This window comes from Maylandia zebra, linkage group LG3 (genome assembly GCF_041146795.1).
Source record: "Maylandia zebra isolate NMK-2024a linkage group LG3, Mzebra_GT3a, whole genome shotgun sequence".
Classification (NCBI taxonomy): Eukaryota; Metazoa; Chordata; class Actinopteri; order Cichliformes; family Cichlidae; genus Maylandia; species Maylandia zebra.
In genome coordinates this window covers 5,380,000-5,452,088 of record NC_135169.1, presented here as the reverse complement: position 1 = coordinate 5,452,088, position 72,089 = coordinate 5,380,000, and the positions used below count along the sequence as shown (strand labels likewise).

At 42.9% G+C, this 72,089-nt stretch overlaps 3 protein-coding genes across 6 annotated transcripts in view; 1 reads left to right on the top strand and 2 right to left on the bottom strand.

Annotated features, from left to right (window-relative positions):
• The window catches only part of LOC143414511 (E3 ubiquitin-protein ligase TRIM39-like), a 6,795-nt gene extending 4,438 nt beyond the window's left edge, over positions 1-2,357 (bottom strand). Inside the window, exons 1-2 of the mRNA XM_076879050.1 lie at positions 1,966-2,357; positions 1,811-1,863 (exon numbers count right to left, since the gene is read on the bottom strand). Of these exons, the coding sequence (XP_076735165.1) occupies positions 1,811-1,846 (36 nt within the window). The 5' untranslated portion in view covers positions 1,847-1,863; positions 1,966-2,357. The remainder of the gene's footprint in view (positions 1-1,810; positions 1,864-1,965) is intronic.
• Positions 2,358-17,036: 14,679 nt separating this feature from the next.
• LOC143416936 (nuclear factor 7, ovary-like) lies at positions 17,037-19,243 on the top strand. The gene has a single exon (XM_076882606.1). The coding sequence runs from the start codon at positions 17,267-17,269 to the stop codon at positions 18,656-18,658; it is 1,392 nt and encodes a 463-aa protein (XP_076738721.1). The 5' UTR covers positions 17,037-17,266; the 3' UTR covers positions 18,659-19,243.
• A 26,939-nt stretch (positions 19,244-46,182) lies between these two features.
• On the bottom strand, positions 46,183-71,808 carry LOC106675924 (nuclear factor 7, ovary). 4 transcript variants are annotated; one of them, XM_076879044.1, is made up of 4 exons: positions 52,884-53,014; positions 52,151-52,282; positions 51,997-52,049; positions 46,183-48,991 (listed from the first exon to the last, which is right to left on the bottom strand). In XM_076879044.1, the coding sequence occupies exons 3-4, from the start codon at positions 52,030-52,032 to the stop codon at positions 47,831-47,833; spliced, it is 1,197 nt and encodes a 398-aa protein (XP_076735159.1). In that variant the 5' UTR covers positions 52,033-52,049; positions 52,151-52,282; positions 52,884-53,014; the 3' UTR covers positions 46,183-47,830. The 4 variants fall into 4 exon arrangements, with proteins under 4 accessions (XP_076735159.1, XP_076735160.1, XP_076735157.1 ...); XM_076879045.1 differs by having other exon boundaries at positions 51,997-52,287; XM_076879042.1 differs by having other exon boundaries at positions 51,997-52,282.
• Between the last annotated feature and the right edge of the window lie 281 nt (positions 71,809-72,089).

Genomic DNA, 72,089 nt, shown 5'->3' with positions numbered 1-72,089 from the left:
AATCCTTGCTTGATTGAATGGGAAGAACAAAACATGTAGGCATTCTGGGCATACTTTAATATACAATGCATACTTTCAATTGTAACAGTAGAAGTGACTGATGTTTCAGAAGTAAACACAAGGGTCAAAATATTATATAATAAACCTATAGCCTCAGTTAGAACTAACAACATCATATCTAGACCATTCTATCTAGGTAGAGGTACACGCCAAGGCTGCCCCCTTTCGTCTCTTCTCTTTGTCCTAACAATTGAACCATTGGCTATTGCGATAAGGAGCAATCAAAATATCTCTGGCATTAGAACAAATAATATTGAGTCCAAAATTGGATTATACGCGGACAACATTATCTTAATGCTGTCCAAATTAAAGAGCTCAATTCCCCAGCTGTTGGCTCCATCGGGTGATGGCCTCCAGCTCGCTTTGGAACGGTTTGCAGCTGAGTGTGAAGCAGTGGGAATGAGGATCAGCAACCCCAAATCTGAGGCCATGGTTCTCAGCCGGAAAAGGGTGGAATGCCCATTTCGGGTTAGGGACAACTTCCTGCCCCAAGTGGAGGAGTTCAAGTATCTCGGGGTCTTGTTTACGAGTGATGGGAGACGGGAGCTGGAGATCGACAGACGGATTGGTGCAGTGGCCGCAGTGTGCGCATGTTGTACCGGACCGTCGTGGTGAATTTACCGGTCAATCTACGTCCCTACCCTCACCAATGGTCACAAGCTGTGGGTAGTGACCAAAAGAACGAGATTGCGGATACAAGCGGTGAAAATGAGCTTCCTCCAAAGGGTGGCTGGCCTCTCCCTTAGAGACAGGGTGAGAAGTTCAGCCATGGAAGGGCTCAGAGCAGAGCCCCTGCTCCTCCAGATTGAAAGGAGCCAGCTAAGGTGGTTCGGGCATCTGACAAAGATGCCTCCTGGATGAGGTGTTCCGGGTATGTCCCACCGGGAGAATGCCCCGGGGCAGACCCAAAACATGCTGGAGAGATTATATCTCTCTGCTGGCCTGGGAACGCCTTGTGTTGCCCGGACAAGCTAGAGGAGGTGGCTGGGGAGAGGGAGGTCTGGGCCTCTCTGATTAGGCTGCTGCCCCCGCGACCCAGCCCTGGATAAAGCGGAAGAAAATGGATGGAAGAATGGACTTTAACATCCATGGAGCCTCAACATGGCATTTAGTCTGTTATTAGACTCAATTGGCTTCTCTCAAAATATAAAAGAACGCACCCACCACTTTAATCACACCCTAGATCTTGTTTTCACATATGGCATAGAAACTGAATATTTAACAGTGTTTCTTGAAAACCCTCTCCTATCTGATCATTTCCTGATAACAGTTAAATTTATAATAACTGATTACACAGCAGTGGGGAGTAGACTTCATCACATTAGACATCTGGAGAAATACATTGCTACTTTATAAGAAAGTAAAGTAAAGCTAGAACATCTTATTACTCATCACTGATTGAAGAAAATAAGAACAACCCTAGGTTTTTCTTCAGCACTGTAGCCAGGCTGACAAAAAGTCTGAGCCAAACATCCCTTTAACCTTTTTTGATGTCCGATACAATACAAGATTATACATTTGGATATCTGCCGATATCCATATAAATCCAATTTAGTCTACTTTATACTCAGTAAAACAGTTTTTTGAATGTCTTGCTTCCTTTTTTACAAATTCATACTAAAATATGCCTACCCCTGGTCCAGAGAGAATATTCTCTTCTGAATCACTTATTTATTAACAGTACTCATTTCTCTGAACATCTTTCATTACATGAAACAACAATGGGAATACTGAAGACCTCCTGACATACCTGACAGAAGAGATCCTCCTCTGATCTGGAAGCCATTGAGTCTGTGAGTGAAGCTGAAAACAGGAGAGAGGCAGTACAGTCAGTCCTGGCTCCCCTCCCTACTCTACTACCTTCACTGAAACGTCCTTTGAGTCGTGTTTTAATTTCAAACTCACATTCAGTGTGTGGAGCGTCAGCAGCTTGAAGCAGCAGTGTTGGAGTTTTCCACTTTTCTCTCCTGTAGCTGGACTCACTCAGAGGAAGCTGCTAGTTTTGTCTGAACTCAGTCTGATCGTCTGTGCATCTCTCTTTACTGTGGAACAACAACAGGGTGGATTTTCACTCGACTGTCTCTCACAGGTGCTGTTGCTTCACCCACAATGTGGGTGTGCTTAATTCCAGAGCTTAGACGTTTAACTAACATCTGCTGTAAGACAAGTTAGAACATGCAAACTTGTAGAAAGCTCAAAAATAGCATGCCATTGTGTGGTGTAGTGTTTATTCTGCAGCAGCTACAATGTGGAGTTTGCTCTAGTAGGATTGCCGCACATTAACACACAAAGGTGGACTCTTTTTCTATCTCAAGCTGTTATTCACCGTTTTCAAGGGTGTAGTAGTATTGTACTGTATGCATTATTTATACATACATACATACATCTATATTTATATATCTGTACATATATCTCTTGATGTATTACTGTAGGGTCTACCTTAAAATATAAAGTACCTTGAGGTTAGGAACAAATAAAACATACAAAAAAAACTAAGTTTGATATCATCTAGGTGAAATATATCTGAGGGGGTTTCTAATGTCAGGCTCAGACATATAGAAAAATTAGTTTTGATTGAAACTGATGTGGTTTGCTGAACCAAACACACCCAGAAGTCATGATGGTCAATGCTTGCTTGATTGAATGGGTCGAACAAAAACACATGTAGGCATTCTGAGCATGCTTTGACATACAATACATAGTTTCAGTTGTAACAGTAGAAGTGAATAAAATACTACTTACAGCAGAATACAAATACTATACACACAAGTCATGACCAATCCTTGTTTGATTGAATGGGAAGAACAAAACATGTAGGCATTCTGGGCATACTTTAATATACAATGCATACTTTCAATTGTAACAGTAGAAGTGACTGATGTTTCAGAAGTAAACACAAGGGTCAAAATATTATATAATAAACCTATAGCCTCAGTTAGAACTAACAACATCATATCTAGACCATTCTATCTAGGTAGAGGTACACGCCAAGGCTGCCCCCTTTCGTCTCTTCTCTTTGTCCTAGCAATTGAACCATTGGCTATTGCGATAAGGAGCAATCAAAATATCTCTGGCATTAGAACAAATAATATTGAGTCCAAAATTGGATTATTCGCAGACAACATTATCTTAATGCTGTCCAAATTAAAGAGTTCAATTCCCCAGCTACTCAAGACAATTAACTCCTTTGGCAATATCTCCGGTTAAAAAATTAATGAATCCAAGTCGGCCATCCTCTTCTTTAAACATTCTGAAAGAATTAAACCACCTATTCAAACGATGTTTCAAGTTGCCAGAGACAGTCTTACCTATCTAGGTATAAAAATCACTCCAAAAATTAACAATGTGGTACATGCAAATTACTCTCCTACAATCAACTCTGTTGTTGACTTAATCAATAGATGGTCTATGCTGCCAATCTCTCTGATTGGACGTGTAAATATTCTCAAGATGAACGTTCTCCCAAAATTTCTATATCTCTTCCAAGTCATTCCTCTCAGCCCTCCAGATGACTTCTTCACAAAGGCAAAAACAATATTCATTAAATTCATTTGGAATAATAGACGAGCCAGACTGCGCCTTTCACTACTATATCTCCCGTATGACAGGGGAGGTCTGTGTGTTCCAAACCTCATATGGTACTACTGGGCTGCCCAGCTTTCTGCGGCCTCTTGGTGGTTTTCAACGACAACCTTACCCTGGGTAAATTTAGAAAGGACAAGCACTACCCCCTTACCGCTCAGCACTTACCTGTACTCCACAAAGTATAAAGATCTGATGAAAGATACATCGAACCTCTTTGTTAAAAATACCATCCGTGTCTGGTTCGATGCACTCAAGTTTAAAAATGAAACGCCAGCACTATCCCAATTCTCACCTATCTGGGGCAATAGGGCCTTTAAACCCGGTTTGAAAGATCTGGGTTTTAAAATGTGGGCCGTCAGAGGCCTGTGCAAAGTTGCAGACCTATTTGACAAGGACACCCTACTATGTTTTAATGGCTTGACACAGAAATTTGGCATTCCAACTAAACATTTCTTCAAATTTCTTCAAATCAGAAGCTTCATTTCAAAAACTCAAAAATCCCTAACATTGCCCACTCTAAACTCATTAGAGGACATAGCAATAAACCATCAGCTGAAGAAGGGTTTAATATCCCGTTTTTACAGCAACCTCAGAGATGGCTCTCAAACATCCTCAGAAAAAGAAAGACTCACATGGTGTCAAGACTTAGAGTGTAGAATAACTAGAGAGGAATGGCAAAAAAACAGCTTGAAAGCCCAAACACAATCTATAAACACCCAATTTAAACTAATCCAGTATAAATGGCTAATGAGAACACATATAACCCCAACATTATTAAACAAATTTGACCCCAAAACTCCGGACATATGTGTTAAATGTGTGGAAAAAGGCACACTGATGCATTGCCTGTGGGAATGCTCAGAAATCAAAAAGTTTTGGAAAGAAGTTTTAGATGTAATTGCGCATATTACAAGTGTCAAGCTGAATCTATGTCCTAAACTATGCATCCTAGGAATTTTCCCCGCTGAAATCCAGCTGAGCAAAGTTCTCCAAAAAACCACAATCTTCTGCCTGTTACAGGCGAAATATAGCATAGCCAATCATGGAGATCCATTACTAGACCACACTTGACAACTTGGTTGTCGACACTGTCAAAATCCCTCGCTTTGGAGAAACTTACGTCTATGATAAAGGGTAAACATGCTTCCTTTAAAAAAATGTGGGGAAATTTTTTGTTATTTTTGGAAAGTGAGGAGATGATCGATAGTGAACAGAAATGACTATATCCATTTAACCTGTATGGGAGAAGTAGTGTTTTAGCTGTCAAAGAGAACCTGGGGGCCCTGCGAGTGCTGGACTGTTCAATCGAAGTACAGGAGATGAGATGGGAAATTAAATGGACTGGAACTGAAGAAGACACAGCTTATCGTTGCAGCCGTTAGGTCAGATGCCTCTCTAACTAACTTGACACCCTTGGACTAAACTTCAGCCCGAAGGCCTGGAATAATGCACTTCAACCTATTGACTCACTGTGTTATACCTGTTTTTTTTGGAGCACTGTCTGTTCCCCTTGTTTTTTTCTGTTTTTTGTTTTTGTTTTTGTTTTGTTTGGTTTTTTGTTTTTTTTTTTGGGGGGGGGGGGGTGTTTTACTTATCTATATATAATTTTTTTCTGTAATAATATCTGATAGCAAAATGTATAGAACAAACAAACAAAAAACAACAACAACAACAACAGTGGAATAGGATAACAATAATAAGAATAAGATGCTATATACAATAGAATAAAATACAATAGATGGTGGTGAACAACAATTGGTGCAACAGTGCGAACGTTATTTCTCTCACACGCTCCTGCACACCAAATCTGGAACTACTGTCCATCATGTGTTGTCCTTTTTATCTACCTCGGGAATTTACATCTGCTACACTACGGTCAAGGACGGCTACAAGGCACAATCTCGCCCTCCGTTTGGCAAATCTGATCACGCCGCCATCTTCCTCATGCCAAAATACAAACAAAGGCTGAAACAGGAAGTTCCGGTTCAGAGGAAGGTCGCGCGCTGGACGGATCAATCGGTGGCCGCATTACAGGACGCACTCGATGACGCAGACTGGGACATGTTCAGAAACAGCTCCGATGATGATGTCAACGTGTTTACGGAAGCGGTTGTGGGATTCATTGGGAAACTAGCGGATGATACCGTGGAGACAAAGACTATCACAACGTTTCCCAACCAGAAGCCGTGGGTGTATAAAACCATCCGCGACGCTCTGAGATCCCGCACCGCTGCCTACAACACAGGACTCACGACGGTGGACATGGACCCGTACAAAGCCGCGTCATATAACGTGCGGAGGGCGGTGAAAGAGGCGAAGCAGCGCTACGGGAGGAAACTAGAGTCACAACTCCAACAGAGTTGGAGGACTAAGGACAATAACGGACTATAAAGCACCAACAACCGGTATGATGAACGCGGCCGTGACTCTGGCAGACGAGCTGAACACTTTCTATGCTCGCTTCGAGGCTGCAGCTAAGGATTCCAACGATGCTAGTGCTAGCAGCGCTAACGGTTGCAGACAGGAAGATACTGCCAGCACTGGAAACATGCTCGTCATCTCCGAGCATGAAGTAAGGAGAGCCTTCAAGAGAGTGAACACCAGGAAAGCAGCAGGACCAGACGGCATCCCAGGTCGTATCCTTAGAGACTGCGCATACCAGCTAGCTCCTGTGTTCACTGAGATATTCAACATCTCTTTATCTCAGTCGGTGATCCCAACATGCTTCAAAGAGTCCATCATTGTTCCTGTCCCGAAGAAACCCCACCCTGCTTCTCTCAATGACTATCGCCCTGTAGCCCTCACCTCAGTAGTGATGAAGTGCTTTGAACACCTGGTCAGAGACTTCATCATTTCTTCACTACCAGACACACTGGACCCACTACAGTTCACTTACCGTCCAAATCGTTCCACAGACGATGCCATCTCTCATCTCCTCCACACATCACTTACTCACTTGGACACTAGAAGGGGGAATTATGTTAAAATGCTCTTCATAGACTACAGCTCTGCATTTAACACCATAATTCCCTCCACACTCACCACCAAACTGGAGCATCTGGGACTCAGCTCATCTATGTGTCAGTGGATCTCCAACTTCCTAACTGGCAGACCACAGGCAGTAAGGATGGGCGGACATGTCTCAGCCTCCGCCACTCTCAGCACTGGAGCCCCCCAGGGGTGTGTTCTGAGCCCCCTGCTGGGCCTGATCTCTGATAACAACAAGACGGCCTACCTGAAGGAGATTAGGAATCTGGAGAACTGGTGCCAGAGGAACAACCTCTTTCTAAACGTCAGTAAGACAAAGGAGCTGATAGTGGACTTCAGCACTAAGCAGGAGAGGAACTACCAGACCCCCGTCATCAACGAGTGCCCAGTGGAGAGAGTGGACAGCATCAAATACCTCGGAGTTCACATCACACAGGACCTGTCATGGTCCTGTCACATCAACACCGTGGTGAAAAAGGCCCGTCAGCGTCTCTAACACCTCAGACGCTTGAGAGACTTCCAACTGCCCTCCAAGGTGCTCAGGAACTTTTACTCGTGCACCATAGAGAGCATCCTGACGGGAAACATCTTAACCTGGTTCAGGAACAGCACCATGCAAGACAGACGAGCTCTACAGAGGGTTGTGCGGTCAGCTGAGCGCACCATCCGCTCCGAGCTCCCTGACCTGCACTCAATCTACAGCAGGCGGTGCTGAACCAAGGCCAGGAAGATCGTGAAGGACCTCAGCCATCCCAACAACAGACTGTTCTCTCTGTTGAGGTCAGGAAAGCGATTCCGCTCCCTGAAGACCAACACAGAAAGACTGAGGAGGAGCTTCTTCCCGCAGGCGATACAGTCTCTCAATCACACCACCACACAGTACTGACCCACACATATAGTTCTTGAACCCGAGCACACTTTTGGCCTCACCCGAAGAAGGTGATCCACACTGCTGTATGAAAAAATTAGATGAAGAGACAAAGCCGCGTGCTGACATTCACAGCACACCACAACCTGGTTTTAGTGACATTTTTGTAGACGGCTCAGTGTCTAAGAATAGCCTAGGACAAAACTGTGTAGCCTATGCAGTGACTACAGCAGACAGAGTGATAGAAGCAAAACCACTAACATCCTCACACTCAGCTCAGAGTGCAGAACTCAAAGCAGTCATACGTGCATGTGAATTGCACGCAGGCCAAAATATAAATATATACACTGACAGCCAGTATGTTTTTTCAGCAGTGCACCACTTTGCAAAAATTTGGCAGAACAGAGGAGTGATTACATCCACTGGACACCCAGTACAACATGGAAGTCTTCTGAAGACACTATTAGATGTAATAATATTGCCAAAACAGTTAGCATTATGCAAATGTGCTGCACATCAGAAAGATAAATCAGAAATAATTAAAAGCAATAACTTTGCAGATCAAGACCATGCAAATACCACTTGACGTCCTTAAAGACGAACGAAAGACGAACAAAAAGCAGCACCAACCGCAGAACAGAAGAAATGGTTAAAGTGTGGAGCACAACTAAAAGATGATCTGATGACTTGTGAAGGAAAACCAATACTTCCCAAATCCCTACACAGAACAGCAGCATTAGTGACACATGGGGTTACCCATGTGTCATCGGCAGGGATGATACAGATCATTAATACACACTTTTACACTCTAAATTTTGAAACTTCAGCAAAAGAATTTGTGAGGACATGTATGATCTGTCAAAAACACAACTCACAGGGAAATCTAAGGCCAAAAAGAGGACATTTCCCCACGCCACCTCATCCATTTCACACCATTCATATGGACTTCATTGAATTAAGTGAAAGTCAAGGCTCAAAATACGCTCTAGATGATAAGTTTATTACTCACAGCATATGCAGATGTACCACAAACCGATGAAGATCATGAAGAATTCTTTTCCTATTTGTAAGATGAAGATGAAGTGCAACTAATGATGTAGTAACTGAAAATGTGAAAGACAAGTAGTTACTTATTACCCACCAGTCTACCGTTGTTTACAGCGCTGTCTTTTTCTTTTTTCACTTAAATGACCTCAGACAAGAAAGCCTAATTTCTGCTGTTCAATACTGAAGAAATTTAAACTTCTTAAAATTATGCAAAATTGCAGAATATTTTTAAGGTTATCTGCTATAAAAAGCCAGACCAGGAAGATCTCCTTCATGTTTTTCTGTGTTTTATTCTCAGTTACTTTCACACAAAGGCATCTGCTGTGATTTTCACAATTCTGATGAAGTCTCATGTGTATTAGTACTGATAAATGATCAGAATTATAATATTTCTGACTGTCTGAGGCTAAATTGAATCAAATCAGGACTTTGAGAACCGGAATCGAATGGATTATAGAAAGCAGTGATGATACCCAGCCCTAGTGAGTAGCCTAGGCCTGAGAGTAGTGGATGTAGCTGTGGGTATCCTGCTCTTCTTGTGTGTGTACGCTACACAATTCAGCAGTAGCCTAACTCCACTTGAAATAACGTGCGAAGTCAGGATGTACCATCCAACTCCTTTTAATTAGTATTTCCTCATGGAGTAAAACTGAAATACAAATAACATAGCTAAAATTAACCTAGCATCATTAGCACAAAAAAATTAGATTCCAATACACATCCATTAGCGTTAGCACACAACTACTAATGTATTCATCTACAGCAAATATTTCCACAAAATATACATAAAATACAATCCTACAATTCAATACAAATGAAAACTTACAGACGGTGGTGTCGATGGCACAAACAAAAGGCAGATGTCGCTGGATCAAATTTCCCCACGTGATCCGATAGGAACTAAACAAACATGGGTGACATCCTGACCCTTCCCGAAACTGGTTTTCAAAATAAAACGAATTTCAAAATAAAATTAGCTCATTGCAAAGAGCACCTACATTGCAATAAATTAAGAGCGGAACACTCCCCGTCTGGTATCTGTTAAGATGCCATATATCAATATTCAAACCACAACATAACCTTTTCAGTCCTGGTTCTTTAAAACCATAACAACCTTCGTTATAGGCCTGAGGTACACTTTGGCCACTCCATCTTTGACGACCCGGATCTCGATCTTGCGGACCTTTCTATCACCACCAGGGAAAGTGTTTGTTACAAGAGCCATGGGCCAGTCGTTCCGGCATGTACTATCATCTTTCATCAAGACAACGTCACCTCTTTCGATGTTTGGGCTGGTTTCTTGCCATTTACGACGAAGTTGCAGTGTCTGCAAGTATTCGCATTTCCAACGATTCCAGAATTGGTCAGCCAATCTTTGCACTTGGCGCCACTGTTGTTTATACAGGTCCTTCTCAGTGAATGTCCCTGGAGGTGGAACACTCTGCTTCTGAGTAAGAAGCATTGCTGGGGTAAGTATCTGAGGGACGTCAGGATCTGAAGAGACAGAGACAAGCAGTCTGGAGTTGATGATGGCCGTCACCTCCGCCATCAGGGTGCACAGGACTTCGTGAGTCAAACTGGAGGAGGGAGTACGCATCAGCATTGAGTCTAGGATTCTCCTTGCAATTCCTATCATGCGTTCCCACACACCACCCATGTGCGAGGAGTGAGGTGGATTGAAATGCCATGTACATCCGCGATTGTTGGTGTATCTCTGAACTTCTGACTTTGACAAAACTTTTTGGAACTCCAACTCTTTGCAAGCACCAACGAAATTGGTTCCACAGTCTGAGTATAGGTGTTCAGAAGGACCTCAAATTGCAAAGAATCTTCTCAAGGAGTTGATGAACGAAGAGGTGTGTGTGTGCACGTGTGCTCATGCAAGTGAAGAGAACGGCCCAACGCTTACTCTGAGCAATACCTCCTCTTGTGCGCCTGGCTATCACGGCCCAAGGACTGAAAATGTCCACACCAGTGTAGGTAAAGGGTGGTGAAGTGCTTAGTCTCTCTTGCGGCAGGTCTGACATCTTTTGTTTCTCTCTTTTCCCACGAAGCTTTCAACAGGTGACACATCCGTGATGAACAGTACTCACGCATCGCTTGCCGCCAACTAGTCATATGCCAGCAGCTCGAATGGCACCTTCTGTGATGGTACGACCTTGATGCTCGACCTGCTCATGATAGTGTTTGATGAGCAACGTGGATACATGGTGTTTGCCTGGCAGAATGACGGGATGCCTTTCTTTGTCGCTTAAGTCAGCTAATGTCAACCTGCCTCCAACCTTTAGCAGACCATCTGCATCTATGATCGGGTTGAGTTTCGTTAGAGCGCTTCTCTTGGAAACATTAGCTCCCTTGGAGAGAGCATCTAGCTCTTCAAGGAAAGAAGCTTGTTGCACAGCAAGAAGAATCACAGTAGTTGCCTTGGACAACTCGTCAGCTGTGAGAGGTTTAGGGCACCAATGCCAACCATTACATCCATTGGTTCCTCGGCTGCTTGCCTTAAAAGAACAAACCACATGGATGAGTGTTGCAACTCCTCTCCATATGGACTTCCAGGAAGAGAATTTCGTGAATCTCTCACAACCCAGCAACTTGTCCTTTTGACTTGTAACACAGGTTGTAACTTGTGGTCGTATCTCAACATCTGCGTCTGGGTTGATAAGCTCAAAGATCTCATGTTGCTCGCTGCTTGGCTGTGACTTGTATAGAAATGTTGGACCCGTGAACCAGTTGGTTCTGGTGAGCTGTGAGGCTTGAACGGACCTAGAAGCATGGTCATCTGGGTTATGCTCCGTAGGTACATACCTCCACTAATTCGGTTGTGTGGACTGGCGGATTCTCTGGACCCTGTTGTGGACATACACATAGAAACGTTTGGACTGATTATGAATGTAGCCCAGCACCACTTTACTGTCACAGTAGAAGGTGACCGCATCAATTTGGATATCGATCTCTTGAACGATAAACTCAGCAATTTCCACGGCTAGCACTGCCGCACACAGCTCCAGTCTAGGTATGGTAGGTTCAGTTGGTGGTGCAAGTCTAGCTTTCCCAAGAATGAAACCCACATGAACCTGGTCATTTGCATCTGTTGTCTTGAGGTACGCCACCGCACCAATTGCTTTGGTTGAAGCGTCTGAAAAGATGCATACCTCTTTACGACTGGCATTGGAACAGGAGGTGGTGGTATACGCTCGAGGGATATGAAGATGTTGCAGTTCTTGAAGCGAATTTTTCCATGTCTCCCAAACCTTACATTTGTCCTGAGGGAGTGGACTGTCCCAGTCAGTTCCATCTAAGGTCAACTCTCTCAGCAATGACTTGCCTTGAACGGTCACAGGAGCGATGAAGCCGAGAGGGTCAAAGAGACTGTTTATGGTGGAGAGAATCCCACGTCGTGTGAATGGCTTGTCACTGACTGACACTTGGAAGGTGAATGTGTCCCTTTTAACATCCCAACTCAATCCAAGGCTTCGCTGTGTGGGTACTGCGCTTCCATCCAAGTAAAGATCTTTAATGCCTTTAGCATGATCTCCTGCAGGGAAGGCTTTCAAGACGTCAACGCTGTTGGACGTGATCTTATGCAGTCTCAGGTTTGACTCAGAGAGAGATGCTTGGGTTCTCTGTAGCAGAGAAATTGCCTCTTCCTCTGTGGATGTGGAAACAAGACCATCGTCTACATAGAACTCGCGTTCCACAAAATGTCTGGTGTCTGACCCATACTGCTGTTCTCCTTCCTTTGCAGCTCTTCTGAGACAGTATATTACCACAGCTGGAGAAGGACTGTTGCCGAATACGTGAACTCTCATCCTGTATTCAACAATGTCTTTGCTGGGATCATTATCTCTATACCACAGAAAGCGTAAGTAGTCTCGGTGGTCTTCTCTCACGACAAAACAATGAAACATCTGTTCGATGTCAGCCATGATTGCTACTCGCTCTCTCCTGAAACGAATAAGGACTCCCATTAGACTGTTATTCAAGTCTGGTCCGGTGAGTAGCAAGTTGTTCAGCGAGATGCCATTGCATTGTGCGCTTGAGTCAAAAACAACTCTGATTTGGTCGGGTTTCCTGGGACGATAGACCCCAAACATCGGCAAATACCAGCACTCTTTACCTTTAGGGAGTGGTGTGCATGAAGGCAATGAACTGGTCCTTCATCCTTGGTTTACGCTCTAGTGTGCGAAGTAATGAGAAGAGGCGGGTCATTGCTTGCTCACGATTGTTGGGCAAAGGTGGTCTGGGGGGCCTGAAAGGAAGAGGAGCCACCCAACTATTCAACTCGTCCTGAAAAACCTCATCACCCATTATCCGCAGAAACTGTTCGTCCTCTATGGAGAAGGCACGCTTGTCATCATCCGCTGTTCTTGCAAAGACTGTGTTGCCGAGTGAGTCGTCGTCCATTGTAGTGCTACGGCAACTGTGTGAGAGTCCCTTGACTTGACTGGAGTTGACCGTTTGCTTGAGATGGATGTGGCTCGTACAAGGTATGAACAATGATGGCCTTCCGTCTTCCAGTATGTTCATTTTATAACAGTGGACAATGGGCTTATGAACCTTTCCCAAACACACATCGCCTACTAAGACCCATCCAAGGTCAAGCCTTTCAGCAAAGGGTGCATCACCTTCATCACTTCGATTCCGAATAAGTTGAAGAACTCTGACCTGGCTAGAGACTTGTTGCTCTGGTCATCGAGCATAGCATACATTTTGATGGCTTGTTGTGGGCACTCTTTGGGATAAACTTTAACAAGACATATCTTGGAACAAGATTTTGACCTAGCGCCATCGCCACAAACTTCAGTGCACAGAGGGCTTGCAACTGGTTCTGGGATAGTGTCCTCTTTTCCCGGCTCCCCGTCGTCACCTGTTCGGGGACTTGAGGCCTTGGTTGACAGTTGTGGTGGACCAGGATGAAGAGCTGTGATGTGCTTGTCACTGTTGCACTCATCACATTTCAGGACAACTTTGCAGTCTCGTGCGAGATGAGATGTGGATGCACAGCATTTGAAACAGACGCCTTGATCTTTTAAGTACATTGTGCGTTCTTCAATGGTCTTTAGCCTGAAACCACGGCATTTCTTTAAGGGGTGGGGTTTTTTATGGATGGGGCAATGCTTGGATATATCCTCTCTAGGATCTGGATCGCTTTGTGGGCCCTCAGAAATGACTTTGGTCGTATGAACTGAGACTGGGGTTCTTAAATTTGTGTGGTGTGAGACAGGCTTTTCTGTGACAGGACTGCTTCCAGAAAGAGCAAAACTGGGATCATTTCTTGTTTTAGCTTGATAGCAGATGAAGGAAGTGAAAAATGAAAAGGGGGGATAACCAACCTTGTAGTCCTCTTTGTATTTTGAGCCTTGAGTGATCCATTTTTCTTGCAGGTTGTATGGCAGTTTTTCCACGATGGGTTTGATGCCACAGGCGGTATCCAGGTATGCTAAGCCGGGCAAGTAGCCATCCTCTTTTGCTGAAAGTAGTTCCATCAATAGACCTCCAAGATCCCTTAACCTGTAATTGTCCTTGTTTGTCATTTTAGGAAAGCTGTCTAACTTCCTAAAGAGAGCACTTTCGATAACTTCTGGAGCACCGTAGCATTCATCGAGCCTGTCCCAGACCATTTTGAGTGCAGTATTTGGGTTGTCAATATGAACTGCTCTTAGGCGCTTGGCATACACAGAAGATTCCTTCCCAAGCCATTTTAAAAGTAAATCCAGCTGTTCGCTTGCAGTAAGGTCCAAACCCTTAATGGTATTGGAGAAGGCAGATTTCCATGCTCTGTATGACTCTGGATGATCGTCGAAGTGGGTTAAGCCAGTGCTCACAAGCTCTTTTCTTGCCAGGTACTTCGCCATGTCCATCATCACTGAAGACTCTGGAGGGTGTGTATGAGAAGTGTTGAGGTACTGAGGAAAAGTTAGCTCTGGCTTAGGGTAGGGCGTATTGCTCTTTTGTTCTTGCAGGAGTTCCTCACTGTTAACTTGGGGGCGACCATTTTTGTCTGGCTGAGCTGATGGGGTAGAGGTGTGAGAGGTTTGGTATGCATGCATTACCTCGGAACTTGGTTGTGGCTGGAAAGGTGTGGGCCATGAGTCTTTCACGATATACTCCTCTTTAATGATGTACTTAGCTGATGGTGGAGGGCTCTTCTCGATGGGATGCTCTGATATTGAGAGATTGACTGGTTCATTACGTTGGTTAAGCTGCATAGTTTGGTCTCTGATATAGTCGCTTACACGTTCATGTGTACTCTGCACCATAACTGGGACACTTTTCCAATTAGGATGTGCTTCAACCTCTATCTCTGCTGCTGCTTCCAAAACTTCTGCTTGGACAATTGCAGCTGCAGCTTCCCCTTCAAGATTTAAGGCTTCGCGATTAGCTTCTAATCTTGCTTTGTCGACTTTAATGCTGATTTCTCTCTGTGCGAAGGCAACACGTGCACGAGCACAGCTTCTGCCTTGGCTCTCGCGTGTGCAGCCACTGCACTGACATTTGATATACTTGAATATCTGGAAACTGAACCCGTGCTTTTAACTGATGCTCCGTCTTGAGGAGGCTTTGGTTCTTTAAGTCTTGCACCTTCGGGGTGTGCTTCGTCCATGTTTGTTGACATAACTTGCTGTCGTAGAGTTGTTTTGCCAGCTGCTCACCGTCTTTTTACTATCCTGCTCTCCTTGTGTGTGTACGCTACACAATTCAGCAGTAGCCTAACTCCACTTGAAATAAGGCGTGGAGTCAGGATGTACCGTCCAACTCCTTTTAATTAGTAAGTATTTCCTCATGGAGTAAAACTGAAATACAAATAACATAGCTAAAATTAACCTAGCATCATTAGCACAAAAGAATTAGATTCCAATACACATCCATTAGCGTTAGCACACAACTACTAATGTATTCATCTACAGCAAATATTTCCACAAAATATACATAAAATACAATCCTACAATTCAATACAAATGAAAACTTACAGACGGTGGTGTCGATGGCACAAACAAAAGGCAGATGTCGCTGGATCAAATTTCCCCACATGATCCGATAGGAACTAAACAAACATGGCTGACATCCTGACCCTTCCCGAAACTGGTTTTCAAAATAAAAAGAATTTCAAAATAAAATTAGCTCATTGCAAAGAGCGCCTATATTGCAATAAATTAAGAGCGGAACAGTGGGTAATAAGAAAAGATGAAAAGAACTATTGATAACTTTTTTGTTAAGTTAAGGCCTGAACCGTCTGAAATTCATAGCCAGTGCTCTGACACAGTGCCATCAATCTTTGAATGCTGAAAAAGCACAGTGTATCCAGGAAACACATTATATGCTGCAATAAATGCACTGCCCAAGTGCCCCCTCTCCACACTGCCTTTCAGCAACAGACAGCAGCAAACAGGTCGTCTGTTAGGATGCCTGGGTCGTTGACCCAGGGGTTTTGAGTTTATATATTATTCATACTTTCTAGTCTTTGGTTTCTTTGAGTTCTGTCTTATAGTTTATGTCTCTGTCTTCTCTAGCTGCTCTGTCTCCCCTGTCAGCTGTATCCCCTTGTCTAGTTCGCGTCTCTGTGTGTCCTTAGTGGCTATATCCCCGTGTCCAGTCAGTGTCTGTGTCTGCCCTGGTCCCACGTCTCTGTTCCCTCTGTAGTGCTTGCATGTGAGTCTGTGTTATGTGTTTCCTGTTTTACTTTGAAGGTCTCTGTCTTATCTCAGTGTGTTCAGTTTACGCTTCTTTGGTCTCGTCAGTTCTGATTTGCCCCAGCTGTGTTTCCCTCCTGTTACTCATTTCCTGATTGCTCCCTCTGTGTATTTAAGCCCTGTGTTTCTCTGTGTCCGTGTCGTGATCTACCGTTTACGTTGCTGTGTGTTTTGTCAATCCGCCGGTGTTAGTGTATTTTTTTTTGAGTTTTTCCAGTTATGTTATGTTTGCGTTCAGCATTAAAGCTGTTTTGGTTTAAGTTCTGTCTCCGGAGTCTGCACCTTGGGTCCTATTCCTGTCTGCACACAGCCACACCTAACATCGTCAGAGAAGGCCAAGATGATGATTAAGTTTAACATTTTCTACAATATTGACAAAGCACTTTGAGCACAAGTTTGTTAGTTAATAATTTAGAAATTAATATTGTCTGTGTGGACTTCCCCCCCAAAGAAAGTGCACATGTAAAACTGCGGTGTTAAGCGATGCGGTTGAAAAATTTGAGTGCGCCTAACTTTTGTGTCGGTACGCCTAAATTTTTAAAGTTAGGCGTACCAGTGCGCCCATGTCAAAAAGTTAGTCTAGAGCCCTGCAACAGGTTTCATGTTGTGACCTGTGGAGGTGAAATGATGCAAAACCTGTTTTATAGCTTTTGAGCTGCAGGCAGGATTGAAACACACCTTAGTTAAAAGTCAAACAGCAACATTTTTCTCCTCCCCTCACGTCACTCAAATGCAACAAACCAGGAAACAGGCTGTTCCTCCTCCTCAGTAAAGAGAGACGCACAGACGATCAGACTGAGTTCAGACCAAACTAGCAGCTTCCTCTGAGTGAGTCCAGCTACAGGAGAGAAAAGTGGAAAACTCCAACACTGCTGCTTCAAGCTGCTGACGCTCCACACACTGAATGTGAGTTTGAGCAAAAACACGACTCAAAGGAAGTTTCAGTGAAGGTGGTAGAGGAGGGAGGGGAGCCAGGACTGACTGTACTTCCTGTCTGCTGTTTTCAGCTTCACTCACAGACTCAATGGCTTCCAGATCAGAGGAGGATCTCTGCTGTCTGGTCTGTCAGGAGGTCTTCAGAGATCCCGTTATTCTGTCATGTAGCCACAGCTTCTGTAAAGACTGTCTGAAGAGATGGTGGAGAGAGAGACCAACACATGAGTGTCCAGTTTGTAACAGAAGATCTTCAAAGGATGAACCACCTTTTAATCTGGCTTTAAAAGACCTGTGTGAGTCGTTCTTACAGGAGAGAGATCAGAGAGCTTCAGAGGCTCTCTGCAGTCTGCACTCTGAGAAACTCAAACTCTTCTGTCTGGACCATCAGCAGCCAGTGTGTGTCGTCTGCAGAGACTCAGAAAAACACACCAATCACAGATTCAGACCCATCGATGAAGCTGCACAACAACACAAGAAGGAACTTCAGGAAACTCTGGAGCCCTTAAAGAAGAAGTTAAAGGTTTGTGAAGAAGTTCAAGTGAAGTTTGGTCAAACAGCAGAACACATTAAGGTCCAGGCCCGACACACAGAGAGGCAGATTAAGGAGCAGTTTAAGAAGCTTCACCAGTTTCTAGCAGAGGAAGAGGAGGCCAGGCTGGCTGCACTGAGGGAGGAAGAGGAGCAGAAGAGTGGGATGATGGAGGAGAAGATGGAGGCTCTGAGCAGAGAGATAGCAGCTCTTTCAGACACAGTCAGAGCCACAGAGGAGGAGCTGAGAGCTGAAGATGTCTCATTCCTGCACAACTACAAGGCTGCAGTGGAAAGAGTCCAGCGCTGCCCCCTGCTGGATGATCCACAGCTGCCCTCAGGAGCTCTGATAGACCAGGCCAAACACCTGGGCAACCTGACCTTCAACATCTGGAACAACATGAAGGACATGGTCTCCTACACTCCTCTCATTCTGGACCCAAACACTGCTCATCCAGAACTCATCCTGTCTGAAGATCTGACCAGTGTGAGAGGAGGAGGAGAGAAGCAGCAGCTTCCTGATAATCCAGAGAGGTTTGATCGTTTCTATTCTGTCCTGGGCTCTGAGGGCTTTAACTCAGGGACTCACTGCTGGGATGTTGAAGTTGGAGACAGTAAATGGTGGATACTGGGTGTGTTAGCAGAGTGTGCACAAAGGAAGGGACACAAACTGTCTGGTTTATGGAGAATATGGTTTAATGGAAGTAAATTCTCAGCACGCTCACCATCAGCTCCATCCACTGCTCTCTCAGTAGAGAAGAAGCTCCAGAGGATCAGAGTGAATCTGGACTGGAACAGAGGAAAGCTGTCATTCTCTGATCCTGATACTAACACACACATACACACCTTCACACACACTTTCACTCACAGGATGTTTCCATATATTAACACTGTTGATGAAGTGAAGGTGTTGCCGTTGAAGGTGTCAGTGTCAGTGCAGCAGATGAGTTGAGGATGATGATATTTCTAATGTTGTTTCCTGTCAGTAAGTTGAAGCTGTTAAACTGCAGCTGTCCTCCTGCTGCCTCGTTGTTCCAAAGCTCTTTGTTTCTCTTTTAGTTCTCACTGTTTCTTTCTGTTTCTGCTGTCCACCTCCATGGGTGATCGTGGCTCAGGAGTTGGCAGTTCGTCTTGTAATCGGAAGGTTGCTGGTTCGAGCCCCGACTCGGACGGTCTCGGTCGTTGTGTCCTTGGGCAAGACACTTCACCCATTGCCTACTGGTGGTGGTCAGAGGGCCCGGTGGCGCCAGTGTCCGGCAGCCTCGCCTCTGTCAGTGCGCCCCAGGGTGGCTCTGGCTATACTGTAGCTTGCCATCACCAGTGTGTGAATGGATGGATGACTGAATGTGCAAAGCGCTTTGGGGTCCTTAGGGACTAGTAAAGCGCTATACAAATACAGTCCATTTACCTTTTCACATGGAAAATCATTTCACTGTTTCTCACTGAATGACTCCCCAAACTAGATTTGAAATTCTATCAAGTTTCTAATCATTACAAGTGATTCATGTTTCTATTTGATGTGTAAATGGAGATGATTTAGTTTGTTGGGATATGGACTGACATGTGTTGAATGGGAGGAGCAGTTTGTTGTTGTCTTCTTGTCTGTTTATGACAACAATAAATATATTGTTGAAACAATGATTCATGTTTAACTCCATATATGAAATCAGGGGCGTCACTAGGTTTTAAGCACAGCGGGGGCTTAGCCCCCAAGAGATGCACACGATATGAACAAACATAGTGAATGAGCACAAAATTTCACAAACAGAAAACAAAGACTGATAAATTGTTTTCCAACTTTTTTGGACAGATAAAACATCTTAGGCCACTTTCAATAGACATGACTGCAAGACTGAATCTTTTCTGACCCATTGTTTGACACAGCCAGGAGTGCAGCCGACGCAGTGCACTAAAGGACCTTTCGTACAAGCAGCTGCTGACAGGCACTGTTAGGGCAACTTGGATGGTGTCCTTCGGAGAGGGAAACATGTCTGAATCAAGGAGGTTGTACACAGACAACATATTTTTGGGTGGACATCCAGCCTCTGTTTTCCGGGTAAGAAAGTTTCTGGCCACCAGAACCTCCTCTTTTGTCAGATCAAGTCTGTAGCGGTTTGAAGTTCATTCAAGTGTGGTTCATTCAAGAAGTTCTCAGATTTAGGACTGCATGCCTGGATGCCTTTTAGCAGCCCTGCATCTACACTGCAAAATCTTTGATCAAGCTCGCCAACCATCCGATCCACACAAGGGAAAAGTAACTCTCTTTTCAATGTGTCTGAGTTGTTCAATTCAGTGCGTGAACCCACAGTTGCCTCCAGGACAAAATCCTCCATTTTCCTCTGTTTGTGCCTTGTCTTGGCACCTGGTTCAGGGATACTGTGGGTGTTACACAGGGCCTTGGTTTTCTCATACAGCTCTGTAGCAAATGCATCTGAGTGTTTTCCCTTAATTGTGTCACACACAGCTTGTTTGCAGATAAAAGCTTCTGCCAGGTCTAAAGTCTCTTTCTGCAGGAATTTGTGGAGTCTTTCGGTTACAGACAGAATCGACTGAAACATCAGTAGTGCATAGACTGCTGAGAACTTGTAGAGCTTTGCTCTGAGACCAACAGCTATGGGGGATCCAGTTGCAGATAGGCACTCCAAAATGGCAGGCAATGTCTCAAGAATTGCACTGATTGATCGCAACTGACATGCCCAGCGAGTGTTCGAAAGTTGCACAAACTCAGTTTTTGTCAATCCAAGCTTTGATTGAGTCTCCATGAACTTATGATGATTGACTAGGGAGGTGCTGAAGAAAGAATACACAAACTCCAACAAGCTGAAAAGCTCCACAGCCTCTGGGACAGCCTTGCAAGTATTGCACAAAACCAGGCTGAGTTGATGAGCATAACAATGCACATAGATAGCCTCAGGATGGAGCCTTCTAAAATGTGTTTGTACACCTCCAGTGGAGCCACTCACAACGGCTGCACCATCATGTTTGTGCTACACACTTAAGCTCTTTCGACTATCTCACTCACATTTCCAGTTGCTATCATCTGTGCAACGTTTCCCTGTTTGCTAGTTCCCTGGTAGCTTTTCCATGAAACAACACTGTCCTTATGTGTTTGTGGCATCTCATGCTTGCCAAAGATGACTAAAGCTTTCTTCCAGTTCTTGCAACCGCTACTGACCAAACTATCATGTTTGATGTTTTTGCCAAACACTCTACATGGGAAGCAGAAAGCTGCATTCTGGTTGACTGAATATTCTAACCAGTTGTGCTTTTTAAACCAGCTGTGGTTAAATGCTCGCGTCTTTGTACCAAAAGTATCATGTCGATAGCTCTTCAGCTTTACCTGTCTGGGCCCTGTGTCTTTGTCACCTAAATCAAACCCTGTAGTAGAATGAGTTGCTGCAGCTGCTTCATCATTTTCCCTCTCTTTGCCTGTTTGCTCTCCTCTCTCTGTAATAACTTGATCTTCCTCTGCCTCTCATTTGCTGCAGCTCCTCTGTCTCTCCTTGCTCTCTCTGGCTTGAACTTGCCTGTTGACCTTTTTCTCCCTCAGCCTCTCCTTCTGCCTCACCCTTCAAGATACATTAAAACATACTGACTTGTAATGTAAATTGCTAATATCATGACTTATGCTCACGCGCCACAGTAATTTGTTGCTCCCAAATATTTTGAAGTTACAAACATTACATTTTGAGCACACATGTGACTAAAATGGTTGCAATTTAAAGCCCTAAAAAATATTACTAAATTACTTGAATTGAAGTAATATTAAAATAGAACCCTCAAAAATATGTGAGTCAGCCTAATTTGACTTATATATATAGCTTTGCTTTCTCCACTTTCTAACCTTGACTCTCCTAAATAAAAGCTCAAGTTAAACAGGTCTTATATGTTGTACCATGACTGAAATGTTTCATATTTCATATCCATATTGAGTTCCATAAAATTCTAATCAGACTGTCTGCATCACAAATGACTCCATCCTGTGAAATCTTTGACTCACCTCTCCAGTAGAGGTCTCTCACTCTCTGTGCTCCTCTGCCTTGACTCCTACAGGTTAATGGGGATGGAGGAGTGATTATTACTATTTCCACTGATGATAACCAATGTTCCCTCTAATTTTTCATGTGTCTGAGCGAACACACAAACTCCCCGAGCGATCCCTTGGACTACTGTGAGCAACAGCAGACGTGTGCACTGTGGTCACGCCAGCATTGAATCCATCAAAGTTAGTGTTTATTAAAATAATCAAATTACAGCATTTAAATTTATGTTAGACTACTTTTAATTAACTGCCCACTTACAATGAAATTTAAAAAAGAAATCTTGTTCATGACCTGTGTAGTATTGAATTGAATTGAATGAATGCTTTATTGGCCATATGCAGGTTGCCCCACAGAGAAATAGGACCCCCCCACCCGACTTACACACACAACAAAGACATCACATGGGAATACAGTCGGAGATCGGCAGCGTTACAGAAAAAAAACACTGAAAAAGTACACAACAATGGGAAAAGTACAAGAGGAAAAAAAGAGACCTCTTCTCACGCTGGGCACCTATGGGAGGACAGCATGAGAACAGGAAACAAAAGAAACTCCTCTGCACAGAGAGCACATAAATGTCCACATTACAACATTGGAGCACGTGACAAGCCACGGGGTTGGGTAGGGGGTGAGGAGTAATCCGAAGGAAACACAGCAGTCATCCTGCACAGCGCTACCATTCCAGCGCGGCACACAGACCCGCCATCTTCCCCCACAGGAAACAAGCATCGAAGGCATTTGGAAAGGGAGGGGGGATGAGTGTGTGCTTATCAGTGTAAGTGTATGTGTGTGCATGTCCAGAGTTCAGCTGAGACAGTGTCCTTCACCCTGCCAGGCTAAGTAAACAGTCTGCCAGCCAACCCAGGTGGCCTTGGGATGGGAAGAATAGTCATCACACAGTTGTTATCAGGGAGTTGTTGTTCGGCTCCAGCCTTGGGCCTGAGCAGCTGGCGCCGTGGTGTCCGCATGTTGAATATTGCTGTTTTTACTTTTATGCGAGCAGCTACGGAGAATTTCAAGCTGTTCAAGTTCAAATTTTATTCGCCACATGCAGGTTGCCCTGCAGTGAAATGATCCCGCCCCCTTATCTTACACACACAACACAGACATCACATGGGGATACAAGTCAGAGAACGGTTGCATTACAGAAAAACCACTGAAATGTACACTACAATGGGAAAAGTACAAGAGGAAAAAAAGAGACCCCTACTCATGCTGGGCTACAGGAGGACAGCATGAGAACAGGAAACAAAAAAACTCCTCTGCACAGAAAGCATATAAATGTCCACAGCACAACATTATAGAGCACGTGACCAGCAACAGGGTTGGGTAGGGGATAAGGAGTAATTCCAGGCAACACAGCAGCCATCCTGCCACTGCGCCGACTCTCCAGCGCGGGCCCAGACCCGCCTCGTGTTCCCAGGAGGCAACAAGCATCGAAGGCATTGGAAGGGGAGGGGGGATGTGTGAGTGCTCATCAGTGTAAGTGTATGTGTGTGCGTGTCCATAGTTCAGCTGAGACAGTGTCCTTCGCCCTATAAGGCTAAGTAAACAGTCTGCTAGCCAACCCAGGTGGCCTTGCATGGGATGGAAAGAATAGTCATCACACAGTCGTTATCAGGGAGTTTTTGTTCGGCTCCAGCCTTGGGCCCGTGCAGCTGGCGCCGTGGTGTCCGCATGTTGATGTTGTTGATTTTTCTTTTATGCGAGTAGCTCAGGATAATTTCAAAGCTGTTCTTTAACACTCCGACACTGGTCTCTCAATCTCCCGTTGGAGAGCCGCGAGCCTCCCCATGATGGTATCAAACTTCTGTTCCGTGGTGTTGTCATTCTTTTGATTCTGAGACCCCACAACTGCAGTGATCCGTTCTGGGATGTGATCCAACTTTCGCTCAAGGGTCTCATTTTGAGCAGCTGTAAGCGTCTCCAAGGTGTTAACCATGCTGCGTTCGTTGTGAGAGGTCGCGCCTCGTCCCATCGCTTCGATTCCAGCGGTCAGCTTTGGGGGGGATTGAACAGCCGGTTCCGCTCTCTTATTTCTCCGATAAGTCAGGGCCAAGCCAGCTCCGATCAGCAAGAACCCTGTTATCATGGTTCCGAATAGGTAGATATCTTCAGCGTCCTCGATAGACAGTCCCGCCAGGCACAAGATCCTCCAGGTCTGCCACCCGTCCATCGTGTATCCGGCAGGGAAAGTCCCTCCAGGGCACTCGGGCTCTCCCGAACCCAGACTTCTCGTTGAGAAAAGGGTGTCAATAGCATTCAGAGACCAGTTGATCAAATCCATAATTCTCTTTTAGGTTTTAGAGAACGACAGTGAGAGACTGTTCGAGGAAAGTAATACACACGAGACAAGACAAGGACACAAGAGGCTAAGCAGGGAAGATAAGGGGAAGGAGGAGAGGAGAAAAGTGCGACCGCCTTCGCCAAAAATGTTGTTACTTCCAATGTTAACACTATTGGAAGTAAAAATAAATTGAACTCCATTTTTCCTTTTCTTTTTTTTAAATAAAGCTCTGACTTGTATTATGAGTCTGTGGTCTGGGAGTCCTGTAACTCTGTCTGCAAAATACATATAATGATAATGTTGGGCAATTAATTATATAATTATTATAATTACAGGGAGTGCAGAATTATTAGGCAAATGAGTATTTTGTCCACATCATCCTCTTCATGCATGTTGTCTTACTCCAAGCTGTATAGGCTCGAAAGCCTACTACCAATTAAGCATATTAGGTGATGTGCATCTCTGTAATGAGAAGGGGTGTGGTCTAATGACATCAACACCCTATATCAGGTGTGCATAATTATTAGGCAACGTCCTTTCCTTTGGCAAAATGGGTCAAAAGAAGGACTTGACAGGCTCAGAAAAGTCAAAAATAGTGAGGTGAGATATCTTGCAGAGGGATGCAGCAGTCTCAAAATTGCAAAGCTTCTGAAGTGTGATCATCGAACAATCAAGCGTTTCATTCAAAATAGTCAACAGGGTCGCAAGAAGCGTGTGGAAAAACCAAGGTGCAAAATAACTGCCGATGAACTGAGAAAAGTCAAGCGTGCAGCTGCCAAGATGCCACTTGCCACCAGTTTGGCCATATTTCAGAGCTGCAACATCACTGGAGTGCCCAAAAGCACAAGGTGTGCAATACTCAGAGACATGGCCAAGGTAAGAAAGGCTGAAAGACGACCACCACTGAACAAGACACACAGGCTGAAACGTCAAGACTGGGCCGAGAAATATCTCAAGACTGGTTTTTCTAAGGTTTTATGGACTGATGAAATGAGAGATTAGATATAAAAAACGTCAAACATAGATTCATTTGATATGAGGCCAGCACGTATAGTGGCTGTGTCCTGTTTTAAGATCATACATGTAAAATTGTTGTCTGACCTCCGTCGATCCAGCCGCTCAGAGTCCGTGGTTACCATGGTTACTGCATAAGCAGCTATAATGTTAACAGCTGGCACTGAGGAAACCTACCGGCAGCATGGGTGTTTATGTTTTTTATTGCAAAAGAACTGTCTGAATGGTTAACTGAAGTTAACTTGGATAAATTATAGTTAAGGAGTATCACAGATAACGCCTACGTGAGCTGTGCGACTGTTCACCACTACACTGAAATCAGTAGGCTATTACTGAAATACACGTGCTATATCATAAACTATGATATAAATAGGGAGGTCCTATTAACATGTTTAGTTTTAAAGGACACCTTCCTGCCTTTAGTCTCCTTCATGAGCAGTATTAGTTTTCTTCTAACATCCAGAAGTCTGCACGATGTGTTTCATAGTTTGTAACAAGCCTTTGACAGGTAAACATAACATGACCGAAAAAGCAAAAAAAAAAAAAAAAAAGAGAGAGAGAGAGAGAGTGTTGACATAAGAAGAGAAAATACTCTCAATTATGGAGACAGGCAAATGGTTCATTTATGTTTGATGTGTGTTTATTCCTCTCTAAGTATCGTCGGTGAAGTTTGCCATGCATGTCAGATTTTCCTGCGCATTTTTATACCTCTGCCAACAGAGAGAGAGAAAAAATCACATTCTAACAGACAGCTGGTGCTTAGAATACAGTTGAATAACTATTAAAACACAGATGATATTTAGATGATAGTTCAGTCTAACACATGTGCCAGTGAACCATTAAACGTCTGTGAAACTATGCAGTTATGAAACGTAACTTTAACCTCAGCCAAACCGATTTGCTCAGTTTAACAGCGAAGTAAACGTGACCCGACAGACAGAACCTGAGTGAATGAAGTCCAGCGTTTAACCACTGAGAGCTAAAACTCAGCTGAGGTTTCAAAGCTGTGTGCCGGTGATTGGACATCAGCCGCTGATGAAGCTGGTTCGCTTATAAAGTGCTCTGTAAGGGAACAAGCTCCAGCAGCTCTGCGCTCGGGGAAAACACTATATTTACTTATCTTGTGCAGAAAAATGCGCTGACATTGCTTTATATCGAGCACCGGCTGCCCAGTTAAACTGTGACTATCACCAGGAAACGTAGGCGTGTTTCTTGAATTAGCAGCAGGTGTTAAACAGCTGACAGATGAGGAGGAGAATGCATGCAGGTAAACTGAGGGTCTGTTGAGCTGATCGCTGGTTTCGTGAGAAAAATGTCAGCTCGTTCTTTATGTTACAGAAGCACAGAGACACAAGACCAGGCGGAAAGAGACGACTGTTCGGTGAAAATGAGAATCTGCGAATGCAACATGTGGAACACGGAGAGTGGAATATGTAAACAAACCGGTTAATGTAACCTCCTCGGTGGACTCTGCATGCTAATTGTTAGCAGAGCTAGTGAAATCTCTGAAAACATCTGAGCACTTTTGCAAATATGTTCTATGTTGACAACCTGACCAGACATACGTCGCGACATTCGCGGCTAAAACACTGTTAAAAGTGTAGCTGGTGACAGAAAAACGGGGTATTTTAAAACTACACCACCACCATTGCTGCCTGTGATTTGATCTGCATTCTGGGATACCTGGCTGCCCCAAGTCTACACAAGCAATCGATTATCTAGGATCGACCTGTTTTGACTTACTTTGCACGGCAACCAATCAAATGTTAGAGAAGCTGCATGGGCAGCGTTAACCCCGCCCCCTGAGTTTGATGAGTGAGGCTGACAGATAAAATAATTTCATGATGAGAGCCAGGCGCCAGGACTGCCAAAATGAAATAAATAAATATATCATTAAATAATTAATTAAATGTGTCAATAATTAATTAAATGTGTCAATAATTAATTAAAATGTGAAAAACATAAATAATTAATTAAATGTGTCAATAATTAATTAATTACATGTGTCATAACTATTTAATTAATTAATTCCAATTTTAATTAATTATTGACACATTTAATTAATTATTTAATGGTGTATTTAATTAATTCATTATGGCAGTCCTGGCGTTCCATACATCTCCAATGGTTGTACACGTTGTCATTAACGTGGCTTCACTTAATATGGCAAGCCATTAGCGCCAAATATCGCCACTTTTCTAACCAGTTTGGTTAAGAAATGGCGTAAAAAACGGCGTTTAATTATTCAAAACGCCGAAAAAACGGCGTTTGTCCCAACAGAACGCCATTTTTTTCCGCCACTCACATGGCGCCTTGAACACACCATCCGAGTGGCGGTAAAAACAGTGTTTTTATTTGTCTTTGAACGCAGCTTTTTACGTCACTGGGCACATCGCTGTAAAAGAACAACTCTGCAACAGAGACATTGAGCTATTAGCCGTTAGCATCCGTGGAGGCCGCCTGTGACTCTCTGTGGCCCGCAGACTCAAAACGCAATCTCCGAGAGCTCTTCTTCTAATATCAGGGGACTTTAATCATGTCTCGCTGGACTCCACACTGCCCACCTTCACCCAGTATGTGACCTGCCCCACCACAGGCAATAAAACATTGTACTCAATGTATGCCAATGAAAAAGTGGCATACAGTTCATCACCTCCCCCTGCCCAGGGAAGATCTGATTGTAACCTAGTGCGCCTTGTCCCTGTGTGCAGCCCTTAGTGTGCACGGAGCCACTAATCACCCATACAGTGCAGAGATGGTCTGCGGAGGGAATATAAATAAATAGTAAAAGCAAATAAATGACAGTATGCTTTTTCTGAAACAGAGACCTTAACTTTTATCAAAATATTGTTTTACTCAGTTTAAAGTAATACCACTGTATAATAGCCTTCAAATTTAATAATGTTAACTGTACTGCCTCTACTATGGTTGGGCAGTCAGCTAAACTCCTTCCCCACATCAAGACTCTGATGACACGATTCCCAGTTCACAGGTTTATTGACACAGGGAAAGGTGAAACTGTAACAAACAGTACAAGGCATAATCACTGTACTTATTCACCATGTACATATATAACGATGAAAATATATTAACCCAGTTTTTTAATATGTCAACATGCAATGTTCATATGAATTACTTCCCTTTTTAACTCAAATACAAACATCAAATTATGAGTTTAACAAGTCTTGCTATAATGAGTGCCTCCAATTCGTTTGTCGTTCCCCTTTAACTAGCTCCATAAGCGATTGCTAGCGTAAACTGCATGAGATTGGTTTTATCATTAAACTTACAGAAAAATGAACTTACTTGAAAGAAAGTGGTCTATACATGCACATAAAATATAAAACAAGTCTATACATACCCACAATGCTACCAAAGGCATAGGATGTATGTGGATGCCACTGGATTTATTTGGCTAAGTCCACCATGCTGCACATGCCTTCTCCTTAATTAGAGACTTACTTCTTGTTTACCGACGACATCATGTCCTATTACCGACTACAGGTTTTAAGGTGGCACCAGAGAGTTACAATTGCATATTTAAACATTTACCAAATCCAAGAAAACAGTCTACCTTAAAATAACTTTTGATATCAGAACACTCCCCGCCTGGTGTGATTAACGCCACCACACTTTGTCAATGACAGTTCAACACCTAGACATCTGAAGCCAGAATAAGTCATATTTCTGTAATGGGTCTCACAAACAATGTTTCTCCTCCTGGCTTGATGACCTTGACCTCGACCTGGCGAACTTTACCATCTTTGCTTTGGAAGGTCTGTGTTACCAGACTAAGGCCACTTATTTCTTTGTACTTGACTGTCCTTGAGGAGAACAACATCCCCTGACTTAATGTTTGGGTTAGATGACTGCCACTTCCTACGTGATTGCAATGTTGGAAGGAACTGCTTGCGCCACCTGTCCCAGAAGGTGTTGGACAGGTGCTGGACTTGTCTCCACTGATGCTTGTAGAGGTCAGAGGTTCTGAACTCTCCTGGAGGAGCAGGAACACAGTTTACCTTCTGTGTTAGAAGAGCAGCTGGTGTAAGAATGAATGAGTTGTCGGGGTCAGTTGATACAGGAACAAGAGGCCGGGCATTAATGATGCCTGCTACTTCTGCCATGAAAGTTAGCAATACTTCATGGGTAAGCTTCCCCTTGAGCTGGAGGAACATGGAGTCAAGTATCCTTCTAGCCAGACCAATCATCCTTTCCCACGTTCCACCAAAGTGGGAGGCATGTGGAGGATTGAATGTCCAAGAGCATCCTTGGGCTGACAGGTAAGACTTGACACCATTGTGGTCGATGTTAGAAGGTATCTTCAAGGCCTGACAAACACCCACAAAGTTAGTGCCTCTGTCTGATCGAATACTTTTGACCGGCCCTCTAACTGCTAGAAACCGCCTTAATGCGTTGATAAAGCTGGATGTGTCGAGGGATTCTATGACTTAAATATGTACGGCTCTTTTTTTCTGCTCCTCCCCTTTGTGAGTGTGGACGCTTCATCTCTTTGCTCTTGAATGCTTTGCTTCTTATATTGATTTTTATTGATTTTTATGCTGATTTTTCCCTTTTTTCCATGTGAGCTTACCTGCGATAACTTCTGGACACTTGTAGATCATTAGGACTAGAGTGTTCTTAACAGAAACAGCAACATTTTATGGTTACCTTGTCCTCAGCGCTCCGTGTGTCTGTGGCCTAGACACAGCCGAAGCCTGATTACAGCGTCTGGGCACCGAGCAGCCTCAATAGCCTGGAAAGGTGCTAACCGCTAGGCTAACTAGCAACAAGATGCCTTCCCTCTCCACAGATGACTACCACAGCCTCCTGCAGAAGATTGCAGTACTGGAGACAAAAATTCATCGCTTAGAAGTAAACGTGGAGGTAAATGGACTGTGTGGAAATGAAACAACCTTGCCTTTGATTCAAAACAATGGCGATGAGCAAGCTAGTACACAGCTAAGGATCACAGATAACATGACCAAGAAAGTAGACTCTGTGCATTATTATAAATCCTCAAGTGATAATCCCCCCTTAAACTGTCTTGGTGCAAAACCAAGACATAAATCATGTCTCCTGGAAGGGGGAGGACGTATCACAGGCAGGGCACAGCGAGCTGAAATCTCTGAAACCGACTGGCCTTCACTTCCTACGAGACAGAGAAGCTCTTCTACCCCTGTATACGGGAGGAAACAGGACTGGACAACCGTGAATAGGAAGGTTAACAACAAACCTCCAAAACAACTGAATGTGAAACTGCAGAACAGATTTGTTCCACTATCAAAGGACCCTGGATCTATATCGGACAACCATCCATCTAAAAGCAGCGAAATAAGGTCTGAAAATCTGTTGAAAAGTGAAAGGCCACAGGGAAAGCTAAAGGCTAGGCCTGAAACTCTGATTGTGGGTGACTCTGCCGTAAAGGATGTACAAAGGATGTGCGGTAAGAACACTAAAGTCCTCTGCTTTCCTAACGATATGGTCAACAACCTGAAGGAGAGAATTCTTCAAATTGCAGATGAATATCCAACTGTGACAAACATTGTTCTGCATACAGGGTCAAACGATGTGTCCAAACAACAGTCGGAGGTTCTGAAACGGGACTTTACTGGATTATTAAATACTGTAAACTCTCTGAATGCAGCTGTATTCATCAGTGGACCTGTACCGCCGGTCAGAGGAGGAGACGAGAGATTCAGCAGGTTGTTTACACTGAATAAATGGCTTATATCAGCATGTGCTGACCACTCAGTGCATTTTATCAACAACTTTAATATTTTTTGGGAACGCAGGCATCTGTTCAAAGCAAATGGATTTAATTTTAACAAGTCAGGGGTGAAACTGTTCACCTCCAACTTGTTTTATTTCATACGTCATCCATCTGTGCTTGGTGCCAAGGCTGAGATAAACGAGGAGTTATCTCATAAAGAGGAACAAACAGTACTCCAAGAACAGACAAAGCCCAGCAGAAACCTTGAGGAGGAGCTCCATTTGCCCCCACCCGGGAAGAGCCTCAGAAAGGAGAGACATCCATGGCATCTGAGGAAGAGCCTCAGAAAGGAGAGACATCTAAGGCAAGAAGAGGGGTTCCTATTTGCCTCCAACTCCCTCAACAACACCAACGACCAGGACAAGGGACCACGACCTTCCCCAGTCCCCCAAACCCCTGACAGGCCATCACCCTCCTCCCCCTCCCTTTCTCCCTCCTCCCCACACCTGAAATTCACTGAGGAGATGATGGAGCGGGTCAATGCTGGGCTCAGATCTACCCCCCATCCCAATCCCTTTTTGTCCCCCATAAACCCCCCACCAGAGCAGCCAAAGGTTTGCCATCGAGCCCCACCCTCAACAGAGCAATCGAAGTCACATTGCCCAGCCTCGCCCCCCTTAGTTCCTCTTCATGCCCTGTCTCCGCAGTCTGATGTGTGATGTGTGAAGGGTCCGGGCTGTGAGGACTATGGCAGTGATGACTTTTCCCAGGAGAAGCTGGGACCCTGTTTACTAGAAGGTTTGAAAATTTCTGTACTTTTAGGTGACAGGAGACATGTGGCCTGGCCAAAACACAGAGACCTGCACTCTAAAAGATCTTTAAACATAGTAAACATACCTTGTGTGCCACAGACTGCTCCCAAACACGAGGGGACAAGTAATACCTCTAAAACACTTAAGCTGGCTTTATTAAACGTTAGATCTTTAGCTGGGAAAACAATTTTAATTAATGATTTAATCACTGAGCACAGCCTTGATTTTATGTTTTTAACTGAAACTTGGTTGGACCAAAGTAACAGTGGAGCTGTTCTCATCGAGACGACCCCTCCTAACTACAGTTTTATCAGTGAGGTCAGGGCGAGCAGGAGAGGAGGAGGGGTTGCTGTCTTATTTAATGAATCATTTCAATGTAAGCAGCTATCTCCTGGAAGTTTTCAGTCTTTTGAATATGTGGCTTTACAGCTGAAGGCCCCATCCAAAGTTGTGTTTCTTAATGTTTACAGGCCTCCCAAATACTGCACAGACTTTTTTAATGACCTCAGTGAACTGCTGTCTGTGATCTGTGTTGATTTTGACTGTGTAATTATTGCTAGGGATTTTAACATTCATGTGGACAACCCTCAGGACAAAGGGACTAAAGACCTGACTAACACTCTGGGCAACTTTGGGCTGACTCAGCATGTAACAGAGGCCACACATAATAGAGGACACACTCTTGACCTACTGATCTCCAAGGGCCTGAGCATTTCAAAGGTTACTGTGTCTGATGTGGGCCTGTCTGATCATTACTGTGTTTTCTTTGAAAGTAAAATCTCAGCCCACACAAATATATCAACAACAGTGATCACAAAACGGTGTATAACTGAACACAGTAGTGTAATTTTTAACCAGGTCTTCCCATTAACACCTGACCTGTCCAGAGGGTCAGTCAATGAGCTCGTCAATAGCTTCAATGCTAACATGTTAAATGTAATGGACACTATTGCTCCCATTAAGGTGAAGGTTATCTCTGGAAGGAAGAAGTCTCCATGGAGAAACTCCACACTGGTGAAAAATGAAAAAAGAGAGTGTAGGAAAGCTGAGCGCAGATGGAGAAAAACAAACCTCCAGGTTCACTATGACATCTATAAAGAGAAACTTCACAATTATAATTTACAACTGAGGAATGCAAGGAGGTCCTACTTCTCTGACATCATCACTAAAAACAGCCATAATGCTCGGGTCTTATTTTCTACAGTTGACAGGCTAACAAACCCTCCTGTGTCAGTGGCAGCTGAACTTCATTCGACCATGGCCTGCAATGACTTTGCCAAATTCTTCACTGAAAAAATCCAAAAAATTAGACAAGCAATTGGTACATCAACAGCAGATCCAGGATATGTACTGTGTCCACCAAAAAACTGTTTAAACACCATGAAACAGTTTCAACCTATTAACAGCAAAGACCTGGAGGACATCTTAGGTAAACTGAACTCCTCCTCTTGCTGTTTAGATGTCCTGCCAACAAGTTTTTTCAAAAAGGTCTCAAAGACTTTAGAGTCAGACCTGTTACAGATCGTCAACTTTTCTTTATTATCAGGTGTGTTTCCAGAATCACTAAAAACTGCTGTAATCAAACCTATACTGAAAAAGGACAATCTTGACAAGACACAAATGAACAACTACAGGCCGATCTCAAATCTCCCGTTTTTAAGTAAGATCATTGAAAAAGCAGTTTCTCAACAGCTCAGTTACTTCTTAAAACAGAATAATTGCTACGATGCCTTCCAGTCAGGTTTTAGACAGAACCACAGCACTGAAACCGCTCTGACCAAAGTGTTTAATGACATATGTCTGAATACAGACAGTGGAAAAATGTCAGTCCTAGTTTTACTGGATCTCAGTGCAGCATTTGATACAGTTGACCACAACATATTACTCAAACGACTGGAGAACTGGACAGGTCTTTCAGGAACTGTACTAAACTGGTTCAAAACATACGTAGAAAACAGGAAATACTTTGTATCAATACGTAACTTCACATCTGAGCAGACAAGTATCACATGTGGAGTTCCCCAAGGTTCCATCTTGGGACCCCTTCTGTTTAACATCTACATGCTCCCACTGGCACAGATTATAAACAACAACAAAATAAACTATCACAGCTATGCAGATGACACACAAATATATATCACAATGTCACCAGGAGACCGAGGCCCTGTACAGGCTCTTGGTAAATGCATTGAGGAAATCAATGACTGGTTGTGCCACAATTTTCTCCAGCTAAACAAAAACAAAACTGAGGTAATAGTCTTTGGCGCCAAAGAAAAACGATTACAGGTCACCAGAGAACTTCAATCTATACATCTAAAAACCACAAACCAGGCGAGAAATTTGGGTGTAGTGATGGATGCAGACCTAAACTTAGAAAAACACATTAAGACAATAACAAAGTCAGCTTACTATCACCTCAAGAATATATCAAGGATAAAAGATCTGATGTCTCAACAGGACCTGGAGAAACTAGTCCATGCATTCATCTTTAGTAGGCTTGATTACTGTAACAGCATCTTTACAGGTCTACCTAAAAAATCAGTCAGACAACTACAGCTCATTCAGAACTCTGCTGCTCGAGTCCTCACTAAGACCAAAAAAGTGGACCACATCAGTCCAGCTCTGAGGTCCTTACACTGGCTGCCTGTCCGTCAGAGGATAGACTTTAAAGTTCTGATGCTGGCCTATAAAGCTCTGAATGGTTTAGGACCAAAATACATCAATGACCTCCTGACCCAGTATGAACCTTCCAGATCCCTCAGGTCATCTGGATCCGGTCTTTTATCAGTTCCCAGAGTCAGAACCAGACACGGAGAAGCTGCATTCAGCTTTTATGCTCCTTATATCTGGAACAAACTCCCAGAAAGCCTCAGATCAGCTGAAACACTCAGTTTATTTAAATCCAGGTTGAAGACTCACCTGTTCTCAGCTGCATTTGAATAAAGCACCAAATCCACACTTTAAGCTTAAATTTCAAAACTTACATTTAACTACTGATTTTATCTCTGATTTTATCTGTTTTGATTTTATATACTGTTGTTTGTTTGTTTGTTAATTAGTTAGTTAGTTTATTTGCTTGTTTTAATCAATTTTAAATCATGCTTTTTATTTGTTCTTGTTTCTAATGTCTCTGTAAAGCACTTTGAATCACCTTGTTGTTGAATTGTGCTATACAAATAAACTTGCCTTGCCTTGCCTTGCCTTACGCTCATACATGTAAAAATCACGGCCCACCTTTTGCTGTGTGAGAGGCCTCCTCTAGTCCAGCGTGCAGAAACACTCCAAGGACCAAACACATCCAGGCCAACATTTGTGAAGGGACGGTCTGTTGAGAGACTATCTGCCGGAAGGTTGGCCATTTTTTGGCAGCTTACTGGAGTTCTGAGTCTTCTGCATGTCACACATCGGTAGATGATGCTGCTCACTTTTCTCTTTCCACCAACTATCCAAAACCCAGCTGCACTGACAGCCCCTTCCGTAAAGAGACGCCCTTGATGGTGAACTTGTTCGTGGTACTGTCTAATGAGCAGGGTTGCAATATGATGATTCCCTGGAATAATAACAGGAGTCTTCTCACTCTGAGCAAGACTCGAATAGTGAAGACGACCTCTGACTCTTAGGCTACGGTCACACTGCAGGTCTTAATGCTCAATTCCGATTTTTTGATCAAATCCGATTTTTTTGTCTGCGTGTTCACACTACAAATAAAACGCGACAGCAAACGCGCTCTAGTGTGAACGTTCAAAGCGGGCCCGCATGCGCAAAAGAAGACTTCACACACAACGCGCTCCGTTTAGACCCAGAGCAAACAATATTGTTTGACAGATGGCCGTTAATATAAAGACTTCGGACTTTACGTTTCCCAATTTTTGCTTTAAGTTATTTTGTTATTTACATAATAATGTAAATAACCTAATAATGATCCTTATTGCTGTTTAAGAGAGGAGCAGTGCTTCAAAGGATAGTTGCAGATTTCTGTCAGAATCTGCAGATTATACAGTACAAATAAAATGTTCACGTTTCTCCAACGTTGTCTTCCCAACAGTTTCACTGACATCTACACTGGATGGCCAGGAAGCGTTCGCGATGTCTTCTCCGGCGCTGATAATTGGCTTCAGTCTTGTGTCGGTGACGTAAAAGGCGGATTTAATGCGACCTGACCGTTCAAACAGCAGTCGCTTTCTAAAACATCGGATATGTATCGGATTCAGTACCACTTACGAAAGTGACCCAGATCGGATTTGAAAATATCGGATTTGTGCCGTTCACACTGTCATAGCATGATCGGATATGGGTCGAATAGGCTCAAAAAAATTGGATTTGATGCGCTTTCGCCTGCAGTGTGAACGTAGCCTTAGTAGGCCATGTGCATCAATAAAGGGATCGAGACTTTTCAGAGGACTACCTCTGGGAACCTCTTTGTGTATTATGATACATTTGATCTCCTCGCCATAAACCTCTTCTTGGACTGTTTGAATGATGATGTCTGAGGCTTGGTTGGATTCCTCAACACTAAATCCTGTCTTGCAAAGATTCCAGCCCTTACAAGGTTTGTTCGTTGTGATTATGTTGTAACAACTGCCAATATATTTCAGATGGGCGATTGCACGAGTTTGGATAACATCATAGAAAGCTCACGGCTCTCCAACGGGAGATTGAGAGACCAGTGTTGGAGTGTAGAACTGCTTTGAAATTCATATGAGCTGTTCACACTAAAGTAAAAAGCACCATCACTTCATGCGGAGACCCCTTTGGCGCCAGCTGCAGTCTCAAGGCTGGAGCTGAACAAAAACACCCTGATAACGATTGTGTTTAGTCTGTTCCTTCCCATTCCATGCAAGGCCACCTGGGTTGGCTGGAAGACTGTTTACTTAGCCTGGCAGGGCGAAGGACACTGTCTCAGCTGAACTCTGGACACACACATACACTGATATGCACACACCGATCCCCCCTCTGTCAGGAGTGCTGCCTCTAATGAAGGAGGTAAATATGATGACGAGAAGTGGAAAGAAGAATGACAGTAATGAAGTGGCAGAGGATGGTGAAGGTGCTACAGCTGATCCACTGGCTAAAGCAGGAGCTAAACCTGGCGATAGACTGGATGAACTGACAGCTCTGGTGAAATCATTGATGCAGTCTCAAGCAACAAGAGACCAGAGAATGGACAGAGAATCAGCCCGACAAGAACAAAGATGGAGAAGTATGCAACATCAGTTTCAGCAAATTCAAGTTCAAGTGAAAGAAATGACAGAACAGCAGCAGGAACAAGAGAACAACCACATCGAGGAGGGAGGTGAACTTGATGAGGGGCCTAGTCTGACTGGTCAGCAGATGTGGTCTCTACCAAGACAGGAACCATTTCACCAGAGAGATCCCAAGTTGTTGCCACTCACTCCAGATGATGATATTGAGCATTTTCTCACTACCTTTGAGAGAATGGCTCAAGTCTGCCGTTGGCCGAGAGAAGAATGGGCTGTTTGACTCGTACCTCTGCTCACTGGTAAAGCACGTAGTGCTTATGTGCATATGGACATTGCTGATTCGGAAGTCTATGATAAAGTAAAAGATGCCATTCTTGCTAAATACGAAATAACTGCTGACACATACAGAAGAAGGTTTCGAGCCCTGGATATGCACCCAGGTGAAACTCCAAGAGAACTTTATGTGCGATTAAAAGATATGTTTTACAAATGGGCGAAACCTGAAAAATCTACAGTGAAAGACATTTCTGAACTGATGATCTTGGAGCAGTTTCTGAGGATGGTCCACCCAGATCTGGAGGTGTGGATCAGGGAACGTGCCCCCAAATCTGCAGAGGAGGCTTCACAGCTAGCGGAAATCTTCATCTCTGCCAGAACAGGATCGAGAGGAACCACCTTTGGCCGGGACAGCTTCGTGACTGGACAAAGTAAGTCTGATGGGGGTGTAAGGAGTGGTGGTATAGGCCAGAGTAGAAGTTATGTTGGAAGCAGACATTTTGTTTCTGGTAAAAGTAACAACACTAAAAAGTCACATTCAGGTTCTAAACCAGATGTTAGATGTTATCACTGTAACCAGATAGGCCACACTCAGTATACCTGCCCAGCAACAACACAAAGTAGGCCATCCCTTTTGTGCTCAGCCCCCAGACCCACATTGTCAGGTCCTGATCATGAGGCAGTAAGAACAGCACCTGTACTTGTTAATGGTCAGCGTGAAGAAGCACTCTTAGATACAAGCAGCTTTCAGTCAGTGGTTTTGGCTAGTTTAGTACCAAGAGATCTATGGAGTGACACAAGGACTAAAATAAGCTGTGTACATGGTGATGAGAAGGATTATCCCATGGCTGAGGTGTATTTGACTGTAGGTGGCCAGACATTTCTCCTGCCAGTGGCTTTAGCACCCAGACTACCATATGCAGTGATATTGGGCTTAGATATACCTACACTGCTAGATTTGGTGTCTAATGAAGTTCCGGGACATTTGCATACAGTTCATGTAGATCAGGACCACAACTTACAGAAGCAAGACACTATTCTGCAGGCACAGCCAGAAAGTGCAATCCCCAGTTTGATCACCACAAGAGCTCAGAGTGCAAATGACCCGTTAAAAGAGCTACCTTTCTATGATGAAGAATTAGAAGTAAGCCCAGCAAAACCAGCTAAATCTCGAGCGCAAAGACGAAGAGACAAATTTAGGGGTTCATCCAGGTTAGAGGGTGTAGACCAGAGCCCCAACCTCCCTCTGGAACTTGATATCCCACCAGATATCTCTTCACTTCAACGGGCAGATCCATCATTAAAATCTTGGTTTGATAAGGTGTCTGAGGTTGATGGACAGATGCAAGGGAAAGTAGATGTGTTGGCAGATGCAACCTATGTGCTGAGAAATGGTGTGCTTTATGAGTGTAAAGGCAAGACTGAAGCCATAGCATTACCACAGGCACTAAGAAACAAATTCATGGAACTTGGTCATTCTGTACCTTGGGCAGGCCATCTTGGTTTTCAGAAATCTCTACATAGGATTGCAAGCCGTTTTGTGTGGCCTGGCATGTACACTCAACTACAGCAGTTTTGTAAGTCGTGTCAGATATGTCAGCTCACCCTAAATAAAGGAGTGGCCCGTGCCCATCTTCAGCCATTGCCTGTTATAGATACACCTTTCGAAAGAATAGGAATGGATGTCGTGGGGCCCCTTGAAAGAAGCTCATCGGGTAATCGTTACATCTTGGTCATTTGTGATTATGCCACTCGTTATCCTGAAGCTTTCCCCCTAAGATCAGTGAAAGCGAGACAGGTTGCCAATTGTCTCCTGCAGTTGTTTTCTAGAGTAGGTATAGCTAAAGAGGTCCTGACAGACTGTGGCACAAATTTCCAGTCTAAATTTCTACAGCAGGTATATAGATTACTTGGCATAAAAGGTATTAAAACCACCCCTTACCACCCCCAGTCAGATGGACTGGTGGAGCGTTTTAATCAGACACTAAAGAACATGCTGCGCAAATTTGTAACAGAGACTGGCTTAGACTGGGATCAGTGGCTGCCTTACTTGTTGTTTGCCTATCGCAAAGTGCCACAGGCCTCTACAGGATTTTCACCATTTGAACTGCTTTATCGCCGTCAAGTGAGAGGTCCACTCGACCTGCTGAAAGAACAATGGGAGAATCCAGAACCTGATGGAGATAATGTAATAGCTTATGTGCTGAAAATGAAAGAGAGACTAGAACAAATGACAATACTGGCACAGCAAAACATGAAAGTGGCTCAAAACAAGCAGAAAACCTGGTATGATAAGAAGGCCAGGGAAAGGACATTCCAACCAGGACAGCATGTGTTGCTGTTGCTTCCTACGACAGACAGCAAACTGCTAGCCAGGTGGCAAGGCCCCTACAAAATTACAAAACGTCTTGGCAATGTTAACTATGAGCTGTACATGCCTGACAGGAGGAAGAAACATCAGGTCTTCCATATTAACCTGTTAAAAGAATTCACGCAGCAGCAGCAGGAGCAGGAGCCCACCACGCAGCAGCAGCAACAGCAAACGCAGTCCATGCAGCAGGTAAAACAGCATTGTCTTGTTCGGGTAGTCAAGGACGAAGAGGAGGGAGAACAGTTTTTTCCCACAGGCAAATCAGGGCCAAGTTTAGTGTCACTGACCCATCTTAAGCCCTCCCAGCAGGGAGATTTAAGGGCTCTTCTGGATCCGAATTTGTTCCAGGAAAAACCTGGTTTTACAAAACTGGTACAACACAAAGTCCACTTGAGGGATAATGCTCCACCCCGTAGAAAATTCTATAGGATTCCTGAACGCCTGGTTCCACAGCTGAAGAAAGAAATCGACCTAATGTTGTTACTTGGGATAATTGAAACATCAGCGAGTGAATGGTGCAGCCCAATTGTTCTGGTCCCGAAAAAGGATGGAACATTGAGGTTTTGCATTGACTTGAGATATCTCAACTCCGTCTCAAAGTTTGACCCCTATCCAATGCCTCGCATTGATGAGCTCTTGGAAAGGGTGGGGAGAAGTAAGTTCATTACCACTCTTGACTTAAGCAAGGGCTACTGGCAGGTGGCCCTAGCTCCAGAGGCAAAGGAACTGACTGCCTTCAAAACCCCGTTTGGGCTGTTTCAGTTCAGGTTGATGCCGTTTGGTCTCCAAGGGGCACCAGCAACGTTTCAGCGGCTGATGGACCAGGTCTTGAGGGATGTGTCAGACTTTGCTGCAGCATACCTAGATGATGTTGTGATATTTAGTCAGACCTGGGAGCAGCATGTGGCTCACCTGCGACGCGTTCTAAAGCTAATCAAATCTGCTCGTTTTACTATCAATCCTCACAAGTGTAAGATCGCACAGACGCAGGTGGAGTACCTTGGATATGTGGTTGGACATGGACAGGTGAAGCCTCAGGTGGGGAAAATGGAGGCAATCCATGCATATCCAGTTCCTACAACCAAGAAGAAGGTGCGGGCATTTATAGGCTTAGTGGGCTGGTACAGTAAATTCATCCCCCACTTTGCAGAAAGGGCAGCACCTCTCACGGATTTGACAAAAGCGTCGGCGCCGAATAAGGTCAAGTGGACAAAAGACTGTGACAGAGCTTTCATTGACCTTAAGTCAGCCATCACAAGTGATTCTGTTCTACACAGCCCGGATTTCACTCAGCCTTTCACACTGCAGACAGATGCTTCTGGAGTAGGCTTAGGAGCCGTGCTGCTGCAGGAGGTGGAGGGAGTGAGGCGCCCGGTTGTTTTTCTCAGCAGAAAGCTTCAGGACAGAGAGTCTAGATACTCCACCGTGGAAAAGGAGTGTCTTGCTATGAAGTGGGCAGTGGAGTCACTGAGGTACTATCTTCTAGGCAGACAAAGGAGCTTACCATGCGAATTCCTGAGGTCAGATGGCCCAGGATGTGAGTGGGCGTTAAGGCGTCTGGGAAGGGATCTCAAAACTGGATTATAGATGGCAGAGAGTTGGTGTCGTAAACCCCTGCCTCTGTTCAAAGATGGTCGCTCACAGTGGACATAGATGGCTTCTTTCACTCCTCTTTCAAACCATCTGTCCTCTCTGTCCAAAATGTGAACATTGGCATCCTCGAAAGAGTGTCCTTTATCCTGTGGAGCAGGGAAATTATTTTACTGCTATTGTTAAATAATCATCATTATTACCATTGCATTAATAATATAATCTGGAGTTTATATTGCATTCAGGGGTGAACAGTGTGTGTCTTTCAGAAAGGCTAAAAGTAACAGGACAGGAAACAGGCTTGGAGAGTTTTGCAGAAGTGAAAGTTATTTTGAGCAGCAGGCTAAGACGAGGCTTTAACAATGTAACAGATAGCTTTAAGAAGGCCTTAAGATGTTATGCATACAGTTATTATGTTGACCTTGTATTTCAGATGCAGTTATAACTATTTTATACACAATGCATATCTGTGCTTATTAAAGAGTTGGAGCTCGGTCAATTAATTGGGGGTTGGAAGCTTTGTTCGGCGCGATGTCCGGACAATCTATTGTGCAAGTGACTTGGAGCCATAGAAGGAATTCCAATACATGCTTACAAAACACTTATATCAGGTCATTTCATATTAAGGTTTTAGTAGAAGTTCTTGGTTAAAACATTTATTTAGTAGAAGACATACATATAGTCTCAGTGAGCCTCTGGTCTGGTGAAAGGTCAGAAGTGCAACAGGTGAATTGAGAAAGAGCATGTGAGGTCGTGACACACACACATGAGTTAGATTTATTTAGAGGAGAGATTAGTCATGTCTCGGTAAAAGAGGAACCGTCCTTGTTGTCTCGGCAAGAAAGAGGAACAATTCACTTTAAGACAAGAACGGAAAGTACCAGCCATGAAAATAGAAGATGATCTTCTGGGTTAAAAGTCATTGTGGTGTTGATCTGATCTATGTATAAAATGTATCTGTGACGCATGAAGGGGCGTCAGTAAATCAAACCCTGATGCTATAAAATATCTGTTCATGCTTTGATTAAGTCGAGGACTACTGGGTGTCTGCGTACAGAGTGTCTTCCCACACGTGTGTTCATTAAAATCATTGTTGGACCAAGAGCTTCTGGACCATGGATGGTTTGTACTCTCCCTCCTCAATTTTGAACCTTAACAATCCTTAAGATGCAGATGGACTGCTGAGTCTTGTCCTGTGGAGGTGGCTCTTCTGTGTTGTGCCATGCGCTTGTGAAGTGGCTGTTTGGTCTCTCCAATGTAGAGGTCTGGGCATTCCTCGCTGCACTGTACAGCATACACCACATTGTTAAGTTTGTGTTTTGGCGTTTTGTCTTTCGGGTGAACCAGTTTCTGTCTGAGCGTGTTGCTGGGTCTGAAATGCACCGGGATGTCATGCTTGGAGAAAACTCTCCTGAGTTTCTCTGATACACCGGCTACATAGGGGATGACAATGTTGTTGCGTCTGTCCTTCTTATCCTCCCTCGCTGGTGTCTGGTCTTCTAGGCAGACATTTCACCCTGGAGACAGACCACCGTGCCCTTCAGTGGCTGTACAAGATGAAGGAGACCAACATGCGTGTTGCGAGATGGTATTTGTCATTGCAACCCTATAATTTCACAGTGCGGTATCGTCCAGGCAAATCTAACTGTGTTGCAGACTGTCTTTCACATATGTATGAAGATTGAAGTACAGTAGTCTAAGGGGAAGGGGGGAGGAAATGTAATGGAGACCAGGGGTTCCATTACCTGATTGGTATTGTTAGTGATTAATTGTTGATTAGGAATTTAAAATAGGGTAATAAAGAAAACACATTAGTTCTTATGGAGTCTTTTATTAGGTTATTTGACATACGATTAAATTGCCAGCTTGTAACGGAACAGAGACAGTGGGACTGGCCATCCTACCTGCGTTGGAGAAGAGCCAAAGTTAGAGCTGCTTGCAGTTAATCATTTATCAATAACCTAAACATATGTGAAATGAGAACTTGTAAAGGTACTCACCTGTCCTGGTTGCTTCTTGCAGGATGTGGAGCAAAAGAGTGAAAGCAGCTCAATCACCTGTTTAAGAGCTCTTGGAGCAGACCAGTGTGCCAGGTTAGGGAGTATGGTTAAAGAGGGTTTTAATTTAGATAGAAATGGGTGAAGCTTATGTTATTGGTTTGTTTATAGTACGTGTTGGAAATATGTATATGTTTGTGATGTGCTTTAATGTTATTGTATGTTTGTTTGTGTGGTGGGTTATGTGTTCATTTTGATTAGTTAACCCCCATACTTGGGCTATTCCGGATGCTCACCTGAAAAGGTAGAGTATAAAAGGAAGCCATTTTGTTTAGTTGTAGTGAGTGTTTCTGCTGTTATCATGCGCCTTCTTTAATAATGTGCCAATCCATGGATGTCTTTTACTCCAGTCTCGCGTCATATTATTGCACAGAACCTATGACCGCCGGCCAAAACTGACACCCTCCCTTTCCAAACGCCTTCGATAATTGTGCCCTACCGGGGAAGATGGCAGTCGACTGGACCAGCGCAGACATGCTGCAGGACCGGATGCGCTGTCTACACCGGCTTTCTCTTACCTTTTACCCGCCCCTGTTGCTTGTCTTGTGTTTCTATGGTGTATTGATAGTCATGTGCTTTTTGTGCTGAGGTGGGGGTTTTTTTCTGTTATCAAACTGTTCTCCCACTAGGGGCTCAGTCTGAGTGGAGTTTTTTTTCTCCTCCTCTTAACTCATGTTATGTTTTTTTTTTTTTTTTGCCTGTCCCGTTTGGCTCTTTTGCCATCAGAATTATTGTCTAAAGGCAAAGAAAGATGCCCAACGGATATACTTTACCAAATTGACCATCCCAGCCTTGCCATAATGGTCCATTTGATTCACTTTTTATTGTTTATTTTATTTTCACTTGCTGAATACGGGACAGACTTGACTGGGGGAAAGAAGGGGAGAAAGAAAGAGGGAAAGAGAAACAGCTGAGAAGAGGGACAGGGGAGAAGGGCAAAAAACAAAAACCAACAGAATGGGCAGAAAAAAAAATGCATATATCAATCACCTGTTGAGAAAGAAAAGAGAAAACAAGCAGAAGAGAACGAGAGTAATAGAATAAACAACATCACAATGATATATGGGAATATGACAGTAAATACTAAATATTAAACATTATTGTGCAGCACATAAGATCAACAGAACACAGTGTGCTTTGAGGTAGGAGCCAAAAAGGGTGTAGTTTGTGGGTGTGATCACCCGTGTGTACACCTGTGAGCATGGACGCGCTTGTTTTTAAAAGGTTCCTTCATGTGATGATCTGCTAGAGGGTGTGGGGGGGCCACAGCCCCGTCCTCCAGGGCATGAAGCAGGTATGGAGGAGATCAAAACTCCAGACATCCAGAGGCCCCCAGAACACAAGAGACCAAGGAAGACCAACAGAGGGGCAGCCGCGCCACTGTCCCGGAAAGAGCTGAGGAGAGTCCCAGATGAGGGCTCACTCAGCAGCCGCGGAGCAGAAGCCAGGGGGGGTTGCAGTGACGTGCCCGTGAGCTCCGCCAGCAGCCAGCTGTGCCTGAGTGACCGAGCCCCAGGCCGAGAGGCCGGGGGCACCCCACCTCCGAAGTGGCCCGAGAGAGCCCCAGGCTCCAGGCCCCGATAAGCGGCCGCCAAGGAGTGAGCCGGTGTATACCTGGACGCCCATCCCCAGACACAAAGAACCACCAACGCACCGATGTCTGAGGGAGTCCGCCACTGGCAGGGGAAGTGGTGGTGGGGGAAGATAGGCCTCCAAACCTTGGAGGGCCTTAGATGTCCCCAGAGAGGTGGCGTCTGATATGTATTTTTGTTATTATTTTTTTTCCTATCAGCCTACCTTTCTGACATGTCTCCCCAATGTGATGTTTGTGTAAAGTTGGTCAGAAGGTTCCTTTGTAAGTGCACATGCGCCATTAGCGTGCTGCCTGCTGAAACCGTAATTTCCTTCGGGATTAATAAAGTATTCTGAATACTACAACAAAATTGGAAACTGTCCATCATTGGCAGTGCGCACAGCACAAAGCAAGACAACACAACTCAGTAACTTAACTTGAAGTGGATTTTTTTTAAGGTGCAAGAAATGTATAAGCAAATTAATGACTTAATAAATTAAAGGAATGAGTGTTTTTATTGCACATTGTTATCATTATCAGTATTATATTATTATTATTATTGTTGTTATTATTGCCCCCCAAAAAGTGCAGGTAGGTAGCTGGTGCGGTCAGCTGTTTGCATTGATTAGGGCTATTGCCCTGTTGTAAAAGTTGTTCGTTAATCTGTTTGTCCGCGACCTCACCAGCCGGACTCTCCTGCCAGATGGCAGCAGCTTAGGCTATGTCCACACGTACCCGGGTATTTTTGAAAACTGACATTTTTCTATGCGTTTGCTCCTTTCGTCCACACGTAAACGGCGTTTTTGGTCACTGAAAACAGAGACTTTTTAAAACTCCTGCCAGGGTGGAGATTTTCGAAAACTCAGTTTTTGCATTTACGTGTGGATGAGGAAAACGGAGAAAACACAGCATCAAAGGTGTGCGCCTTTTTTGACATCACCGTGCGCCACGTTACTGTTTCAGTGAAATGAATTTCTACAATGGGGGACTTAGACACAATACTGTTCCTGTTAATTGTACTCTGTAGTGTTTAAATGCTTACATATACACACACGGGACTCGGTTCTGCTTCTATGCTCCATCTTTGTTTAATACTTCTCATCCAGGCTTTAAGACTTCTGATTGGCCAACATTTCTACAGGTTAAGAATATATCGCCACTTGTTGATTTGGCATGTTCCTAGCACCGTTTTCCTTAATTTTTGCGTTTACGTTTAGGCGGGATTATTTTTAAAAACGAAAATGGAAAATCTCAGTTTTCAAAAATACCCGTGTACGTGTGGACGTAGCCTTAATCACCCGGTGTCCTGTGTGTGTACAGTCCCGTAGGATGCTGCATGCCCTCTTGAGACAGCCAGTGTTGTGCAGATTGTTTGATTGAAGAGGCTGTCCAATGATTTTTCAGGACACATCCATGACCCTCTGAAGTGTCTTTTTTTGTGCCGTGGTGCAGCTGGAGAACCACACACAATTGTAAGGTGGGAACAAACACAGTCATGTGTGTACAGGGTATACAGAAGGGAACTTACTACACAGCCTTGTGGAGAGTCGGTTTTAAGGCTAAGGGCAGAGGAAAGATGAGGTCCCACTCTAACTTTCTGTACATGGTCTGAGCGAAAGTTTATAATCTAGTGGGATGTTGTAGAAGGAAGTCCGATATCCAGCAGTTTTACTATTAGTCTGTCCAAGAGTATCTTATTAGAAGTAGAGCTAAAGTCAACAAAGAGCAGCCTAGTGTAACGCCTGCCATTGTAGCAATGGCGTTTTCAGTTGATCTGTTAGCAAAATATTTTCATTGTCTTTCATTTTACATTATGTAAATACATATTTTTATTAAAAAATTATTTACAATTAAACAAAAAGAAAAACACTTTTTAAAATATACTGTAATCCTTATATGCAGTGTTGGGAACATTACTTTTAAAACATATTCCACTACAGATTACAGATTACATGCCCCAAAATGTATTTTGTAACGTATTCTGAATACTTTGGATTACTTAGTATATTATCATGCTTTTTACAACTACGTGAATGTACTATTGCTGTGTGATTTATTACTGTTACTGAAGGTCCGCGGCTGCGAACCGTAGTAAAGGGACGTCTGGCTAATACGGCGGGGTCCCTGTCGGCTCATAGCCAAAAACTACCTTTACTTTGTTGTCTGGGTCAACTTTGCTAGTGAGAGACAGAGAGAGACGTTGAAAGGCTGCTCCAACGGAACTTATTGTTTCGGAGGAAAACACGAACACGCTGTACACGCTGCGTACAGTCGAGTCTTAATAGCTTACTTACAACTGGGCTCATCAGGCACTCTTCTTGGCTGCAGTGGTTATTATTATATTTACATGCTTCCAGCTCCCGTTTCTGCTCGATGACAGCTCGTACTTTTCGACTATCCTTTTTCTCCCTCCCTCGCTCACAGACAGATAACATGTATGGCACTCTATTCTGCCTGCAGCACGGACTACACTGCCCATGATGCTACATTCTTTAGGGCTATGCCTGTAGCATTCTGCCTATTAGCTTAGCACAACAACAACAACAACAAAAAGGCGCTCTCTCACCCAGGAAACACACAGTCGCACAGAGAGAGAGCGGCACCCTGTAATCATGGCAACCGAAACACCACAATATGAAACAGGAAAATACCGTCGAGTAATCCATTTATTTCAACAAAGTAACTGTATTCTAAATACAACCTTTTTAAATGGTAACTGTAACAGAATACAGTTACTCAGATTTTGTATTTTAAATACGTAACGGCGGCACATGTTTTCCATTACTTTTTTTTTTTTAAACCACAAAAGAAATAAACTGAATATTTATATTTGGATTAAAATGCCTTTTTCTTTCACATTATAAAACAATAAATATAAAGTTTAATTGAATCCTGATTGTCTACTACATATCCTTGCTATATATTTTATTAATATCATTTAATGTGGCAGGAGTTCCATTCATTAGCATGATATATTATAACCAGTTATAATTTTTTCATCTGAGGTTTGTATTCACTCTGAGTAACAACTGAAGCTGATTTTTAACCCTGTGCTGAGTTTTCACTTTTTAAATCATTCTTAAATACATTCAAATGTGAACCTTCTGTTAAACTTGGTGTATTATTACATCTGCACCCAATGTACATTTCACTGACAGGAAACGACATTAGAAATATAATCATCCCTAACTCATCTGCTCCATGACACTGACACTTTTAATGGCAACACTTTCACTTCTTCACGAGTGCGAATATATGGAAACATTTTCTCAGTGAAAGTGTTTCTGAAGGTGTGTATGTGTGTGTTAGTATCAGGATCAGAGAACGACAGCTTTCCTCTGTTCCAGTTCAGATTCACTCTGATCCTCTGGAGCTTCTTCTCTACTGAGAGAGCAGTGAGAGCAGCTGATGGTGACCATGCTGAGTATTTGCTTTCAAATAACTCTATTCTCCATAATTCAGACCATAACTCTTTCTTCCTCCCCATAGACTTTGTCAACACACCTAGGTCCCAATATGTACTGTCTCCAACTTCAACATCCCAGCTGTGAGTCCCTGAATAAAAGCCCTCAGAGCCCAGGACAGAGTAAAACCAATGAATCCTCTCTGGATTATCAGGAAGCTGCTGCCTCTCTCCTCCTCTCACACTGGTCAGATCTTCAGACAAGATGAGGTCTGGGTTTGCAGTGTTTGGGTCCAGGATGAGAGGAGTGTAGGAGACCATGTACTTCATGTTGTTCCAGATGTTGAAGGTCAGGTTGCCCAGGTGTTTGGCCTGGTCTATCAGAGCTCCTGAGGGCAGCTGTGGATCATCCAGCAGGGGGCAGCGCTGGACTCTTTCCACTGCAGCCTTGTAGTTGTGCAGGAATGAGACGTCTTCAGCTCTCAGCTCCTCCTCTGTGGCTCTGACTGTGTCTGAAAGAGCTGCTATCTCTCTGCTCAGAGCCTCCATCTTCTCCTTCATCATCCCACTCTTCTGCTCCTCTTCCTCCCTCAGTGCAGCCAGCCTGGCCTCCTCTTCCTCTGCTAGAAACTGCTGAAGCTTCTTAAACTGCTCCTTAATCTGCCTCTCTGTGTGTCGGGCCTGGACCTTAATGTGCTCTGCTGTTTGATCAAACTTCACTTGAACTTCTTCACAAACCTTTAACTTCTCCTTTAAGGGCTCCAGAGTTTCCTGAAGTTCCTTCTTGTGTTGTTGTGCAGCTTCATTGATGGGTGTGAATCTGTGCTTGGTGTGTTGTGCTAAAACACAACAAACGAGACACAGCGTCTGCTGATGGTCCAGACAGAAGATTTTGAGCTCCTCAGAGTGCAGACTGCAGAGAGTCCCTGAAGTTTTCTGATCTCTCTCCTGTAAGAACATAGTAATGTACATTCTTAATTTTTGCTAATTTCTTTGTAGAATTATTTTTAATTGTTTGCTAAATTGTTTTGTTCAGACACATTGCAGGGTCTACCAGGCTCTACAATGGGTTCACCCAAAACTTTGGCTGATTGTGACCCCACCTTTTTTCACCCTTGGCTTGTGTGATTAGGTAGAAGATGAATAGGGGGTTTGTGACCCTCTTGGGAGGACACTACGAAAGGGCTAAAAATCCAGGACTCTCTACCAGTCGCTCTTAGAAGTGAAGAAGCTTATCAAATGAGAGGTGAAGCGTCAACTTTTGAGGATTTACTTACCTGGATGACTGACCATGCATTAATATGTAAATCTAAGTGTGCAGGTGCCTTTTTGTCACTGGTGGATCTAGAGGACGGAGCATGCGGATTCGCACATCCCCTGGAGAAGATGTATTTGACACTGCCACAGATGACCAAGTAGATTTATTCTCAGTGCACCCCAACTAGCAGACCCTTTTGTTACTTGCTTGATGATGTTGTTAGTGATGGGATTTCCGTCTCTTTTTGAGAAACGGCTCTTCAAACCCCCTCACTAAAAAGAGCCTCTTTCGGCTCTGAACAGGCTCTTCAGGTTGTTTTGTTGTTTTAATTAATTTATTATTAACAATAATACATAATTATGTAAAAAAAGAATTACTAATGTAAAACAAAGTGGTTTTATTTATATTTGTTTATATATAAATATATGCTGTTGCCCCTAGAGACAAAACACGTACAAACTCCAAAACACATTTCTAGCGTTAACTGAACTTTCTTACCTAGATCACTTAAATTACCAATTGAAAGCATATGTGTATTGTTTGTGTATTTATACTCAAGCACTCATATATAGTCAAATAATTTTAAAAAATGTTCATTTACCTGTTACTACCACACACCAAATCTGGTCGTTGGTACTTGCTGGCTTGTGTAGTCACTAGGTAACAAAAGCTCAACACTGCGCCCAGCATCCTGGAGCACTTCTGTTGTGTTTTGTACGTGTTTTGGAGTTTGTACGTCCTTTGTCGCTAGGGGCCACCATAAATATACTTTTATTTATTCACTCCACATAAAATGTAATAAATAAATCATATAATACAAAAACCAACTATTCACATTTCAACTTTTAACTATTTAAATTTTCAGCTTTTTCCTTTTAAACAAATTTTAAATGAAACAACACAAAACGCTGCAAACCACAACACAATTAAATATAAATTAAAATATGAAAACAAAAAGAAGACGCATATTCTCTGTCATATGGGCCTGCATGAATAAACTTTCTGAATCCTTTATCATCCGCAACTGAAAATAGTTGTGGATGATTACTATACCTTTCTAGTGTGACGTTGTTGCCCCTGGCTCTTTCTCTCTCCCTCCCTCTGGCTCTGTTCCTGTGCTACTGAGAGTGTAACTACCGCCCCTCCCCCCTCTTCCCAGCACAAAGCACAAGCTGCCAAATGTTACCATTGTATTAGTTATATAAACCTTGTTAAAACATTCCTTCCACCTTCAATCTGGGTTACTGCTCTTAGGTTTCTTTCAAGTTTCTTGCCTCCGGGCCCCTCTGACAGTAATACTCCGTACATGATGGGAATCCCCCAGCAGCCTACACCTATTGCACCATAACTAATGGACAATTTAGGGCATTTAATCTCTCATCAAAGAAGTTTCTTGGTGTGCAGTCCCAGATTTTAAGCCCTTTGGGATTTTCCCCAAAAGGGATACTCCCACACTCCGCTACTGATTCTCTACATAATCACATGAGTCAATGTGTTAAAACAGGTGTAGGTCACAATCAGCCAAGGTTTTGGGTGAATCCATTGTGAAAGCTAGCCCCACCCTATCATGTGATACTTTAGTCAAATGGCCAAGGATGTGAATGGCATTAAGGCGTCTGGGAAGGGATCTCAAAACTGGATTATAGATGGCAGACAGCTGAATGCTGGAATCATTTTGGACAGAGAAGACAGATGGTTTAAAAGACTAGTGAAAGAAGTCATCTATGTCCACTGTTAATGACCATGTTTGAACAGAGGCGGTGGTGTATGACACCGACTGTCTGTTGTGTAGCTGTTTTCAAATACATTGATATTTATTTATTCTTTTTCTTCAACTCTCTAGTAATTACTTCTTCCAAACCATCAATATGTATTTTAGACCCCGTTCCAACAACACTGCTCAAAGAAGTCCTACCATTAATTAATTTCAATTTAAAATATTTAAATAGTTTAAATATTATCAATCTATCTCTATTAATAGGTGACATGCATGGTAACCTGCCATTTACGGGTAGTTCAAGATCATGCTAAAGAACCTCAGTAAAGGCTGCCAGCAGTAAGCAGAATTCAAGGTTCCATTAATCATGACAAGTTATCCAGGTCCCGAAACACTTCTCTTCTCTTGGCTGTCACACTTTCTCCCTCTTCCTTATCTTTCCTGCTTGGCTTCTCATGTCTTGTATAGTCTTGCTTATTCTCTAACCCTAAGAGACTCTCCCAGACTTGTTCTCTAAAAAAAAACAAAAGAAGAATTATCCCAATTGTCCTGTGGAGACGTTCCATGCCGGATACTCTATGGTCGGTTGTGTCGTGTGTCTTTTGTTGCTGCGAGTGTTTCCTTTGTTTCTTTGGCATTATTGGTAAAACGGCATTGCCGGCTCTTTAAGTTAATGTCGTTTGTAATACACCTGTATCATTTGTAATAAAGCTATATTAATACAGAACAACTCTGTCTGTTTTCCTTTTCATTCTGATTCCGGACTCATTTGTTACTGGTCCCCTCACTCACATGCCTAGACCCCTTCGGGGGGAACGTATCACTAATATTAAAATATGAGTAGTTCTTTAAAGCCAGGTTTACAAGTGGCTCATTTATGTACTAACTTTTCTCTTTCCACTATCCCTTCAGACAGTCTATATAGAAGCTGTAGCTACATAAAAGAACAATGGGAATACTGAAGTTCTCCTGACTTACCTGACAGCAGAGATCCTCCTCTGATCTGGAAGCCATTGAGTCTGTGAGTGAAGCTGAAAACAGCAGACAGGAAGTACAGTCAGTCCTGGCTCCCCTCCCTCCTCTACCACCTTCACTGAAACTTCCTTTGAGTCGTGTTTTTGCTCAAACTCACATTCAGTGTGTGGAGCGTCAGCAGCTTGAAGCAGCAGTGTTGGAGTTTTCCACTTTTCTCTCCTGTAGCTGGACTCACTCAGAGGAAGCTGCTAGTTTGGTCTGAGCTCAGTCTGATCGTCTGTGCGTCTCTCTTTACTGAGGAGGAAAAACAGGGTAGAGACTCATTCAACTACACCCACGTGTGTCTGTGAAGGTTCTCAGTCATCCAGGTCATCGTAGTCAAAGGAGCTTGCAAAGAAAAGCGTCTGGACTTCTTTAAGTTACTTGAAACTTTAAGTTTCAAGTAACTTAAAGAAGTCCAGTCCAGTTTCTTTGCAAGCTCCTTTGACTACACCCACGTGTGTGTTTCATTCCAGAGCGTAGCTGTTTGTCTTCTTAAGACAGGTCAAAACATGTAAACTTTTAAGAAGCTAAGAAGACAGAGTGTCCTTCAGTGGTGTAGTGTATATTCCACAGCAGCCACAGGCACAACTATGAGTTTGTTCTATTGGGATCTGTCACGCATTAACACACAAAGGTGGACTCTCTTTGTATCTCAAGCTGTCGTTCAGCCTTTAGGACCCTTGATGATTTTCTTTTTTGCTAATTTAATCAAAAATATTTAATCATGATGCTGTGAATCCTTTTAATAACAGAACAAAGTTTAAAACAGGCAAACCTTTTCTTTTCTCTAAGATATTTTTGTTTCCCCACCTTTTTTTGACTCTATGCACCAGCTGATGATCACTTACCTGTTCCTTATGCTTTAATGAAGCCACTACTAACCAGAGTGGTGGATCTTCACTGGATTGTTGAACTACTAACAGTTAGCGTAACATGGCGCTGATGCTTGTTGTCTTGTTACCGTCATGATCCGGGTGAGTTTCGGTGTTTTCCACAGAGTCAGCAGTTCCACCTCTGGGAGGGGCCATTCATTTCATCTGTTGACATATAACACCAGCACTCTCCACTCCTCTTCAACAGAGTCTCAGCTAACCAAAGTTAATGTAGGCCACAATAGTATTTGTGAACCGCTTAAGTGAATTGCATTATCTTTCCTTGTGATACTCGTTTATAATAACTCTCCTGATGCAAACCTTCCCCAGAAAAGCTTCATTCAGAGGCAGGACTTCTAGACAGTTTTCTCAGCCATGGCTTTGCTCGCCCTATGCACCTGCCTGCCTCCCTGCCTCAGCTTCTGGAGTTCTGGATTCCTCCCCACTCACTCGGACAATTCTCCCCTCCATGCTACTCCTCCACCTGCAGCAAGTAAGCACCAAAGGAACACTCTACACCACAGTCAGCCAACATTTTCCCGGAACAATACCTGAACTTATGTTATTTCCATATCAGGGAATCCCCATGAACCAGCCATCCAGTATGTCTACACCCTTTTTGGCCACAAAGTCATAGAAGTGTCATTTTCACTGTCCAAGTTTCTCTGATTGCTTTCATAGCTCAGGTTGCATACGTACTTCACAGTTTTGCATTATTCATAGTTTATGTTCATTCCCACAGTTCACGGTTTACTTGTCTTGTACATTCACTTGTTTCTCTAAATAAATTTGGTTACTAAACGTTTACCAGTGCCTCCGTCTGAATCCTACATTTGAGTCCTTTTTCTCTGAGTCAGCCATAGGCCTGACAACTGCCTCTAGAAGCTGTCTCATTTTTATGTGTCTGTGTGTGTGTGTATCTGTGTGTGCGTGTCGGTGCAGGCATCTGTCTGGACTCGTTTTTGTTCTGCACTACAGTACTGATTAAGAGCAGAAGAAAGAGACGGATGGTGAGTGGGGTGGGAGGGGGGTAACTGAGTTAGTAACTAAGTTACAATATTATGAAAGTAAACAATTACTAGGGAAAGTAACAATTGCATTACTTTATAAAAAAGTTTAACCCTCTGGGGTCCAGGGTATAATTGGCCGTTTTCTGACTACATTGACCTCTACATTTCAGGTTTAAAAGCTGTTTATCTTGTCTTGTTTGGTATCATTCTTTCAGCACAACCTCACATCTAGTTTTATAGTTTTTTTTTTTCATTTTAATATACTCTATTAACACAACTGATTAATCCATCTATGTTCAGACAAAATTTCTTACTGTAATAACCACAACCATGTTTAACGACTCAATTTCAAAAGTTCAAATGCAAATATAAATTGTACATTTAAAAAAATCTATGCACAAGTTTAAAACTCGTGGTTTACAAAACTTTTGCAAAGTTATATGCAACTATTTACCTAAAAAACCTTTTTTTTCAGAACCATTCCAAACTATTTACAGAACGATCAGGTGTTCTTCATCAAATAAGATCCCACAAAAATTATTTGTGCCTGATACCTGCAGACCTGACATCAGGAGGTGTATCGCTCCTCCTGTTTTCTGGCTTTGGTGGCTTCTTAGCAGCACCTGTGACATTCAACAGTTTCCTCACAGAGATTGCCATAGTATCTTGATGCTATGCCATCTTAAATCGGTCATGTGATTGGTTTACCCTGACTACTTTATTCTTCCTCAGCCAATGAGCAGCACTGCCTGCGTAGCTCCCGGTATGCTGAAGACAGGTTCAGCTGTCTATGTGTTGAAAAATAGTAACGCGTCTGCACTTGTTAGTAATGGCATGGCAACAATAGAAATAGTAATTTGTTAGATTACTAGTCACTGAAAAAAGTAACGCCGTTAGCAACACCATTATTCCCATCACTGGTGTTAGGTGTCACAAAATAACAGATTACACAAAGTACATTACTTTTTTCAGTGTTGCTTTAATGTAACATGTGATTGTACTAAATTCAGTAGTTAGTTACAATTACGTCGTAACAAAGGTACAAAGGTTCTTGTTTTTATTCGACAAAAGGACAAGAGCACAACTCTGAAGTGTAAAATGCATAGAGGACAGGTGTTCTCCAGACAGAACATATGTTAGAATTTTATTTCTATTTTAGCAGAAACCCAAGACTTTCAATGGTCAGCTGGTGTTTAGAACAGAGTTGAATAAATAACCAAAATTAACCCCCCAGAAATCTGATCATTTCTGCAATAGTCATCAGGATCAATATGCTGGTCCAGATATGTCTGCTCCAAGTGAAAACACACTTCAGTTTAGAAAAAGTGTTATAATACGTATATTACAATTTAACATCGAGAATAATGGTGGCTGAAAGAGTCTTTCTTACTGACAGCAGTGAGACGTCATAGTTAAATAAAACGGTCCAGTTATGAAGATTAACTTCAATCTCAGCCAAAAGGATTTACTCAGGAACAAGTAAAAGACTGAATGAAAGAAAAATAAAAACAAGTTAGAAATCATCTAGGTGAATTATGTCATGTTTCACTTCCACTGAGTGGTGAAGCCCAGAGGGGGTTTCTCACCTGGTCATGTCAAGCTCAGACATGTCCAAAAATGTCAGAGCACTTTTGTAAATACTGTCAATGTCTTACATAATTATGTTTTTATTGCAATTTAATAATTTCAATTTTAAGTGAATATTAATGTATTAATTACTTACACTAGGAGTCCCAGGCTTCTACCTTTCTACCTATAAAACCCGCCACCAGCCAAATGGCTTTTAGCTAAGCTTTAGCTTCAGCCAAGTGGAAGCTAAATTGGCTAGTCATTCATATGTATATTAGGTTGTTAAAAAGGAATTCAGGAGGGAGGGGAGTGGGGGTGTGTGGATGAGGGGGTGCTGGAGCTGCTAAAAGCTGTGAACTTCCTTTTGTGTTTCATCTTGATGCATTCTCAATCATCCAGGGAAATAAATCTCCAAAAGTCACCAACTTGGAGTGTATTAGTTTGCCGTCTTAGGGAGAAATCAACACACATGGGTGTTTGTCCTTTGTTTGTTGCAAATGTACTTGGATTTTAGGTCGCAAGCCACCCAAAACTTGATCCCAAACTTGTCAGGTTTACTTGCAATATTCTGCAGGAAACAGCACCGAGTCTTTGATGGGAAAAGCTGTTCATCAACGGTGATATGTAGACCAGGGTTGTAGCACGTGATGCAGTTGGTGACCAATGATCCCCACACACTGGAAATTGCAGCGAACTTATCAGTCTTTGCTCGATTTGCTCCATTGTGGCATCAATCAGACCACTGGTATAATGTTGAAATGTACTCACTCACTTTTTATTATTATTTGTAAATATGTGTACAAATGGTTGGTTTTTTGTACTGTTTTTATCAAAAAATCTCAGCAACAAAGGAAATACACCCATGTGTGTTGATTTCTCCTTAAGATGGCAAACTGAAACACTCCAAGTTGGTGACTTTTGGAGATTTATTTCCCTGGATGATTGAGAATGCATCAAGATGAAACACAAAAGGAAGTTCACAGCTTTTAGCAGCTCCCCCACCCCCTCATCCACACACCCCCACTCCCCTCCCTCCTGAATTCCTTTTTAACAACCTAATATACATATGAATGACTAGCCAATTTAGCTTCCACTTGGCTGAAGCTAAAGCCTAGCTAAAAGCCATTTGGCTGCTCTCTGGGTTTTAAAGGTAGAAAAGCCAAATGGCTGCTCTCTGGGAGTAATAAATCATAAGAAAATAATAAGAGTATTATTATTATTGGTCCATGCAAAGCCTCACACTTTGAAGATCAAAGTTGATGGTGACAATAAATAAGATACTTAAGCTAGTGAACATGATGAAACACTACAGCTATGACAACTCTATAATTTTGAGCATCTTTAACATTTTCTTCAAGCATGTTAACAATTTTGAAAAGTTGCTGCCATACTGCAGTTTACTGCCATCTTATGGCCACAGTACATTATTGATGTTGCTCTGCAGAGTGTGTACCCTGGACACCCCCTGCTTTTTAAAATAAGATAGCATTAACACTTTAAGTGTAGTTACAGTTAACAGTGAATATAAATGCTAAAACTGAATATATCCCCTCCACCATTTTCTTGTTTTCAGTAGCAAGCGATGCTTATGATTGTGCCAAAGCACATTTTGAACAACACCATGGGAATTTCGGATTTCACACAGGTTGTTACACTCTGGAAATGGAATGAAGGTGAGTGTTACTAACCCTCTGTGGTCCACGGACATGCTGCACTTCAAAATCACATGCCGAATTTAAGCTGACATAGCAACAAGCTGCAGCCAGGCTGAGTGTCTATTTCAGCCCGTGTTGAAAGTTCGGACTTCAAAGAATACACCGATCTTTAACTTTTAATTACAGGCCAGTAGATCCAGAGTTATGATAAAAATCGAATTATATATAAGCCATGCTTTTTTCTAAATACTGTCGTCACAGTGTTTTTGTGTGTGTTTTTATAGCGTTTTCTAAAGACAGCGCAAAAACAGTAAAGAAAGAAAAAAAGCCACCTCTTTCCTGTCGGTGGAAAAATGTACCATGTCGACCAATTTTTTAAAAAAAAAGTTAACACGTGAGATTTGGTTGTTTTAAAAGAGCCAAAAGTTTTGGGGGTGACGGTAACGACTGCGAGATGAGAGTGAGAGAGAGAGAGTTTTTAGATGTGGGTGATTTGTGACGTTTAGCGTGGAGAGTGTAGTTAGTCTGTTGTGTAGTCATTGTTTGGTGTGTCAGTGAGGGCACAAATGAATGTTGTCACCAGGTGGAAAACCAGCGGAGTGATACACCACCTGTTCTCAGGCCTGAAGGTTTATCCCTGTGTTGTTCTCCTCTGTCTGACTTTTTTTTTATTACTGGCACACATCATTTGTGGGGCGTCTTATTGTGACACCTGATTGTTCTCTCATTTTAGTTTTAGTAATATTTTTAAATGGTTGTAGAAAATGAAAAAAACGGCAGGTGTATTGGCTGCATTTTTAGATAAATAGATGTATATGTTTTAGGGCTGCCACGATTAGTCGACTAGTCACGATTACGTGATTTAATAGTCGACGCGTCGTTTGAAGCTTTGTAAGATCCCAAAAGACGCAGGAATAAGTAGCAGGATTTAAGAGTGTAATAACAAACAGAAGATGGCAGCACTGCATGTACAAGGATGCCAGCTGCCGTTAAACCCCGAAGAAGAAGAAACTCTTTCCCAGAATTCATAGCGCGGCCCAGCGCAGTTGCCAACAATGGCGGCAGCTGGTTGGTTTTAATATTACTCTTATTATTCTTTCTGGGTCACAAAATAAACGTTTAACATATTTTCAGGCGAGAATGTAGCTGTGTAAACCTCAAATATCTGCTCAGTTTATCAAGACACCACATATTTTCAAAAGTGCTCCGACGTTTTCGGAGACGTCTGTTACCCACTAGCTCGATAGCTAGCCGGGGGCCATGACAGCACCGGACTCCCAGCTAATCGTTTTCAAACCCACCGCCGTCTTTCGCTACTCAGGTTAAATCTATATGAGTCACTTAGATAACTTAAAATGTTATTGTTTGGCTTTTTTTAGTATTTTATTTGTTCCTGAGTAAATCGGTTTGGCTGAGATTAAAGTTATGGTTTTTACACAGCTGAATAAACGTCAAGCAGAAAGTGTCATGGTCCTGCGGCCATGACTCAGTGACTTTGTGTTTGTGTTCCTTATTGTTATTATTCTTGGGATGGTTTGTGTTTTGGGATTTTAGATACTGGGTTTTGGGTTTGTGCTCTCTCTATTGGTCCCTGGTGTTAGTGTTCCCCTGTCTCGTCAGGTTAATCAGGTCCAGCTGTGTCTCCCACCTGTGTGTGATTTCCCAGTGTCTCTCTGTGTATTTATAGTGTGTGTTTGCCTCTGTTCCTCGTCGCGTCGTCTGTGTTCATACCTGGTGTAATCCCCTGCGTGCTCTCCCTGCTGTTCTCCCTTCATGTTCAGGTTTGCCACTCCTTTGTGTAGTTTCTCCCAGTTTAGTTCGTCCTAGTTCTGTTTTGCCATCTCCACTTTATGTTTGGTATTGTCAATAAATCACCCTCACGTTTGAATAAGTGCTGCGTTTGAGTCCTCCTTCCACTCTTCACACGGCCGCTGCCCCGGACCGTGACAGAAAGCTGATTATCAGAAGTGTGAGATGCTCGAGAATTTACTCCGGTGTCCTGTTATATTTTAGATAGCAAGGAGTTTATTAAACTTCACCGAAACAATCTGCAAATTTCATTAAAATTAATAAACTATCATCTTGTCTTTATTTTTTAGTTAGCACAGACCTTAAACACTTAAAGCTGTAAGCTAATGATAGTTATATAAGAGCAGATGCTGCTGGTGCAATGAGCTGTAGTTTTATGTCCAATGGATGATGATCTGATTAGTCGACTAATCGCAAAAATAATCGGTGACTAGTCGACTATCAAAATAATCGTTTGTGGCAGCCCTAATATGTTTACAAAATGTACAATTTATATTTGCATTTCAAGTTATAAAAATACTTTACTCAACATGTCTGTGGGGTTTTTTTACAGTAAAAAAAAATACTACTACTAGGATTTTAAGGTTTTTGTGTGTGTCAATGAAAAAACAACTAAATTCAGACACGTGAGGTTGAGCTGAAAAAAATGATACCAAACAAGGCAAGGGGAAAAAGTAAAATGAAACAATCTGAGGATGAAATACAAACGTTAACTCAAAAGGAGTCAAAAATGACCGGTTATATTTTGGAGGGTTAATCCAACAAATCACGAAAAATTAGGTTTAAATTTGTGTTCATGTCAGTGCAGATTTCTGACATTTCGTGTGATTTAAGCATGTAACAATTTTACTGTTTTTTTCTAACAAGAAACAGTGAAACTTAAGTTAGACTTGTGTTTGTAAATGAACCGCCCCATGTTGTGTACCTTTCTGGATTTTATATTTATTGGGCTACATATTTATTTATTATACAGTACATAAGATCAAAACTCACGTTTTATGTAACTAAAGTGTTTAATTATGTGGGCTACAGAAAATAATTAAGTTATAGACTATATTTATATGAAAAACATGTATACGTACTGCATTTGATTCATTTTAACCATATGTAACCACCTGCATATGTGTTTGAAAAAAAGGCTTTGATTTGCCACCCCATTTGATTTTTTTGCCACCCTCATACCACCCTAAGAAATTTTCTCTAGATCCGCCCCTGCTTGAGGGCCTCGTCAAAGGTACATCAAACACATCCCTCCAAGATGGTCTTTGTTCACCTCCTAAATGATCAGTGCATGTTGATAGATTTATACACTCTCTCTCAAATGCATGCATGTATACCATCCAACACAACATAACACAGCACAATAAACACATAAAATTAACAATTTAATTATTGGTAAAAAAAAAAAAGCAGACTGTTTTGATTACAGTATTATAAAGTCACATATGTCTATACATGTAATGTTTCATACTGATTATTTTTCCACATACAATTACAAAAAGAATCATGTTTTTCCTGTAATTCCTTTTTTTTTTTAGTAAAGTACAAGGACAAATGAACAGTGAATAATCAAAACTGATGTATATTTATAAGGTAAGATTGGGAAAATATCATGAAATCACTTCTTAAAATTACCTACACAACATTTTTTTCCCTTTTTTGGTAAAAAATACTCTAAAGTTGCTGACCACTTAAAAATACTAACTTATAATACAAATAGAGTAATTTGTTTGTTCATATCCATATAACCTCAAATTGAATATTTACATTTATAATAAAATGTCCCTTTTTTCCAAATGATAAAAAACAAATCGGAATAATTAATTACATATACATATACAAATACAATAAATTGTTCGGATTGGTTTTCTGTTCAAGCCAAATGTGTTACAAAGGGTTCAAAATGGGTCCACCAAACACTTTTATTATGTATCAACAAATTTGAAATTGAAAATTGAAATTTAATCTTACTACCAGATATATAATGTCATAAAATTCTTGTTGTTTGTTACATATGCCTGCTATATATTTTTTTCAAATCATTTAATGTGGTAGGAGTTCCATTCGTTTACATTAACCAGTTTTAATTTGTTAGTCTGAGGTTTGTACTCACTGTCTGAGTTACAACACAAGCTGGTTTCTAACCATGTGCTGAGTTTTCACTTTCTAAATCATTCATAAATACATTCAAATCTGAACGTTCTTTTAGACTGGGTGTATTATTGCATTTTATCAGTGAGAGTATAAGTACATGGGGAATTCACTGACAGGAAACAACGTTAGAAATACCATCATCCTCAGCTCATCTACTCTACTGACACTGACACTGTCAATGGCAACACATTCACTTCTTCACGACTGCGAATGTATGGAAACATCTTCTCAGTAAAAGTGTTTCTGAAGGTGTGTATGTGTGTGTTAGTATCAGGATCAGAGAACGACAGCTTTCTTCTGTTCCAGTTCAGATTCACTCTGATCCTCTGGAGCTTCTTCTTTACTGAGAGAACAGTGAGAGGAGCTGATGGTGAACATGCTGAGTATTTACCTTCAAATAACTCTATTCTCCATAATCTACACCATAACTCTCCCTTCCTCTGCACAGACTCTGCCAACACACCCAGGTCCCAATATGTACTGTCTCCAACTTCAACATCCCAGCTGTGAGTCCCTGAGTTAAAGCCCTCAGAGCCCAGGACAGAGTAGAACCAATTAGTTCTCCCTGGATTATCAGGAAGCTGCTGCCTCTCTCCTCCTCTCACACTGGTCAGATCTTCAGACAGGATGAGGTTTGGATGAGCAGTGTTTGGGTCCAGAATGACAGGAGTGTAGGAGACCATGTACTTCATGTTGTTCCAGATGTTGAAGGTCAGGTTGCCCAGGTGTTTGGCCTGGTCTATCAGAGCTCCTGAGGGCAGCTGTGGATCATCCAGCAGGGGGCAGCGCTGGACTCTTTCCACTGCAGCCTTGTAGTTGTGCAGGAATGAGACGTCTTCAGCTCTCAGCTCCTCCTCTGTGGCTCTGACTGTGTCTGAAAGAGCTGCTATCTCTCTGCTCAGAGCCTCCATCTTCTCCTTCATCATCCCACTCTTCTGCTCCTCTTCCTCCCTCAGTGCAGCCAGCCTGGCCTCCTCTTCCTCTGCTAGAAACTGGTGAAGCTTCTTAAACTGCTCCTTAATCTGCCTCTCTGTGTGTCGGGCCTGGACCTTAATGTGTTCTGCTGTTTGATCAAACTTCACTTGAACTTCTTCACAAACCTTTAACTTCTCCTTTAAGGGCTCCAGAGTTTCCTGAAGTTCCTTCTTGTGTTGTTGTGCAGCTTCATCGATGGGTCTGAATCTGTGATTGGTGTGTCTTTCTGAGACACAGCAGACGAGACACACTGGCTGCTGATGGTCCAGACAGAAGAGTTTGAGTTTCTCAGAGTGCAGACTGCAGAGAGCCTCTGAAGCTCTCTGATCTCTCTCCTGTAAGAACAAGGAACACATAGTAATATGAGTACATAATCTTTTTCCACTTTTTCTTTCTTTTTTTTGCTGAATTGCTTTATTCATATACATTGTAGGGTGTACCTTACATTACAAGGTAGATCCTGCAATAAAACAACAGAGAAAAACTCAACAGTCATATGACCACATATGAGCAAATGCACTTTGACTCCCTTTTAACAGGAAGAAAGCTCCAGCAAAAAGAGGCTCAGGGAAGGGTGGCCGTCTGCGACGACCGGTTGGGGTGAAGGGAGGAAGACAGGATAAAAGGCATGCTGTGTTCAGGAACACGGCAACTGGCCAGCGCCGTGTTCCTCTGCGGACAGTGTACTCCCGAACCATCTGGTCCATCACATCCACGCCACACTTTGTTTTGTTGTAAAGGGTGACAGTGTTTGGCTTCCTTTTGGTAGTGTTATCAGTCTGAACCACGCTGTGCATGCTGCTAAGAATATAGACTGTCTTCTTCCGTTTGGCCACATACGCCGTCAGCGTGGCAGCAGAGGTTGAAAACACCTAAGAAATAAGATAAATTGTTATTTCCATAGCCCTTTTACACACAATGAAACACATAAACATAGAACCACAAAAGACCTGCAACATACCTGAGTGGTGAATTCATTGCGATCTGTCTGTCTAGTGGATTGACGAATTTTCCTGCGAATCTTGTTGACTGTGCCGAGGATGGTGGTTTTCCGTCTAAGAAGTTTTTGCGCAAGTGAAAGCGATGTGAAAAAATTATCCGTGGTAACATTTCTGCCCTTGTCTAGGAATGGTTCCATCAGCCTCATTACTACATTTTCAGAAAGTCTCTCCCCAGTGGGACGATTGGGGTCCTTGCCAAGATATGGGAAGACATTGCAAATGTACTTGGATTTTAGGTCGCAAGCCACCCAAAACTTGATCCCAAACTTGTCAGGTTTACTTGCAATATTCTGCAGGAAACAGCACCGAGTCTTTGATGGGAAAAGCTGTTCATCAACGGTGATATGTAGACCAGGGTTGTAGCACGTGATGCAGTTGGTGACCAATGATCCCCACACACTGGAAATTGCAGCGAACTTATCAGTCTTTGCTCGATTTGCTCCATTGTGGCATCAATCAGACCACTGGTATAATGTTGAAAATGTTGAAATGTACTCACTCACTTTTTATTATTATTTGTAAATATGTGTACAAATGGTTGGTTTTTTGTACTGTTTTTATCAATAAATTTCAGCAACAAAGGACATACACCCATGTGTGTTGATTTCTCCCTAAGATGGCAAACTGAAACACTCCAAGTTGGTGACTTTTGGAGATTTATTTCCCTGGATGATTGAGAATGCATCAAGACGAACACAAAAGGAAGTTCACAGCTTTTAGCAGCTCCCCCACCCCCTCAATCACACACCCCCACTCCCCTCCCTCCAGAATTCCCAGGTAACAACCTAATTTACATATGAATGACTAGCCAATTTAGCTTCCACTTGGCTGAAGCTAAAGCTTAGCTAAAAGCCTACCAGCCATTTGGCTGGAAGGCGGGTTTTAACACTAGGAGTCCCAGGCTTCTACCTTTCTACCTTTAAAACCCGGAGAGCAGCCAAATGGCTGGTAGGCTTCATTATTCTTGGTTTAGTTAGGTTTTGTGTGTTTTACCCCTTTTTGTGGGCTGATCAGCCACTATTTAAGTTTCCTCTTTGTCTCATTAAGTTAGGTCAGTTTGTTTGAGTTATCAGTTGTGTTGTCAACTTTGAGTAGAGTTTTGTTATTTTGACCTCTTTTATGGGCCCAAGATTTTGACTCTTTTTGTATGAGTTAACCAATTATGTTTTTTGGGTTAAATAAAAAATCATTTTTTTGGACTTTAACCTGTGCCTAAGTTTCCTTCACTGCTCGGTCCATCACAAGTGGTGTCAGAAGTGGGATCAGCAGTTGAAGGCACAGGATTTTTTTTCTATTTTTTTCCCCTCTTCACTTATCAAGCCATGCACAGACTGGGAAGGAGTGGCAGAGGAGCAAAAGGAGATTGTCAAAACCAGCCAGTTGGAGTGGTAGAGCAAGTAGAAGGAGGAGAGGAAAATGGAGCCACTGGAGGGGTGGATATTACTGAGAGCCAAGGTAAGGAGCCGACAATGTCAGAACTGATTTCCATCCTTCATTCTCATATGGGTCAGCAGGAGGCCCAGGAAGCAAGAAGAAGGGAGGAGTTTACCCGCCAGGAACAGCTCTTTAGAGCACTACAACATCAGTTTCAGCTGTTGCAGGTAGAAGTGCAAGCTCGTACCTCCCCGGTCCCTGAGCCGCAAATGGAGGAACCTAAACAACCAGAGGTAGAGTCCTTTGAAGAGGAGGATCCTCCCTGTGCTGGCTCCAGTAATGAGCAAATACATCCTCAATCAGGTCAGTCTCGCTTTTATGAACCCAGGCTGGAAAAATTGACAGAGGAGGATGATATTGAACATTTTTTAACAACATTTGAACGCATGGCTGTAGTTTGCCAGTGGCAAAACATGGACTGGGTTTTTCATCTGATTCCTTTACTCACTGGCAAAGCAAGAGGTGCGTATGTCCATATGGATATGGATGACTCTGACTCTGACTATGACAAAGTTAAAGCAGCTATTCTTCAAAAATATGACATTAATCCTGAGACATATAGACTGAGATTCCATTCACTGGAGGTAAAACCTGATGAGAATCCAAAAGAACTATATGCAAGATTGAAAGAGTTATATGAGAAGTGGGTAAAGCCAAAAGGAAAAACGGTGCATGAGGTTAGTGAAATATTAATTTTAGAACAATACTTGAGAATGCTGTCTCCTGAGTTACAGATATGGATTAAAGAACACAATCCAAACTCTGCAGTGGCAGCTGCAGAGCTGGCTGATGTGTTTGTGGCGGCACGGAGAAAAGGACAGCCATGGAGCCACACAGCATGGAAAATGAGAGATAGTTCAAAATCTGTCCCTCACTACCAGAAAGCAGGGTAACAAGAGCTCAAGCTAAGAAGAAAGAGGAGTCCCTACACCCACTCCATGCCTTGCCCTTCTATGATGCGGACATAGAGACTGCACCCGGGAAGTCTCGTAAGTCACGTGGACAGAGAAGAAAGCTGCAGAGAGGAACCAAGGAACTAAGCAAGATTTGAACAGCAGGGGGGAGTTTCTGCTGAAAGATGGCATTCTGTATCGTCAGCAGGGTTCAGCATCATCATCATCATTTATTTATTTATATAGCACTTTAAAAACACACCTGGTAGACCAAAGTGCTGTACAATACTAATATGCACATAGTAATAAAACCAGACATAGCAATCAAGTTAAAAAACAATAAAAAATGTCAGTTACCCACAGAGTTAAAAGCCAGGGAATAAAAATAGGTTTTTAATAAAGACTTAAAAACGGGCACTGATGTAGCCTGTCTAATATGGAGAGGAAGGTTATTCCAAAGCATCGGCGCGGCAACAGAGAACGCTCGGTCTCCTCTAAGTTTCAACCGTGACTTTGGGACCGAAAGCAGCAACTGCTCAGCTGACCGAAGGGAACGAGTGGGGACGTGGGGCTTCAACAAGTCAGACAAATAAACAGGTGCCAGACCATTTAGAGATTTAAAAGCCAATAAAAGGACTTTAAAACGGATCCTGAATTCAATTGGAAGCCAGTGTAAAGAGGCCAAAATCGGAGTGATGTGATCAAATTTTCTTCTGCTAGTTAAAAATCGTGCCGCAGCATTTTGCACTAATTGCAAGCGTGACAAAGTGCCCTGCCCAACCCCTGTTAAAAGAGAATTACAATAATCTAAACGTGAGGTAATAAAGGCATGAATAACACTTTCCAAGTCACGCTTGGAAAGAAAGGGCTTAACTTTTGATAAACGTCTGAGGTTATAAAATGCTGATTTTACCACCCCGTTTATGTGGTCATCAAAGGTGAGTGCAGAATCAATTTTAACTCCGAGATTTGTGATCGAACTCTTTAGTTGGGAAGTCAAAGCTGCAAGATCAACATCCAGAGTATGAGAAGAACGAATCAGCATTGCAGTTGGTGGTTCCTAGAGCAGTCCAGAAGGTGGTGCTCTCCTTGGGACACTCCATTCCAGGGGCTGGCCACTTGGGAAAGCACAAAACCATGGCCCGCATTAGAAAATATTTTCATTGGCCTGGAGTGCGCTCGGATGTGACACTGTTCTGTAAAAGCTGCCCTCAGTGCCAGAAGTCTTCTCTTAAAATCCCCTCCAGAGCTCCTCTCCAGTCTCTACCAATTATCAGCACTCCATTTGAACTGCTAGGAATGGACATTGTTGGTCCTCTAGAAAGAAGCAAGGCAGGCAACCGTTACATGCTGGTTGTGACAGATTACGCTACAAAGTATCCAGAGGTCTTTCCTTTGAGATCAATAAAAGCCAAAGCAGTCGCTCTCTGTCTCATACAGTTCTTCTCAAGGGTTGGTTTTCCTCGTGAGATTCTTACTGACCGTGGCACTAACTTTATGTCCACTTTGTTGAAGCAGGTGTAACAGCTCCTTGGGATTAAGAGCCTGAGGACAACGCCATACCACCCTCAGACAGATGGCCTAACAGAGCGCTTCAATCAGACCCTGAAACAAATGTTACGCAAATTTGTCAATGAAACTGGTACAGACTGGGATCAGTGGCTGCCCTACCTACTCTTTGCATATAGAGAAGTACCCCAGGCTTCTACAGGTTTTTCACCTTTCGAACTATTGTATGGCCATGAGGTACGAGGCCCCTTGTCTCTTCTAAGGGAGACTTGGGAGGGTGACCAAGAAAGATCACAGGCTGTCAATGTTGTCTCTTATGTTGTCCAGATGCGGGAACGGTTGGGGAAGATGACGGAGCTGGTCCAAGCCCACAAAGCAGAAGCACAGCAGCACCAGAAGGCCTGGTACGACCAGTCAGCTCGGCAAAGATCCTTCAGTCCTGGTGAGAAGGTGCTAGTGCTTCTTCCAAGTGATGACAGTAAGCTGTTAGCAAAGTGGCAAGGGCCATATGAGATCCAAAAGAAACTTGGACAAAAAACCTATAAGGTCGCTATTCCAGATCAGCCCCGCTCCAGCAGAGTACTGCACATTAACCTGCTTAAGGAATGGGTGGAGAGGCCAAAGGCAGATGTCTTTCTGATCCGGGAGGTTTCGGAGGAGGAGGAAGTAGATGATCAGTATCTGCCAAAACCCACTCCTCGGATCTCAACCATCTTCCTGAGGAAAGACGGGCTCAGGTGGTTAGTGAAAATCCTGGTAGAACTGACATTGTGGAACATGACATTGTGTTGAAAGATGGAGCTTCTGTGAGGAGAATGAGTTACAGGATACCTCAGCGTCTACTGATCCTGTTGAAAGAGGAGATCGACCTGATGTTGTCACTAGGAATCATTGAAGCCTCGAAGAGCGAGTGGTGCCACCCGGTGGTCCTGGTGCCAAAGAAGGATGGCAGTATCCGTTTCTGCATAGACTTCAGGTACCTGAATGCAATATCACAATTTGATTCATATCCAACTCCCCGCATTGATGACATGGTTGAGCGCCTTGGGAAGGCCAGATACCTGACAACAATAGACCTCTGCAAGGGTTATTGGCAGGTACCACTGACTAAGCGCTCAAAAGAGCTGACTGCTTTCCGGACCCCGTGGGGCTTGTTCCAGTTTAAAGTCATGCCCTTTGGACTGCATGGTGCCCCAGCAACATTCCAGAGACTGATGGACCAGATACTGTCTGACATGTCTGATTTTGCTGCAGCCTACCTTGATGACATAGTGATTTTCAGTTCTACCTGGGAAGAACACCTGAAACACCTGGAGAAGGTATTGGGGCGTCTTCAGTCTGCAGGGTTGACTGTTAATCCAGCTAAGTGTGCCATTGCCAAGGCTGAAACTGAGTACCTTGGGTTTGTGATTGGAAATGGAGTAATAAAACCTCCGCCATAGAATCCTATCCCTTGCCAGAGACCAGAAAACCGCTGAGATCATTTTTAGGTATGGCAGGATTCTATCATCGGTTTATTCCTCATTTCTCTGCCAGAGCAGCTCTTCTGATGGATCTGACTGGTGCCCGAAGTCCCAATAAGATCACCTGGACAGAGGAGGCTAAGATGGCTTTTCAGGACCTACGACAATCTCTGAGTAAGAGCCCAGTCTTGCACAGCCCTGATTTTGAGAGAAATTTCATTCTTCAGACTGATGCCTCAGAGAGAGGATTGGGAGCTGTTCTGTTACAGGGACCGCCTGGAGAGCGTCATCCAGTGGCCTTCATCAGCCGCAAGCTGTTTCCGAGGGAAGTGCGATACTCAACCATCGAGAAGGAGGGACTTGCCATCAAATGGGCCCTGGACTCCTTTAGGTATTATCTTCTCGGACGGGAGTTCATATTGGAAACAGACCACAAGGCTCTTCAATGGATAGAGAGAATGAAGGACACAAATGGAAGGATCACGCGATGGTATCTTGCAATCCAGCCATTCTGGTTCACTATCAACCACATCCCCGGCAAAGATAACTGTACTGCAGACTGTCTCTCTCGCTGTCCCAGGGAGAGCTCTGAAGAGGGGGAGTGTGTGATGGCTGCACTTACAGCCACACAGTGGTAATATCACCATGTTAGTGTAGAGGCTTATAAGTAACATTGCATTCACATTTCTTTCTTTAAATATAGGAATTTATTTACAGGACAATAAATAACTGGTTTTGGTTTAGAGTTAATTCACATATCCACATAACACTGCATTCTAAAATAAGTGCACACATTTTAGTTTACACTGTTATGTATGATTAATTTTTTGTTTTCTGAGTTACCTTAGTTGCAGCTGTTCCAGTCCCTTGATTAAGGAGCCAAGAGGTGGAAAAGGGGCGGAGCGAGCTTTAAAGGAAGACTACAAATTGGTTCACGCCATAACTCAGGACCATGGGGGGAATTGGAGTTCATTATGTTTGGTTCAGTTAGGTTTTGTGTGTTTTACCCCTTTTTGTGGGCTGATCAGCCATTATTTAAGTTTCCCCTTTGTCTCATTAAGTTAGGTCAGTTTGTTTGAGTTATCAGTTGTGTTGTCAACTTTGAGTAGAGTTTTGTTATTTTGACCTCTTTTATGGGCCCAAGATTTTAATTCTTTTTGTATGAGTTAACCAATTATGTTTTTTGGGTTAAATAAAAAATCATTTTTTTGGACTTTAACCTGTGCCTAAGTTTCCTTCACTGCTCGGTCCATCACAGTTAACATATGGCCAGTGTTGGGGAGTAACGGAATACATGTACCGCCGTTACGTATTTAAAATACAAAATATGAGTAACTGTATTCCGTTACAGTTACCGTTTAAAAAGGTGGTATTCAGAATACAGTTACTTTGTTGAAATAAATGGATTACACTGCGGTACTTTCCTGTTTCATTTTGTCGCGGGTCAGGACTGTTTGGGTTTTGTTTGACAGCTACGTTCTGTTGTTCCAGGCGGCAGTGTTACGGTTGCCATGGTTACAGGGCGACGCTCTCTCTCTCTCTCTCTCTCTGCGACTGTGTAGTTCCCTGGGTGAGAGAGCGCCTTTTCATTGTTGTTGTTGTTGTGCTAAGCTAACAGGCAGAATGCTACAAGCATAGCTCTAAAGAATGTAGCATCATAGGTAGTGTAGTCTGTGTTGCAGGGAGAATGGACTGCCATACACGTTATGTGTCTGTGAGCGCGAGGAGGGAGAAAAAGGGGAGTGGAAAGGTACGAGTTGTCATCGAGCAAAAAGGGGAGCTGGAACCATGTAAATATAATAATAACCACTTCAGCCAAGAAGAGAGCCTGACGAGCCCAGCTGTAAGTAAGCTATTAAGACTCGACTGTACACCGTGTTCGTGTTTTACTCTGAAAACAATAAGTTCCGTTGGAGCAGTCTTTCAACGCCTCTCTCTGTCTCTCGCAAGAAAAGTTGACCCACACAACAAAGTAAAGCTATTTTTCGGCTACGAGCTGACAGGGACCCCCCCATATTAGTCAGAGGTCCCTTTACTACAGTTTGGAGTCGCGGACCTTCAGTAATAGTAATAAATCACACAGCAATAGTACATTCACGTTGTTGTAAAAAGCATGATAATATATTAAGTAATCCAAAGTATTCAGAATACGTTACTGTCATTGAGTAATGTAACGGAATACGTTACAGAATACATTTTGGGGCATGTATTCTGTAATCTGTAATGGAATACATTTTAAAAGTAACCTTCCCAACACTGCATATGGCATAGAAACTGAACATTTAACAGTATTTCCTGAAACCCCTCTCGTGTCTGATCATTTCCTGATAACATTTACTTTTACAATAATTGATTACACAGCAGTGGAGAGTAGACTTTATCAAAGTAGATGTCTTTCTGAAAGTGCTGTAACTAAGTTTAAGAATATAATCCAAGCGCTGTTATCATCTTCAATCCCCTGTACCAACAATGAGCAGAGCAGCTACCTGAACTCTACTCCAACAGAGGTCGATTCTTTTGTTAATGGTTTCACCTCCTCACTATGTACAACACTGGATACTGTAGCTCCTGTGAAAATAGAGACTCAAATAAGAAGTACCTGACTCCGTGGTATAATTCTCAAACACGTACCCTAAAGCAGATAACTTGTAAGCTGGAGAGGGAATGGCGTGTCACAAATTTAGAGGATCATCATTTAGCCTGGAGAAATAGTTTGCTAATTTATAAGGAAGCCCTCCGCAAAGCCAAAACATCTTACTACTCATCACTGATTGAAGAAAATAAGTGCAAGCCTAGTGTCTTTGAAGATTTTAAGTCATCCAGGTCATCGTAGTCTAAGGAGCTTAAAGAGAAAAGCGTCACCTCTTACAGTGGGGCAAAAAAGTATTTAGTCAGCCACCGATTGTGCAAGTTCCCCCACTTAAAATGATGACAGAGGTCAGTAATTTGCACCAGAGGTACACTTCAACTGTGAGAGACAGAATGTGAAAAAAAAATCCATGAATTCACATGGTAGGATTTGTAAAGAATTTATTCGTAAATTAGGGTGATAAAGAGAGATAAAGAGAATAGGATGCAACTTTTGATGCGAGTGAGCTTTATTTTGTAAGATGGGTGGAAACAAACAGAAACAGCAAGGCCAGGATAAAACTTCAACTGGAAAAAACTAACAAAACAAACCTGAAACCAAGAACAGAAATGCAGGGAGACACGGAGAGAAAACACAGAATTGACCAGCAACCATGGAACACAGAAACAGAAACCAAAAGACTAGAAAAAATAAACAATGACAAAATCAAAGTTCAATAATGATACAAAAACTCAAAACACTGGGTCACTGACCCAGGACTATGACAGTGAATACTGAAGACCCCGTGACTTACCTGACAGCAGAGATCCTCCTCTGATCTGGAAGCCATTGAGTCTGTGAGTGAAACTGAAAACAGCAGACAGGAAGTACAGTCAGTCCTGGCTCCCCTCCCTCCTCTACCACCTTCACTGAAACTTCCTTTGAGTCGTGTTTTTGCTCAAACTCACATTCAGTGTGTGGAGCGTCAGCAGCTTGAAGCAGCAGTGTTGGAGTTTTCCACTTTTCTCTCCTGTAGCTGGACTCACTCAGAGGAAGCTGCTAGTTTGGTCTGAGCTCAGTCTGATCCTCTGTGCATCTCTCTGTACTGAGGATGAAGAACTTCCTGTTTCCTGCTTTGGCG

What these genes read in the sequence shown, in the direction of transcription:
- LOC143416936 (XM_076882606.1), top strand. Translation starts at nt 17,267, where the DNA reads ATGGCTTCCAGATCAGAGGAGGATCTCTGCTGTCTGGTCTGTCAGGAG.
- LOC106675924 (XM_076879048.1), bottom strand. Translation starts at nt 71,798, where the DNA reads ATGGCTTCCAGATCAGAGGAGGATCTCTGCTGTCAG. An exon ending in AGGAGGATCTCTGCTGTCAG is followed by an intron (nt 48,992 to 71,762) that starts GTAAGTCACGGG and finishes ATGTTCTTACAG; the next exon opens with GAGAGAGATCAGAAAACTTC.